At 35.6% G+C, this 51,273-nt stretch overlaps 1 protein-coding gene, 1 long non-coding RNA gene and 1 pseudogene across 4 annotated transcripts; 1 reads left to right on the forward strand and 2 right to left on the reverse strand.

The window, feature by feature from the left end:
- Nucleotides 1-9,714: 9,714 nt before the first annotated feature.
- LOC148800854 (uncharacterized) lies at nucleotides 9,715-16,706 on the reverse strand. 2 transcript variants are annotated; one of them, XR_016085995.1, is made up of 3 exons: nucleotides 16,272-16,705; nucleotides 16,074-16,164; nucleotides 9,715-10,348 (listed from the first exon to the last, which is right to left on the reverse strand). It is a non-coding gene; the product is annotated as an uncharacterized LOC148800854 (long non-coding RNA). The 2 variants fall into 2 exon arrangements; XR_016085996.1 differs by lacking the exon at nucleotides 9,715-10,348 and adding an exon at nucleotides 14,701-15,139 and having other exon boundaries at nucleotides 16,272-16,706.
- Nucleotides 16,707-18,180: 1,474 nt separating this feature from the next.
- LOC104611180 (pentatricopeptide repeat-containing protein At4g21065 pseudogene) lies at nucleotides 18,181-19,752 on the forward strand (annotated as a pseudogene).
- Nucleotides 19,753-21,678: 1,926 nt separating this feature from the next.
- Nucleotides 21,679-32,774, reverse strand: LOC104611170 (AT-hook motif nuclear-localized protein 1-like). Of its 2 annotated transcripts, none has more exons than XM_010278131.3 (6): nucleotides 32,638-32,774; nucleotides 31,989-32,360; nucleotides 27,938-28,005; nucleotides 25,202-25,333; nucleotides 22,909-23,070; nucleotides 21,679-22,374 (listed from the first exon to the last, which is right to left on the reverse strand). In XM_010278131.3, the coding sequence occupies exons 2-6, from the start codon at nucleotides 32,335-32,337 to the stop codon at nucleotides 22,093-22,095; spliced, it is 993 nt and encodes a 330-aa protein (XP_010276433.1). In that variant the 5' UTR covers nucleotides 32,338-32,360; nucleotides 32,638-32,774; the 3' UTR covers nucleotides 21,679-22,092. The 2 variants fall into 2 exon arrangements, with proteins under 2 accessions (XP_010276433.1, XP_010276424.1); XM_010278122.3 differs by having other exon boundaries at nucleotides 32,498-32,765.
- Nucleotides 32,775-51,273: the final 18,499 nt, after the last annotated feature.

Here is a 51,273-nt window from a genome sequence, read left to right on the forward strand (position 1 = left end):
CACATTAAATGTTTTTTGGAACACACCACCAAACAACATGAAGTGAAAAAACGTTTATTGTGTTGAATTGTACTTGAAACACCCATCCAATAAATATAAAATGAACCAAACACATACTTAATCTTGGCTCCGCCCTTGGGTAGGGTGGACTAGTCCCCAACTGTACCAATTACCCATTATTAATTGGGATAATTGGATTTGACATTTGATGTCTATAATTGCCTATGGTAATAATTACTTGGAACTTTCATTTTTAATAATAGTAACTTATGACAGAAAATAGTAAACTGTTTATGATTGATGTTTTAACCAAAATTATCCTATATACTATCTATATGGAAAAAATGTATCAAAAATATATATACACACTATAAAAAGTGAGCTCCCCATTGTTTATGAAACTTTTCTTTACTAAAATACCCATCTTCTTGAATTTGGTCCCTCTCTATTGTAAAAATAGAAACTGTAATTTGAATATTACTTTTTAGTACATTCCATTCTCTTATGAAATCTCATATTTAAGGCATTAACTTACATTCTCTCTCATTAATCCTATAATTAAGGTATTTTTGTTTATCATCATTAAATTCCATTAATTAAATCAATAAACACTAATATTAATAATATAAAATCCATATTTTAAAATCAACTTAAAAGGAAGCCACTTTTTCTAAGTGGCATACTGTTTGCATCAAATATGTAAACCCATGATACCATAATTAAATACTAAAAATTTGAAAATAGATAAAATTACATAAATAAAAAAAAATAAAAAATTTTAGACACATCTTTAATATTATATATTTGTCATATTAAACAAAAAAGTATGATAAATAACACAAGAAACCATGGTTGGATTGTGGATCGTAATACATTGTAGACCATACAAGATACCTAAGAAACTATACCAATAGCTTGTGGTTTTAGGTTCAGCCATTTAAGTTTCCTAACTCTTTTTCATCGACCCTTATAATGAATTCAGATATCTTTTTTTTTTATAAAATCAGAAGGGGCTACACAAGACAGGGGATAGCATGTCCCCATCATAAATCACTTTTACAAATGTAAGCAAGGGGCCAAGGAAGGTCCCGGATATTCAAATTTAAATTGCCATGCACACTCGAAAAAACATCATGAGTAAGCCAGCCTATCGCTTGGTTGGCTTCAAGGAACACATGGTAATATACAATACCTTTCTTGAAGCGGTCCTTTATCTTCCAGTAGTCCTCAATGATGCTCTTGAGTCTCCAAGGGGGGTTCATCTTAGGAATGGCAACGGGATGAGTTCAGGTGGGGATCATATTCTCCGTTCTTGACCCCGATTGTAAAATAAATCTCCAATCCCTTATGAGGATGGGTTTCCCACTAGGGCCCGAATCCTTGAATTTTTTTAGTTAATAGTATTTTTAGAAAAATATATCTATTTAAAATAAATAGAAAGTTTAAAATATAAATAATATTTTAAATATATTTTGATATAGATAATATTGTATATATAATAATATATATTTAATATTATACACACACACACACATATATATATAATATCAAGGCGGGGCAGGAACCTCATTCCCCATCCCTGGCTCTGACTCCAATTGGGGATCCCTATTAATTCCTGTCCCTGTCCCCGCCTAGGCAAAGCAATCCCACCCATGGAGGATGAGGAAAATTGCCATCCATATTCTATCTCCTCCTACTAAAGGCATGGATAAGATGATGCTCCCTAAAGTTTAATGCCAGGTTGTGGACTTACCAAGTAGCCCATGCTTCATAGAGGTATTACTAAGAGAATAAGCTTTTAGATTAAGAACCTTTCCATATTGGTTTCTACCATTTCGAAAAAACTGCTGTTATTTATTTCTGTAGGGCGTTTGATTGGTCTGAATTGAAATCCCGTTTTAATTCTTATTGGAATAGCATTTTTCATTTGAGAGAATGACCATTCTCTTTCCCTCTTTTGGAAATGAAATCCCATTTCAATTGTCATTTTAATTTTTATCTAAACCAAACAGACTATAAGAATAAACCATTCTGATTCCAATTCAGAAGGATTTTATTCAAATATCCATTTCGATTCTAACTACGAATGAGATGGACCCTTGTTTCGCATCCCACCAAAAATTGAGGCTTGAGAACCCATCATCCTGCCCCGTGTCCATCCCATGTAATGTGTATTATGTAATACCAAAAATGAAAAGAAAAAAACGAATATTCCGTCTGATCCAGATATTATCCAATTTAATAAAACCCGCCCTGGTTGGAATATTGTTTAAGACAAACACCAGGCCACTTGGATGATTCTAACCACCAAACAACCATCTCACTCTCTTTCTAAATGTTTTAAACGGAGAATGTTTATCGTGATCTTAAATGGTGTTGGATGTCTAGCCTACCAATTGATATGCCTATTACTAGAAAACAAGTTTGGAATCTGGAATTTTGGATTGACAAGAAACACTGTAGTTGGTTTGTTCTTGGTTGTATGCAGCAACCCAATAATCCATTAAATCCTATTCCTGTCGGTCGGTCCAGAACAAAGGGTCTCCCACAACACAACGGGATTGAAGCACATTTTTGGAGTTTGTTGGGACAGGCCCCATGGGTAGGGGTGGGATCGGATTTGGTCCAATCCGATCTGGTCCAATATAAATCCATTACAATGGATTAGGCCCTATCAAATCCGATGAATATTTTAGACTATTAAGTTTGGACTAGTCCAATTCAATATATCTTATTGGTCCGTTCTGTCCATCTAAATTGATTTTAATTTAAACGATGTCCAACCCATAATCAGTCCACTGACACCCCTACCCATGGGTGCGATTATATGGGTCCATTGTATGTGAGTCCTGGGTAGGGTTGCAATCGAACCAAACTTTGGCATATCTTGGTTCGGCTTGACTAAAATACTACTAGGTTCAAGTTCAAGCTCGAGTTTAACTCGAACTATATTTCCCAGTTCGAGCTCAATTTGGTTAACTATTTAATGAGTTCGAGTTTGACTCGAAAATTAGAAAATAATTATATTTCTATATTATATATATATGATCTTTTTATAATATGCAATATATTGTCATATTACATAAAATATAAAAATATATTTTATAATATATACACACATGTATGTATGTATGTATGTATGTATGTATGTGTTAATCGAGCTAAACTCACAAGTTTTCAAGCTAAACTTTTTATTGGTCGAACTCGAACTTGAATAACTAATCGAGATTACCCCAAGGTTAGAATTCGATTCAAACCTATTCGAATTCGAGCCCAAACTATTCGATTAGAGCTGAAATTCCCTAATCCTTGGAAAGATTTTAGAATTAGGGCACTTTCAGCTTAGCTGCACGCTTGCAAATCTGGCTGCAATGCTTCTTCACCTTGCTTTTGATTTTTGTACTAAGGTGATGTCAATGAGCTGACGAAGGAGGGTACGTTGGCTATCCTGGGCTGCATTGCAAATTTGCAATGTTCATGGACCACTAATCATGAAACGAATATGGCCCAGGCCCACAAAGTGCTGGCGAGGAGCGAGAAGCTTCCCCAGTACACAAATCATGAAACGGATATGGGCCAAATGGCCTCTCTCTGTCTCTGTCTCTGTCTCTAGCCGATAGCAGTATACGTATAGCTTCCTACGCACACATCACATTCCTCGATCAGAACACGGCTTTAAAAGGGAATAATACACCTCTCCCTCTCACAATCATCTATCTCCCTTCATAGACTCGCAGGATTTCCAGGTTTCCAGCGTTTCATTAGCATCTTCTCTTCTTTCTGCTGGCATTTCTGAGAAAAATCAGAAGAACCATGTTGGTTTCTACGATGGAGTTGATCACTCTGGCCGCGTCCAACTCTCTCATCGTCTTCTGTTTCTGCAATTTGATCATAGTCCTCCTACTCGTAAGCGCTCCAAAGCCCAGTTCTCAGTCTGATCAAGAAGGTTTCCTTGGTACCTCCTCTACGCTCACCAAGAAAATTGAGAAAGAGCAGAATGTCGGAGGTGAAACGTTGTCTTCAGAAGACATTGAAGCTTCTCTGGATGTGACCGTAGGGTCAAACGATAAGACAACAGCGGTGGTGGTCGACGACAGTGTTGAGGAGGACGAAGATGAAAATGGGGAAGAAGAAGAAAAAGAAGATGATGATGATGAGCTGAGGAGGAGAGTGGAGGAATTCATTGACAAGGTGAACAGAGGATGGAAGGCAGAGATGTTGCTGACCTCCCACTATGTCCACGCAGAGATGTTCTAAGGGAAGAATTTCATTGTCTGAGCATGCATAATTGTATATATTATACGGTGCTATGGTTGTTCTTAGTAGATTAACTCTGTTTTGAAATTTTGATCAGTTGAGACTTGATCCGTTCTGTTTAAAAGGGGTACACCCCATTAGTCATGATCAGATGCCCAGCTTATGTGAGATTAGATTATAGTCTGGTTTGTAAATGGTTGAAGAAGGCTGAGTTCATAATCCCCTGTTGTAACAAGTGATTGTAGACCGTTAGTAATGAACATGTGTTAATAATTTTGCATTTGGATGAACTTAAAGGATTTCTGCTCATATGCACAAAGCTACAATTTTATGGTTTTGTGCTTTGGGGCTTAAAAGTGTTTCAGCTTCAGCTTTGGATTATTATATTTTCAAAAGCAACTCTTACAAAACTCTTTCCCACTCATTTTGGTTTCTTATAGCTCAAAGTTCATATGCAAGAATTTATCCAAACAGAGCCATATAATAGAATTTTAAGATATGGGTTTTCACATGATTGCCACATTGGAGAGAGAGAGAGAGAGAGGGTGCCATGATCCATGATGGGGCCTCATCCATTTACATAACATGTGGTGGAAGCTTCACCATTCAATACCATTTCATTTACATCATTAATAAGGAAATGAGCGGGCGTGAGGAACCCATGTGAAAATGAAATCATTTCTTGAACCCAAAAAAGTTGATTGCGCTAAAAAAGCAGAAATTAATGAGCTTATATCAAGAACATTATTAGTTCTTTCAACTACATCCTGTGCCTGAATTACACTGAAATGGGCCATTCCTCATGGACAGTCATCACTCATCTCACATGGGTATGAAAATGTTGAATTAAATGACCTTGTTTCAACATACTTTCCAAGGCCCCCACATCAGACTTCACCCAGCTGAACAAACCTAACCCCTTATAATACATGTTTGTTGACCCTTCAAAATTCGTGTAGAGTTTTTGAGTTGTCAAATTGCTTAAAAAAATGGAGTCAAGATCAATCTAATATTTATATTGGGATAAGTCAAGTTATGAGCTGTACATAAGAAAGTGTAGCTGAGGCTGCAATTATCCATATATCATTATCTCTTCACAAGATCATATTATAGCCCTAAAGCTGTGTTTGGTTTGATAGGGAAGTAGAGATAAACAGAAAGTTGAGGAAAAGTTATTAAGGAACTTCGTGAAAGAACTTTTTTTATTGGAGTTCTTTTAGCCATGAGATCCCCTAGGCTCTAGCAGGAGCGCAGGGACCACTAAACGCTTCTCCAATCAACAATCCTTCTTAATATGGGAATGAGGCTGGATATATGTTTATAACATAATAAAGGAACTGTCCCAGACTACCATCCTCTCTATAATAATTTGCACGAGACTACCCTACAGTTGTCCTAAAAAAATTAGTAAAACCTTGAAAATAAGGCTTAATATATGTTTTTTTTGAAATAAAAAAAAATAAGGCTTAATTAATTAAATCGTTCTAATTATATCAGCACGATAGTTTTTAAATGAAATTATAGTAGGGATGACAATTTTAGACCCATTAACCCATTAATTTAAGGCGTGGGTTGAATATGGGTTGACTGACCCATTGGGTCAAATAAAAATAGGGGTGGATTAGGGCTTAGGGGTATCTATTTGGGTCAATGAAATAAGTTATGCATATCACCCTCTTTCTCTCTCTCTCTCATCACATTTTTCTCTCCTCCCTCTTCGAAATTTCTCTCACATTTTTTTTTCTCTTCCCTAGTCCTCTTAGGGGGTGCAATCTGGGCGACTCCGGTTGGGCTTTGGTCAAATTTTAAATGGGTCTGGCCTGAGGCTTAAGATTGAAACAGTGTAAAGTGTTAATTCGGGCCAATCCAAGTTGCAGCTCTAATTCCTCTTTTTCTCTCCTCTTGTCTCTCTTTCTCATACGTTTCCTTCTCCCCTCTCTCTCTCTCTCTCTCATTGTTTTTCTCTCCTCTCCCATGTTTCCATCTCCTACCTTTCTCTTTCTTCTCTCTCATACATTTATCTCTCTCCTCCTCTCTCCAATGTTTCTCTCTCCTCTGTTCCTCTCTTCTTTCTTATCTGTCTTATCTTATTTCTTTCATTTCTCTCTCATTCAAATTCTATCTCCTGATTTTGAGTTGAACCAATTAGATAAAGTCGCAAAGACATGTATCACTATAAGAGAAATCTAACGCCTTTTAGTTTTTTTTCTCAACAAAAATTGGTTTCATAATTTTACATATTTAAATGGATTGACATGAATGGATTAGGTTGGGTTGCAACCCATACATAAGAGAAATGTGGGTTACAAATGGATGTGCATCCGCATGGGTTGGCCTCCAACCCAATGCAGCCCATTCATTTGCCTCCCTTAATTGCACAACCTAAGGCTATATTTGGTTGCAATGCAAATAAATTTGTACTGATGTAAAATCATGACAGTGCAAATGATTTTAGTGTACATTTTGAGCTATTTTAGTTTATTTTGTTTGATTGCAGTACAAATGAAATAATTTAAGGCATGAAGCAGAATAAAGTAAAATCCAAAACTGCAACCAAACACAACCTAAACATTTTTTTCCCTTTACAAGGATTAGTTAATTGTTAGGCATGAAATAAATTGGGTTTTTTTCATTGTCATTAAAAATTCAATTAGATGAAAATTGCTCTATTTGTTGGCAAGTGAACTTGAGCACAAAGAAGTAGACAAAAAATCTTTACTACCACCACTATGCATTGTGGCAGCTTGGTTGGACTCGTCATGCATATTTATATAGAGCAAGGTTTAGTTGAATGCTTTGGCTGTTCAGCAGGCTGTTCATGCTAGTAATAAGATACATGGGGCCCACACCTTTTATAGTAGGGCCCATGAATTTATTACTGACATGAAACCTCATCATTGGTTCCACAGCCTGCCTGCTGAACAGCCAAAGTGTTCAGCTAATCCGAATTCATTTATGTAGGCTTTTAGTAAACCAAACGCTCCCTTAGGCTTTGTTTTGTGAAATTCCTCAAATAATTTCTCAACTTTCAGTTTTTTTTTTATTATTTTCCACAAAAAGTTTTGCCGTCTGGAAGCTTCCTGTGCAAGACACATTACCCCAGAATTCACATCTCCTCACAATGGGCCGCCCACAGCACATTCCCGTTGTGAATTGAGAACATCTCCCGGTGATGACATCATCAGTTTTGGTACTATCATCAGAAGATGTTCCCAATACACGGCGAAGATGTGCTGTGGGGCATTGCGGGGCAGCCCCATGTGGGGAGGAGATGTGAACTCGTTACCCCACTCAGTTCTTTGCTCATCTTTGACCAAAAGAATAAAGTCCAAATCTACTCCTCACACTGACCTCATAGCATATCCTAGCCGCACATCAGGAACATCTTCCATACATATATGTTACTATTCATTGGAGGTGTTCCCAAAACATAATAGATGTGGCTGTGAGGTTGGTGTGAATAGTGCTCTCTAAGGAATATTGGTTGGAAATACTATTTTACCCCAAACCTATGATAACGTGTCATGTAATGTATAATACTCCCAAACAGTGAAACAGCTAAAATTTTATCACTTATTATCAAGGTTTTTAAAACCCAATCGGACGATGAACCAAACATTTGAACCGAACAAATACCCGTTCTAACAAAAAATTAAAAATGGCCAAAACCGTTTGACAGTTCGAACTGTTTGAATGATTCGACTGCCCGAAACCATGCTTATTATTATCAAACCAAATGTAACTTTAATGATAATGCCCACGCATAAAATAAATGGGGCCCATAATAAAAAGTTAAATATTTGTGAATTCCATGCATTTTATTAGTGGCACGGAGTTTTGCCATTGGTTCCCCGTTGAGCAGCTATTCTATTAAGCTAAATCCTTTCAAATAAACTTACTGAGTCACTGTCACCCATGCACCAAAGATAAGGAAGATGCCATCTTAAAGTAATAAGAAATGATATAAAAAAATGGTTCTTGATGTGGGCCCTGTTTTTCGCTTCATGGGCTTGGTCTTACTAATTTCTTACTCAATGGGCCACACCAGATGACATACATAGATTGAGGATCTAATATAATAAATTTAAGTAGCGATGATAATGTCACCCAACCTAACCCAGTGCATCGGATGGTTGACATCATCATCATCATCATCCATTACAGTCATAGATTTGGCACCTTAGTAAACGTTTTATAAGATTAATTCCTGCTTATTTTGAGCTTAATTCAATTCAAGCATCTTAAGAGTTTTCCTTTTGTTAAACTTAGACATTTAATGAATTTTTACTCCAAGGCCTCATTTGTTTTTTGGTAAGTTATTTATTTGGGTAAGTACATTTACCCATGTTCTTTCATTTTCCATGCAAATAAGACAATGACCATTTTATCCATAAAAATACATTATTACAAGGAGTATTTTTGTCCCATTTAAGTGTTGACAACTTTCCCCCAAGGTGGGAAAGTTATTTACCCACCTAAGAGATGGATAAGTGATACTCAGGTAAATAAACTTTCCCTGGTCCCCACTTAAATCTGAAAAAAGAACATGAGATTTTTTATCAATGGGAATCAAAATCCCTTTAGCCAACTTTCCCCCTCTCGAAATCCAGAAAAAGAATACCCCCTAAGTTTACTCATTCTTCAACTACTCCAGCTTAAACTTCACCTGCCCAATACTTGCTAGAAGCTCCCTGACGAATTAGAAGCCTAAAACCGAAGCCTAACTCTTGGTTGACTGGTTGCTTTATCGGATATTTTACCAAAAGTTTCTCATTGATTTAGAGGATATATTAGTACATTACTCTTGGTTGACTGTTTTTTTATAGGAGTGATCTATGGCTTAAATCATTTTAACACCCTCATTAGCTGTTATAGCAGCCATTGCTGAAGCCATAATCCTGAAATTTTCACTTGCAAATTTTCATGATTTAAACTCAATGCTTTTCTTTTTTCCTTTTTCCTTTTCTGTTTTATTTCTCAAGATATTTAACACTGTAACCCAGGTTTGAGTAGTTTGAGAGCAGCCATTTTGTGCAAAATAAATAAATAAATAAAATTGGGTCGGATTTGTATCCATTCTATTTCATACTAAAACCCTGGATATCCAGGATGGCAATACCAAGGAACCATTCAATCTAAAAAGCTTAAGCTGTTAGGTGAGCTTGGTGAATAGGTTTTTATTCTCTAACATGTCCTTTCATGTGAAAGCCCATTGGGCTTGAAGCATGGACAAGTACAGGTCTATCCATACTTGTGATGAAATTTAATAAAATTATAATGAGTGACAAGGATCAAACACCAGACCATTTGATCAAACAAGGGGATTCGGATACCATATTAGAAACCATTCAACCTAAAAGCTTAATCTGTTAAGTGAGATCCCTGAATAGGCTTTTATTCTCTAACAGGCAATGGCCCTTTTTTCTATTGAATATTCTTAGACACTTATGATTTGAACCAAGAGAGTTTCAATATTTGTATAATAATGAACAAATTAACTTGATTTCCCAAGAGAAACCAAAGCTAATGCTACAAATACATGATTTAATTTTTAATACAAGATTGCCTGTAACATATTCACAATTAATTAGTATTTACAATCATCAAATTGAGATACAAAATAGGCCTGGCATTCTGCTCAAAACACACCCAAACCGTCCCTAAAAATGGGCTAAATCTACATGGTTTGGATTGGAATTACATGTCCAACAATACATGATTATTTTACATGTATTCACATAAAGTCTTCAAAGTTGGCTTGAAATGGATTACTTTCATACTTCAAATCCATGTTCTTGCACTGCACCTATGCTAAGAAGCTTCTCTCTTAGCCACTCCGCTCTCCATTCTTTATTGATCTTAGCAATGAACTCTTCAATTCTCTTCTCCAAATCATCACGGCCTTCATCGTAGCCATCATAACCACGAAAATCAGCATTGTCGTTGTCGGAATATTTGCTATTATCGCCGGCGACTTTGTCATCATCACTATTCATCTCCTGTCTTTCCTCCTCCCTTTCATGTACTACTATTACTGAAGGGTGTAGTGACCCAAACCAATCGGATTCTCCCTCCGAAGGTCTCGTGCTTCCTAAAAGTATTGCAACAATGATCAAGTTGCAAATACAGAACCCAAAAACAGGGCTAGCTTTCACTGTTGTAACAAGAGCAAAAGTAGAGACGATAACACTAAAATGTTGAGAGATTGAAGGTGACAAACAGAATATCAGAACGATGAGAGCTGCTGCAACACAGGAATGAAGAAGCACAAGTGTAGAAACCCCCACCAGCTTCATGCCCTTCTAACTATATAATTACAAAGTTGTGATATTTGAGAATCCTGTCTCTATGAATCAATGCCTTGGTCTTTATATAGAACAAAGTGAGTAGATTTATTAGACAAAAGGAAGTTTTCCTGGAAAGTTAAAGGAAGTGGTAGTGTGGAAGTAGAGGATTACTTGCTGCCTTCATTTGTTTAGTATCATAATGTCTATCTCCTAGATTTTGACAAGTATATATTTGAATAACAAAGCAACGCTTTCAGGTACAGGAAATTTCCTTCCATGCATCCTCTTTAATAAACAAATATTTTACTGTAAACTTCCTGATGCTTAGTCTCAGAGACTTTTCCACTGCCTGAAAATTTGTAAATAACTTTCTAACTCCTTAATCTGTTTTCGGGTTTGTAGGCAAAAGGACTGAAATGCCACCCCCATAGCAAAGACTAAGAGCATTAGTAGGTTATATGGAATATAGGCCTCATTTTTCTCCGCATCCGGGTAATACATTTATCCGGTAAAGTGATTTTCAGGTAAAAGTTGTCCGAATAACTTTGGTGTACTTTTACTTGGGTAAAGATGGAGGTGGGAGAGGATTAAGGGCCCGTTAGGCGTATCTTTCTGTGCGGTCTTTTGATTGTTTACAAGTTGGAAAGACCAATTTTTGGTCTATTTTCGTTCGGTTCGTGAAAGATCTAGCCGTCAAAAGACGGTGCATCGAAAAGATGTAAGAAGCCCATTTTAGGCTGATTTCGGGAAAGATGCGAGAAGCCCATTTCGGAAAGCTTCATTTGAAGCTTCCCACGTCTTTCACGTTTTAATCTCGTGTGGAAAAATACGGATAGACAAAACACACATCTACCAAACTGTCTTCGGGCTGCCCAGATCTTATGTCAAAAGCTCAATACGTCTTTTGACTGTCAGAAATACAAGAAAATCTTCTCAAAAATATGCACCAAATAGACCCTAATATTTTTGGTGGGTGGATAAACAACTTATTCACCCTCTAGAAGAATATCGATAAATTCTTTTTCATAAGACCCATTATAATGGTGGGAGAATATTGGAAAATTGATCAATTACCTGTTTGACCAATTTACCCACATGAAATACCAGTAGACGAATGGGGTCTTATGATTTATTTCATGATTGTAAATAAGTAGCTACTGACATTTTGGTCTTTTCACGCGTTCTATGGAGTATGGAGTTTTAGTTTCCTTTCCCAAAGTTCATTTCTTTTTATTTTTGAAAAAATCCCAAAATTTAGGTTACTAATAAAGATTGACATAAAGTTTAATTTTGTGAATATTTTACAGGGCATCAAAAACAAAATTGTCCCAATCAAATTATTGATTGAAATCAGGGCTTGAAAATATAAAAAGAATCTGGCCATGTTAGATTTTAACTACATTTTCTGTAATTCTGGTTATGGAGAAATGCAGAAGAGAACTAATAAATTTGATGAATATTTATTGATCATTATAAAATGTCAATTTCCATGAAAAAATGGAGCCGATCAATATAATTTTGAGTATTTTCTTTAATAATCTTAGGCACTTCTTTTTTTCCTTTTTTTTTAATTGTATGCAAATATGGCAATATATATCTAATCTATGATGCCAAAGAAATAATTTATAATTTATGGTGACGTGATAAGCTCAATGAGTTGTACACGCTTGGGCATGAAATCTTCTCTCCTTGTAATTAAACACTTTTTATTACTACTTTTTAACTTTTTAATGGGGCGGATGAAGGTAAAGTGAGTAAAAGTACAAATATTTTGGTTCATGAATTTTAAAATTGAAATCTACTTTTTTTTTCTTTTGGGTAAATTGCAGAAACTTCCCCTGAAATTTTTAGTTGTTGTTGAAATCTTTTTTGAAGTTTGATAATTGCAATTACCTCCTTTGAGTTTTATAACATAGTTGTAACTAGAACCGTTTTATTAAAATCCTATAAAAGGAGGCATGAAAATGTCTAAAATGAATTGCTAGCCCCAATCCTTCCAATTTCTTTTCTGAAATTGATTTGTTTTTCAAATTTGCCCTTTAAGCTCAAAGGTAAAAAGCTACAACTTTAAATTCTCTTTTCTTCTTATTATTATTGTTTGTTGTTGTTGTTGTTGTTGTTGTTGTTTTTTTTTTTTGTGTAGAAACCAGCCTTAATATTAATTGTATGGGTATTTTGGACATTTTCATACCTCTTATTACCAAACTTTAGACGAGGTTTTAGCAACAATCAAAAACTTCAAGGGATTATCTTTTTGTATTTTACATTGACCAATTTTGCAAAGTTTTTTATGCAAACTTTATTCTCATTTTAGATGCAAATATGTCCTTATACTTGTAATAGCTTCCACTCTCAATACACAAATGTATTCTTACCAAACGCTTGCAAATATGAATAAGATGAAACTGATATTTGTACATTTTGCAAATAAAGCTTGAATCAAGCTAACTCAGTTCACACTCTTTTCCGAATCTTTTGTTTAATTCCTCTCTCTCTCTCTCTCTCTTTGCTTCAGTGAATGGTTACTGAACCCCAATAAAACCCCTTTACCCCAGTTTTCCCCCTTTGCTCCGTCAATTAAAAATCACTGTTTATTTTTTATTTTATGTTTTAACAAGCAATTTCTGAACCTTTTGCTTCTTTATCTTTTTTTTTTTCAATTGAAAAAAACAAATATAAAGCAGGGTCCATATAATCAAATCTGATCCCTATTCCCCCTTTCAAATCAATTAGGCTGGCTTCTCCCTATCCTACAAACTACCTTGTTCTCTATATAGACCATATTTGATTAAGATTTGATGATATGGACGAATTATATGCATTCATTAATTAAAAATAGTTCAAAACAACAAAATACATGAAAAATCACATGATTAATAAACTAAAAAGATTAAAATATTATATATTATTAATGAAATGAATTAGATTGATATTGTATTTTCATGAATAATTTTTAGGCCCGAAGACAAGATTTCATTTAAACAAGAACATGTATATATACAAAAGCGGCATTAAATGCCAATCAAAGAAATGGGGCACAAATTCTTGGAAAGAATAAAATTAACAATAATGGAGATGAGCGAACAAGACTTCTGCAATTAGCATACACAAGAGGAATGCGCAAGGGTGGTGCAAGAGTCAAAAAAAAAAATCAGCACTGCTCCAAGGACAAGAGTAAAATCCCTAAAAGGCAACCATCCAAGCCGGGCTAGGTTTAAGTTCAACCTAGGCCCAACTCTAAGAATTAGATTGGACTTTAAGGCCTGAGCCTGAGGTCAAGCCCAAAGTTCAAAGCATTGACATGTAATGGCCCGTATCAGGAGCACCCCAATATGCCCCTACAGAGGGTGTATCGGGGTTCTAACCAGTTCAAGGGGTGGAGGAGCCTCAAAACTGCCCCCCTAAACTGATTTAAAAAAAAATAAAAATAAAAAGTAAAAAAAGACTAATATTGCCCGATATATCTCTACCGATGTATCAGATGTATCGATATTTAGAACCTTAATCAAGCCTGATTTATTAAATTTTGATACATTATGGTTGGACTTGGGCTTGGGCTAAGGTTAGTCAATCAGCTTATACTAAAATTTAACATAAATGCTTATATTTATGCATGCGTATATGCAATTATACATCTACTAACGTCTTTAAGATGAGTAATTGAGCTTTTAATGTAGCTTGCGATCAGCTCCCATAGATCCAACCATCCAACCATTAAATCGGACAGATATGGGTGGATCTGTATTTTGATCCAATCATTAACGGATCGAATTCCATTACTTTACTGGGTATTGATTCGAATTCGAATTTGGACAAACGGATGCCATTTGCAACATACATGCCAGTCGCCTGTAGATAAATGATAAATGATAAATGATATAGCGGGCGGGTCCAGATTAGCAAAAATGCAATGGCTGTGGAACCAATAATAATATTCTAGGTTAATAATAAAATATAGGGTAAATTACGTATAGGTATCTGTACTTTTAGAGTGATGACAGATAGGTATCCCAAACTTTTAATTGCAACATTTGAGTACTTTGAACTCTCAAAAATAGACACTTGGGCCTATCTGTTTGTATTCCATCAGTTAAAGATTGCATAATGTCAAAAATACCCTTTCTTATATTTTTTAGATCATTCTATGGTAGGGGTGTTCATGGTCCGGTTTGGTACAATTTGGAGAAATTCTCAGACCAAACCAATAAATTATGGTTTGGAAAATTCTTAGACCAACCCAAACCATTTTGGCATAGAAACCAACCGTTTTATTATGTTTTGGTGCAGTTCCTAATACGGTTTGGGGACTAATGGAGTATATTAACAATTATGATCTAAACAATTTTGAAAATAGGAACATTTGAATAAAGAACAATATAATATATTTGATGAAGCACAGATCGGCAGCTCCCGTCTGGCAAGTGACTCGGATGCCTGGCTGAATTATCCCTACATGGAATGTGGCTTGGATGCCTAACTGAATGATTCCTACCTGGAAGGTGGCTCTGACGCCTAACTGAATGGTGACAAGCTAGAGAGGTAGCTCTGATGTTTAGCTGAGTGGTGACGAGTTAGAGAGGTGTCTCTAATGCAACCTGCAAGGACACAGTGTCAGAGTGCCTGGGTTGCTTTACCCGGGGTGGGCACTCCGATGCTCAAGTTAGCGATTCAGAGATTTTTAAGATAGCTAAATGTGAGAGAGATGAAAGCTGCGAGAACTAAATTGCGCCTCTCCTCACTAGGGTTGGAGGTAAGGCCTTTATATAGGCACTGTTTAGCGTGAGCATCACGCAACACGTTCGGGATCTCCAGGAGGACGTGCCTAAATGCTCCGAAGTCCTCGGAGGTAGTCGTGCACTTAGGCCAATCTTTGCACCTTACTCGGTTTCTCCCAAAACATTTGGTGTGAGAGCTAACTTCCGAGAGACCCGGGAGTAATTGGATGCATGCAAAAATCGACAGCGAGCACGTCTCGTAGGTCACCAGGTCGGCGCTAGAGGTAGGTCGCCAAGTTGGCAATGGAGGCAAGTCGCCAGGTTAGCAATAGGGGAAGGTCGTTAGGTCAGGGTTAGAGGCAGGTCGCTAGGTTGGCACTAGAGGTAGGTCGCCAGGTCGGCGCCAGAGGTAGGTCGCCAGGTCGGCACTAGAGGCAGGTCGCTAGTTGGGACTCCACCATTTTGGCTAAGGCAAGTTATCGCCTAGGTGGTGGGTGTCACCTACTTGTTCTGAGATGCCATGTGTCATGATATTAGTGGAGGGCCAAATCTGCCCTCATCAATATTTTATATACAAATCTATTAATAAAATTGAAATAAAAATAAATCAATTTATTGTTGGAAATTTAAATATATACAATGCATAAAAACCAAAAAGCTTAAGAACAATGTAAAATAATCAATTAAATAAATCTGAACATTAATATAAGCATTCTCATATAAAAGATCTGCATTCTAATCCTAAAAACATGTAATTAAAAATTAAATAAATCTAATTTTTTGTCCAAAATTCTAAAATTGTTTGATATTTTACCTTTCTCCCAAGCCCAAATTCGAATTTTGTTCATCTATTTCTAGAGTTTCAATTCCAGTTATGCTCCTTTTGTTCACAATTGAACATGTCACTGCATCAAAGAAGAGATAAAGGGGGTAGGCCATTAGGGTTTTTCTTTTTCAAGTAATAGAATAGATTAAAGAGGAGATGGGAAGATGATAAAGAGATTGCACCAACCAATCGGAGTTGCCGGACTAGTGCGTATAGGATTCGGTTGAACAAAGGAAGAGGGTTTCCTGACCTCCTTGGTTAGGGCGTTTTGTTAGGGTTGGAAGAGAGGTGGCATCAAGAGAGGGAGACAGGAGCAGCGACAATGGTGGAGTGGCTGGCGGTGAGTCGGTGAAAATGGTGGGTCGGCGAGAATGGTTAGGGTTTCATTGTATTAGGTAACGAGAATGAGAAAGAGAACATTTACCGCGAAGTCGGACGGCGAAGGTATGACTAGTGACAGTAAACCAACAGCAGCGAAAAACCGGCAACACTAAATCGTGGTGACTCGGCGTTCTCTGAGAAGAAAACTTCACTTCCTCCGTTAGGCGTTTGATGTTCTCTTTCTCAAGAAAACCAAAAGGGAAACAAAAGGTTAGCTGGCTAGTAGACCTGTTCATGGGCCGGGCTGGGCTTTGACTCTTTATGCCTACAATTTGGGCCCGAGCCCGGCCCTGATGAAAAGCCCGAAGCCCGAGCCCGAGCCCGAAGCCCGAGCTAATAAAAGAAATTCAAAATTTTTTGACATTTTCTATTTTAATTTAAATGTTTTTTTCCCCTATTTAAATGAACAATGGGTCTACAAGTGAATCAATGACCTCAAATCAAAACATTTATTCAAATAGACATCACATAGGGTTTTTACTTAGGTTTAACTATAGGTCGGGCCGGGTTTACTTAAGTTTAACTATAAGTCGGGCCAGGCCGGGCTATTTTGGCAAAGCCCGAGCCTGGCTCGAATTTTATGCGGGCCGGGCTTTTTGGCCCGAGGTTAAGCCCGCAGGCCAAAAATCTTGTTCAAGCCCGTCTGGGGGTCGGGCCACCCGGCCCATGAACAGGTCTACTGGCTAGGTATTAACAAGAAAGTCATAATTACAAATTAAAAATTAAAATTAAAATTAATATACTAAATTTTATTATTCATATATTTATATATATTGTATTGGATATTTATATTAATATGGTTTACTGGTTCATAAAATTTAATAAACCAAGTCGTAAACTGTAAACTGTATTTTCTAAATTCATGAAACCGAACCAAACTGTTATAAATTTAGACTGAACCAAACCAAACCGTAAATTCGATTTGATTCAGTTTGGTTTTATAGTTTGAACCATATAATGAACACTCCTATTCTATGGAGTAAAATCATCACTAGAGAAAGCCCTCATGGAAAAATTTGAATATGTTATTTACTGTTCATATGAGAAAATCATCATGGGAAGGCGTTTGATTACCTTAAAATGATCTTAGAAATTCATGATAAAAGTATTTTTGGCATTATGTAATGTTTAACTGATAGAATACTATGGGCCCATGTATCTATTTTTGAAAGTTCAAGTACTTAATTAATGCAATTGAAAGTTCAAAATACCTTTTTGTCACTACCCCAAATAAATTTTAGATTAGTACCCTATACTTTTGGTTTAATGCCATTTTAGTCCCCGAATTTTAAAACGGGACAATTTAATATCCAAACTTTCAAAATATAACAATCTTGTGCTTGCCAATAACCAGTCATTAAATGTCATTTGAAAAAACACAAATATCTTTCAAGTGTCATCTTATTCTCTTTATCAATCATCCAAACATTGACAAAAAATGAACAGCCCCAAATCCTTGCCTCTTTTGTTCAAGAAAGTTTGAACAGAAAAGGTAAGAAATTGAGACGGTTCATTTTTTATCAATATGTGTATGATTAATAAAGAAAATTAGATGACACTCAAAAGGCATTTGTATCTTTTCGAGTGTTACTTAATGGCGGGTTAACCGATTGGTTAATGACAGGTATCATACTTGGGCTGGGCTCCCTAAGTTCACCTTTCCTTTCCAACGTTGGACGGTTGGAAGGGCAGGAGACCGTTGGAAACAAAGATAATGACCGCTGTGACCCTCTCTCAGCTCCAACTAATCCTGCCTTCTTCTTGTTCTTCTATCAACAACCTCGATAATTCTCTTTGGTCCCGATATTCTCCCGCCGATCTCTTTGACGACCACAAATGTCCATATCGTATCATTGAAAGATACAAGGAGTTAGTTATAATTCACAGTGGAGGAGTCTTCCCTAAACTTGTTTTTGCTCCGGTTCTCAAAGCTTGTTCCAGAGTCTCTGCTTTAGCTCCTGGCAAACAAATCCATGCTCATACCATCAAATGGGGTCTCGCTTCTGATGTCTTTGTACAGACATCTCTCCTCTCAATGTACTCTTCCTGTGGGCAAATGGAGAGCCTGTTCAACCTGTTCGATAGAATGCCTAACAGAAATGTAGTCTCGTGGACAGTCCTAATGGATGCATGCCTGAGGTGGGAGCAACCTTCAATGGCATTGGTGATCTTCCGTGAAATGCAAGAGACTGGAGTTAAGCCCGATCAATTTGCCATTGTTAGTCTACTATCAGCTTGTGCTCGCCTTGGTACCTTGAACCTGGGTATGTGGGTTCACGCTTTCATAGAAAGAGTGCGACTCGAACAAACAATCTTTATCGGGACGGCCCTGGTTGATATGTACTGTAAGTGTGGAAGTGTAGACAACGCTCTTGCAGTGTTCAATTCCATGCCCACGAAAACTCTCCTTTCTTGGAATGCGATGTTACATGGGCTATCGGTGAATGGACGTGGAAGAGAGGCTGTAGAACTGTTCTCAGAGTTGGAGAAAGAAAGTGGAATCCATCCCAACGAGGTAACATTTGTGGCAATCCTATGTGGTTGCAGCCATAGCGGGCTCGTTAAAGAGGGGCGTTTTTATTTTGGTTTGATGCAAAATAAATATGGGATTGAGCCCACAGTCAAGCATTACGGTTGCATGGTGGACTTGCTTGGCCGGGCGGGACTACTTGAGGAGGCTTTTGAAATGGTCAATAAGATGCCGGTTCCACCCAACACCGTCATTTGGGGAGCTCTGCTCAGCGCATGTAGGGTTCAAAATAATATGGGTATGGCAGAGCGTGTGAGCCAGAAAATAATTGGGATCGATGAAGATGGTCTAAAGGGGGACACTAGCCACTATGTGATCATGTCAAACATGTATGCCAGAGCTGGATTGATGGATAAAATGGCAGAAGCAAGGCTAAGGATTGGAAAGAAACCAAAGGGTCGTAGTTGGATTGAGATTGGATTTCAGGTTCATGAGTTTTCTGTAGGAGATAGTTCACACCCCATGTGGGCTAGGACTAAGGAGATGTTAGATGAGGTGATGGAGAAGGTTGGAGAGAATAGAGGTGAGGAAAACCCCCAAACCCATCACAGTGAGAAGGTAGCTGTTGCTTTTGGCCTGCTGAATACCTGTGCCTCTACACCTATTAGGATCGTCAAGAACCTCCGCATGTGTGCGGACTGCCACAGGTTGATGAAGTCAATATCTAAGGTCTACAAGAGAGAGATTGTTGTAAGAGACAGTACTCGATTTCACCGATTTATGGAGGGGGGTTGTTCTTGCAAGGACTACTGGTGAGTGGTGACCTTCAACCAGGACCTAATTGTTAGCCATTAGTGAGTATGACACATCCCCCCATTAATGGATACCATAATGTAAACTATATGGTACAAACAACTAACAAGACTGGAGAAACTTTCTTGTACAGAATTCTATGTTAGAGCAAGATAGAGGTAATCCAATTGATGATCTTACAGGTGTTCTCATTCTAGACGTTATACATGTGGTGCAGTGCTTAAGGAATTGAATCATCTCTAGATTTGTTTTGTATGTCTAAGTTTCACTTGTTGATGCAGTGGAGTGGGTGAAAAGTCCTCCAAGGGTTTCCTTAGTGACTTTTGAGGACTCATGTAAGGACTCCTCTCCTCTCCTTTGCTTTGTTTTGGTGGAGAAATATATTGGCTTTTGAGATCTAATACTGGAATGAGATAAAGGTGAGTAAAAGGATTAGATGTTCATTCAATGGATTACTATAAATAAATTATGAAGTTTGGAACTCAATTTTGCAGAGTTAAGTGGAAACCCTTAAAATTTTGATAACTCTGTTAGGAAAGCCAGGTAATCAGGATGATTTAGTTGATATTGATATTAATTGGTTTCACAATTCTTGCCATTGAATGCCCAAAATTGTTTAAAGCAAGCAGTGCAGACTTAAGGTGAACCAATTCCGTATTGTTGCATAGGGAAAAAAGAAGAAAAAAAAATCAGCGCAAGTTTGCTCCAAGCAAAAGGAAAATTTGCCTTACTGCAAGAAATTGGGTTTCATGGGAGGCCATCTGACTGAAGGAATTAACTATGAAATTGTTGACTCGTACACAAAGCTAGAAAATGTTAATCACAGATTTAAGAGAAAACTTAATACTTTGAGGTTGTTGAGTACATACTCAAGTTTGAGGTCGTTAATTCTATGTCCATTCAGCAATTTGGGTTCCACGGCAGTCTTGTATTGCTTTTTCGATCAATAAGCCTTTGTTTAAAAGACGGTTCCTCAGCTCAGAGGTTTTTTTCTTCGGTAAAACTCGGCTCAGTGTTCAGATATATGGAAGTATGGAAATGAAGATGCAATTGAGAGGAAGCTCAGTTTGTGGGAGTGATGATAAAGGGGTTTTCGCCAATATGCATGATCTTATGTTTCATTCAAACAAAAACAACTACTAAGATGATTGTTAATCAGAATTGATTTGTTTCGAGTAGATGGGCATAAAAAAGGATCTGAGATTATGGAAACCTTATCTTCTAAAAAATAGAAATTTTGCCAGCAGGTAAACCTCAATTTTGGAAGTCAACAGTAAAAACCACAAGAACTCTGCCCACACCTACCTAGTATCGACAAAACACTACCTTCGTGCTGGGAACATCTCCCCATGTAACTTGCAAGAGGATGATATGTTCCCCATGTGTGACTGCGATGTTATGTGAGTAGGTGTGGGTAGAGCTGTCGTGGGTGATCTGGACTTGAGAAAATCAAGTAGGTTAAGACCAACAACGGAAAATGAATGCTAGATGTGCTTAAGTCATAAACTCATGGTTCACATGAGAGTTAAAACCGACTGTTTTGCCCACCATAATGGGCCTTGCTCATAAATAAATAAATAAGTAAATAGGAAATGAAATGATGGAATCGTAACCACCTAGGCCAGCGGTCACCTAAGCATCCTCCTGTTTAGATTCATATCGATTTTTTTTCCTTTCATCATAATTTTCATTCCCTGCCGAAGTAAAATACAGACCCTACAAGACGTGAAAGACTGGTAGTTTTGGAAATAATAGGGTATAAGCATATAGGTTTTTCCCCCTTTGCTTACAAAATCTTACACCACAAATCTAGAATATTATGTTTGGGACCAACAGTACTCACAGTTCAGGGCCCAGTTATAATGACACAATATTCCAGATTGGTGGTGTACGGTGCATCATAAGGCATAGAAGAAAACAGATCTGTTTTGTGTCTGTATGTTTAGCATTACTCTTTTAGAGTAAAACCTCCCGGGCCCAAATGGGAAAACACAACTTGGTAGAAGCAGAAATATGACAATACATCATCCTAACAACAAACTATCAAAGAACACAACAGCATAAGATACATGATAACAAATGTATATCAATCCCACCTAGCCTACTAATCAAGGTCCTATCTGATGAAAGAGAACACCAAATCTGAGTTGGAACTTGAAGTCTAATGGCCGCAAAATCCCCAACTCATCAGTTAGCATCAAATAGCCAATGAGTTTGTGGACATGTCAGACACAGAAAATAGTGAGTTTCAAATTCTCATTGAAGTCTGCCCAACACAACCAAGATCAAAGGTACGAATACCATCAGAACTCTCAAGGTGAATAACTAGGTAAGTTGTTCAGATTAACCTCCAGGCAAAGATATATTAATATCAGTGGCCGAATTCCTAGATTCTGGCACGGACTGTATGGTTGACCAGTTTTCTCCACGGAAGGAAGATGCGGATGCAAGATTTGGCTTAGGGGTTGCTGAGTTCCGCTGCCCCTGATCACTGTAGCCCTCCTCCATCTCTGCATTAGAAATAGGAATTGCAGTAGTTGGTGTGGCAGTTGATGTAACTTCAGTTTTTGGCTTCTTCGGTTTATGTTCCAATTGAGTGGTTGGCAGAAAACTTCCCACTACAACCTGGAAGATTGGAGAATATTAAATATTAATACGAGTATTGACTCCTGGACTTAGAAATAGCTAAAATGAAAATGATCAGTTGAGTTAAAGTAGGGACTCGAAAGAAAAAGGAAAAAAAGGGGGACTTGAACCCATGTTTGTGCAAAAAAAAGGGCCATTTTAGCACAAAGTGGCTGCTCTCAGACTTGAACCCAGGTTATCATGCTTGTCAGCCTGTGATTTTAGAACCACACCAAGCAATGATCATCATGCCAACTTTTCTATGAAGTGAGATAATTTACCACATTGAATTGGAATAAAAAACCAATGTTGATCCTAGATCTTCAGGGTCTTGGGAGTGGTCAACTGAATATGAACCTAACCTTGGGCATTTTTTTGCATAATTTCAGCCTGGGATTTTACCATTGCACCAAGCAATGGCCCCATAATTTCTACATCTCATTGGAATAATAATAAAAGATAGATCTGCTAAGCCAAATAATCCAATACAAAAGCAGAAAACTTAAGAGGATTACATTCCGAAGAAACAACTACCTGCACTGGGCTGGCAGCTACTAATAGGCCAGCTACCCCACCTCCTACAACACGACCATCTGGGCTGGCCAATGAAACACTCATTCCACCAGATCGGCTCCTAGTTCCTCCACTCTCTGATGGCATGAAGGATCCAGACAATGAAAGTATCTCAAAACGGCCCTAAAAGAACAACAGCAGGAAATGCATCACTGTGTTATGGCGAATCCAGACAAGAGAATCACAACATAATAAATGTGGCATTATAGTTCAAATTAGTGGAACCCATGCCATCAGAATATAATAAATTAAACAAAGCTCCAATAGTTCAAATTAGTGAAAGCTACTCATCAGACATGATGATGGGACAAATCAGAATTCTCATATTCTACAACCTACTCTCTTAAGGTAAAGTACAGTTCTACCTTAACAAGTATCCAAGAGTATGCAAATTCAAAACTAAAACAAGTCCATGAGGTTCCTTGAATTTTTCTTTTAGAACCTGCCCTGCTCACACAACCCCTCTCCCCCACAAGTAGACCCCAAAACTTCATCAAGGATTAAAACAAGTCCATTATTTCATAAGTTTCTGTTTAGTAATGGAATATATACAAAAGTTAGTTTCAAGAAGTGTTTATGCAACTTGCATTGCTGCTTTCATTAATTTCATTGTTTGGTCAATGTTGAGTATAGATTCATAAAAGGGGTACATTAAAAAAGGAAAAAGAAAAGCTGCAGCTGGCCTGGAAAAAATGTTTTAGTTGAACTGTTGCTTGAACTAAGAAATTGCCAATTCAGGGGCCTATAATCTCCATTATGCTTGATGTTGTTTCTTAGGCAGCTCATCAAACATCTTTTTAAACAAATCAAGTGGGGGAGGAAGGAGTCTAATAGAAACATAATTTTTCTACAAGGAAACAAACTCCCACCTTTTACCATTTTATGCAATTTACTGGCTCAATGCCTTCACTTTCCTTGGATTATGTATACATTAATGTGTTTATATAATTACGAATACATTTTACATCTTAGTTCCAGTAAGAAGTCAAATGATGGCCCTTTACTGAATGGAGGGCTAGGTGCAGGTTAAAAAGGACATGAATTGAGGTACTGAGAAATGACAGGAACATAATATAACAGTTAACAGATAATGGCCCTTTATTGAATAGAAACAAAGTAGGATTAGCATAATTTATAGTTGTGATAAGGTTCTGTTTAGTTTAGTTATATAGTGTCAGTCAAGTTCTGGTTGCCCAAGCAAACATCTAGTTATGAACTAAAAAATGATTCCCCTTGACAGGATAAAATGACAACTTCATTTAGAACTTTGACTACACTGCATTTCAGTCTCTATTCTTTCATCTTCTTCGTGAGTTTCCACTCTCTTTCATGTATACTCCTCAATCTCTGAGAATGTTGACTTAATTGTGTAGCTAATTTTCATGGCTGATTTCGGTATTAATATGGCCAACAGTTAGACAAAGAAAAAATTGGAAAATCCAACTGATGTAATAATAAGGATTGTCAGCAGTCTTTTCTGCCATTGCTGCTCGACCACCACCAAGAGAGACATATCCTCTCTCACATGCATGCAGAAAGAGGAACTCCACTCCAAACAACTGCTCCTATACCCTCTCTCTCTTATTCTGAAACTACTAATCACAAATGCTGAAAATGCTTTCTATTCAACCACCACTGATAGAAGCTCAATCAACATAACTGCAACTATCCCCTCTTTCTTTGGTTGATGATTGTACTCTACAATAGAATGGCAATTTCAATCAAAAACTCTAGTTGGTGTACTCTACGTAAAGTTCTCCTTTCAGGTCTATGTCACAAAGTAGTACTGCTAATTTGATAGTTGTGGAGGAATTCTATGGGTGATCTGAACCAAGGTTCAAAATATCGATACAGACCGATACGCCAGTAGGGGCGTATCAGGCTGTATCAGCCCTCGCTCCCCCCTTTTTCCTAGTTTTTTTTTTTTTTTGTGAACCTGGTTCAGAGTGGTCGGTCTAAGGCCCTTCTACCCCCTGAACCGGGTTAAACCCCAAAACACCCCCTGTAGGGGCGTATTGGGAGGTTTCCGATATGATACATATCGGCCGATACGGTCCAATATGTGTTGAAATTTTGATCCTTGATCTGAACCATGCAATATGTAAAGGTTATGGATGCATACTTGTACGCACAGCATAAAACAGATCCATGAACAAGAGACATATAGTCCTTGAAAATTTGTATGAAACTCAGAAAAAAAAGGAAGAAAAGAGTTCAGTTATTTGAAAAAAAAAATGAGGATAGGTGAACACACCTCATATGTCAAAGTACCTCCAGAAGAATCAGGCTGGCGAAGTGTAACATTTGAAATTGCACCATTTGCAGAAAGAATACAAATGGCCCGAGGTCCTTGTTGAGAAAAGGATATAATCTTCATAGTAACATCCTGAAATGAATAAAAAGCAAATAACCAAGAAAGCAACAAAGTACTCATAGAAGAATCTGAGAGTAAAAGCATTGCCTAGAAAGTACTTAAGTTTTAACATATAATTCAATTACTGAAAAAGAAAAGAAAAGAAAAGAAGAAATGAAAATCTTTGGGATGTCATCAATAATGTACCAATAGGTAATGTTTGCGGTTAGATGCTTCTAAATTTCTTATTCTTAATTTTGCAGTACAAAACCTCAATGGGAAACGGAGGAGATTGGACGAATCATGATATACCACAGCAGCCCATTGTGTGGGACTCACATGTATGCTGATGCGCTGTATTGGCCCATAACAGACTTCTTGTTTTCTTTGCTGTTTTCTTTATTTTTTCAGTTGACAGGTTTCCTACTAGATCAAAATCAGTTTCTAGTAGTCTGGCAGGTTTATCATCAGCATCACATAGGTTTTCCTAAATGAACAATTGCTTAAGTCAATTCCTATACCACATGACTCCTAGAGAGACATCTGGCTAATATTCTTCACATCCCTTCCCATCCCATCTTATTCAGTACAAACGAATATGTAGCATATATTATGCATTCCAGCTTTTTCCTATAGAACATTCCTAGGTAGAAAGATAAACTTTTATATCTGTGATGCCCTTTTGCATTGGTATACGGATGTTAAGATATAAAGCCACCTCATGATTCACTAGTTTTTTTTTTTTTTTGAATGTCTCTCCTAATCTATTTTTTATTGACATGTCAAGTTAAAATCCACAAAAGATCTGTCAAGTTCCAACCCCTAGGTCCAAGACCATGAAAACATATACCAAAATTTAAAAAAAAAAAAAAGTGCAAAGATTGTTACCAATTATGTTTCAAATTAGATGGCATTCATGTCAATTCTCTATTCTCCTTTTCGTCATGATATTATCTTTTTTTACTTTTAATTATCCAAGACCATAAAAACACACCGAAATTAAAATAAAAAAACTGCAAAGTTTGTTTACCAATAATGTTTCAAATTAATGACATTCATGTCAATTTTCTATTCTCCTTTTTTGTCATGACATTATCTTTTTTTACTTTTAATCATCCTTCTCTTCCAATATTATACTATAAGTTTTATGATTATAAATTATATTTATTTCATAATTAAAAAATGGTTTTATCAATAAACTTTTTTTTAATACAAGACCAAATTTTGATCAATTTGGAAAGTTTTCTAGCATAATAACCATCACAGATTCAAAACTCGCTTCCACCCCTTTTTATCAGTAATATTGGTTTCCACAATTAAAAGATATATATATTTTTTTCTCAAGATCAAAACCATTTTTTTTTGCAGGTTTATCACCAGTGTTGCACAATATGTGGATTTAGAACCTTGGACACCCCATGGTTCTCAAAGGAGACTTCGGTGTAGGGTTTTCTTTTAGTTCTTCCATTTCTTGTCATTGCGCTTCCATGACATTTTTTATCCCTTTTTATTTTGATAATATACTTGAGAAAGGTAAAATTCCATACATAAAAATTAGTTTGACCAATTCAACTGTGGTTGGATCACAGCTCGTCCAATTTGGAAAATTTTCTGACCAATCAAAGTGCAGCTTCCAAGATAGATTTTCACATTTCCTGGGCGTTTGGTTACACTGTTTTCAGCAATTGAAATATACTCCATTATTTATTAATATCAAAATTAAAAAATATGAGTTTTGCAGGTTTAGAACCAGCATTGCATGAGCTTTCTGAAATGGACAGATTTTGTCCATGTCAAACATATATTGGATTCAGAGTTTTTAATACTGAATGGATTCTTGAATAACACTTCTACATAAATGAAATGGAAAAACTGCAGGCTGACAAGCATGGGAATGCGGGTTCAAGTCTGAGATCAACCACTTCGGGGAAAAAATGTTAAAAAGTTAGGTCCTTATCCAGTCCACCCCTCACAAGACCCCAGATAAACGGGACCAATATTGGGTAATGGTCTTTTTGGCTTGTTTGGCATAAATAAACATCTGGCACACATTGTGTACATATATTTTTGTAGAACATCCTTAGGTAGAAAAAGTAAATTTTCACATCCATAGGTGTATGAAAGCTTAAAAGCATCTAATTGTTTAATAGTAATTCTTTTCCCTTTGAATGTATCCTCAAATCTATTTTTATCATTTGCCAAGTCAAATTTCACCCTGTATCCTTGAAATTCCAACTCCTGGTTCATGCCCATACAATATCAGTTATCACTAATGTTTCAACTAAGATGCCTTTGATGTCAATTTTTCATTTTACCTTTCTATCAGGAAATCTTCTATTCCTTTTTATTTTCTTTCCGTTTTCATAATATATCAAGCTTTCAAATATGACTATTTAAAAATTAATATATAAAGATTGGTTTGAACAACCCAACTTCGACCAAAGTAAGGTTCAACCAAATTGGAAACTTTTCTGATGAATAACAAGTGCAAATATGGGTTTCTACAATTAAGTGGGATATTTACCAATTCCAAAAAGATAAAAAAAAAGCATTTTATATCACATATAGGCCACAACTAGTGAACTAGATACAGAACAAGTACAAGAGAAACAAGACAGTCAATTTTGGATTTAATACCTCACCAGTAGCGACAGTGAGAACATGCGGTGTGAAATTTGCACCAACAGAACATGCAACCCACTCACCTGCAAATCATTTTTAAGAAATCATGAAATCCAAAGAGAAAAATTCCAACTCTGCACTAAATTTCCTAGTGTCCATTTTTGACCTTTCTCAATAAAAATTCCTAATGTGCACATTTCAGGAATAAAATTGCAGCCTTGGTCACCAGGCTAGAATTCTATTGTATAACAGTATAAGAAGAAAAGGTGTGCTCCAATTTTCAAGTAGGAAATGGGCTTTAGGATCTTCTTCATTTGACTTCAATTGTGTCAATACTCATGTGCATTTACAGATTAGAAAAAGACTAATCCTACCGGTATACTCAAACTTCCTTTAAATGATTATTGATGTTGGTTTTTGGTCACCATCCACATGTGCAGCCACATGCAGCAGAGCATACTCGGCACAACATGGCATCTGAATTTGTCAGTCAGGCTCAACCTAGACATGGTTGTCATAGCCACTCTTGCCACATCCTACCTTGCCCTGGCCACTCTCTAGGGCAACAAATAAAATCAAATTAGATATACCTAGATCCAAATTTGAAGTCTTATCCATCAGGTTTAGATTGGACTTGAATCAGATTCATATATTTGATACTATTAATAAATTAAACTAAAGATAGTCACAACATTATGTTATTAATAAAATAAACTAAAAATGAATTTTATAATGCACATCATGAATAAAATGACTTGAAAATAACTTTTATCAGACTTGAACCTATGATTTTTAGTAAACATATAACATTAAAACCAACTTTACTAATAGATACATATTAATTTTATGTAGATATAGGAATAAAACTGTTATTGGATCAGATTGGGATAGATTGATATTAGATCCAATTATAAGTGGACCAGTTTCAGGTTGCCTTAATCCTGAATTTGGACAAACAGATAACATTTACAGCTCACTATGGCCTAGGTCCACCCCAACCATGTCCATGTCGTGTGACATCCTTAATGAGTGTTTTCTTGTACAGAGGAGGATGGTTCCTGTCCACCCAGGAAAAATGCCCTATCCACACAAGATAACACTATCGTTGCAGGCTTGCAACCCTGACTTAAGGGCTATGGTGGCAATTCACAACTTGAAAATTTGAACTGCAAATCCCAAAGATTCCAATTTTAATGTTATATCTGAATCCTTTTCTACAAAGATCTTAAAATTTTTATTTGAATTCTACTATTTGATTCATGAATTTTACTATTCATGTGATTCAAATAAATTCAATTAAGAATTAGTTCTCTACTTTGTCATTATTTTCTATTTATTTTCCATCATATGCAGGTTAAAGAGACATTGTATGTGGATAATTTGACTTTCAAGTCAAACTGGATTATATCATCTTAGGCTTCTAGTGCACAAGTGGTAAACTCTTTGTTGGAGGATACGGATTAAAAGTAGTGTAAAATATTCAATTTTTAGATTTTTTTTTTGACAAGTTTGTATATGATTACAATTTTCAGAACATTGTGTACACCACGCAACAGAGTTGAAAATTAATGCATTAAATGCCCCTATTAGAGACTAGTGCATGAACCAAGGATTCATGACATTGCTGAGGTTAATGTTGCAGGCTACATATACCCTGACAAAGAATTTGTATCTGGAGGGAGAAAAGTAGCCTTTCCCCTCTTTGCTCACTATTAAACAGACCTGACCTAAGCTACATCACCTAGACCTTAGGTGATGATTGTGGTCTACGTGCCCACTGACCAACCCTGAATGTCCAACCTCACCAATAAATAGGACAAATGGAGGCAAGAAAAGAGTTTGAACCTCCCTGAAAACCCATACCCTTTATTCTCAATCACCTTCAAAGAAGACAAAACTTTGTAACTAGAAGGAATTATCGTCACTTTCTACTAAGTAGATTAATGAACTATCTCACTTTTTCAGTTGTAACTACCCACCTCACTATCATTGTCCATATCTTCATGTTTCTGACCTAAAAAATATTGCCCATGACTCTTTTCATCCAAAGCACCTCAATGGCAGCAACGTTAGCTTGAACCAGCCTTGATACAGGTTTACCTGCTTGAACAACCGTTGAGGATTCAGTCAGCCATGACCAGCTCACTGTGTCAGTATTTCCTCCTACAAAGAGACACATAAGCCCCCCAAATCAACATAGCTGGGCAATGCAAAATCCCCTCCAACAATTATGAATTGTTCAAATATTATAAAGCTTATTCATACATCATCCTATGTTTAAATTGCATTATTGGATTAACTTTTGTTTCTCTCTTATGGTGACATGTCCATTGTTAATGTAGATCACTCTTCAAATTCTTGATTGTAGGTAGACCTCTTTCCAAACTTTCATGAAGTGAACATGAAAGACTAGAATGAAAAAAGAAAAAAAAAAAAAAAAGTAAGGGCAACCCAGTGCACAAGGCTCCCACCAATGCAGGGTCTGGGGAGGGACAGATGTATGCAGCCTTACCCTTGCACATATAGAGAGTGATGCAGGAGCTGAAGAGTCAAATTTGGAATTTTAAGAAATTTTATGTATTTCTGCATTTTTGGACAATAGGGGTATTTTTGTCATTTTGCAATCTTCTGTGGGGTCCAACAATAGGGTTTAATTTGTCTAGTTATAATTTGTTTATTTTAAAATTTCAGAGTCATTGCATAGGTACGACTAGAGTTAATTGAGCCTTCTTTGAATTGAAATAGGATATGATAGCTTTGTTTGAGTCTTACTAGGATTATTGAGTCTAACAGTTTGACTCCTAGGACTATTAGTCTAACAGTTTGACGCTTAGGATTATTAAGAGTTTAGAGTCTATAAATATGTATGGACGTTTTACATAAAGGCAATGAAGTTTATTGAGTTTTCTTCCGCTTAAAATAACTATGGTGAGTGATTCTCATGCCCTAGAGTGATTCTAGGCACCCTGTAAGTGACTCCAGGTATTTTCTCTCTTCTTTCTCTCCCTATCTTCTCTCTTATTCCTTCAAGAAGCCATTACAACCATCAACAGCCACAAAATTCTGATCTAAGAAGACCATTCAACATTCTCTAAGGACTAGAACTGAGCTGGTCCGACATCAGAGAGGTTGTTTCCAAGATTTGAATCTTGGTCACCCAGGTCTATGAAGTCTGTTCTGATGCTTCTTGCTTCAGCAAGTAAGTCAAATAAAATGACTACCTAAACGATGTTAAAAGTTCTAAAAAAAAAACAATGTTAAAAGAATTAAAACAAAAAAAAGGAGAAGGCAAAAATATACTAGGTCCTGCAGGGAAGGAGATTCATCAGTTGCAATAAAAAAACTAGCCAATAAAACATTTTTTATAAGTAAACTAGCTAACAAAACTAACCATGTATTATGCACAAAAAATAAATATAGCATATAATTACTCCTTATTTGGGACCTGACAGTGAAGGAATCAAATAAATAGACCTACAAACCTTTGTTAATTTAGCTACATTAGCAAGAAACCAACAGTTTATGCATTAGAAAGAGGACTACCATTTCTTCCTCTCCTCCCATCAAAAAGAATGGAAGCCAGAAATGTCAAATTCTTCACAGAACAATCTCTCATAATGTTTGTCCTTGCATAGTTGCATTGTCACAAAAAGGCAAGAAATGCAAATGTCTTAGCCAGAAGAGGAAGATTCCTTCATCCCCACATCAACCCCACAAGAGCCCACCGCTTTATCAGAAACCCATCTTCTTCCAGATCCGTGGGGGGCATCTCATGCCAAGGTGTTGTAAAAATAGCACAAGGTCCCACATTAACCCCAACAGCGATGCCCAAAACCTCAAACTTAGAACTAGAAGTGAAGTGTAAAAATTAATTCGACCACAAACCAAGCAGAAACTGTGAAGTTTCATATAGGACAAACTCAAATATCCGAAACTATAGCACACAAGTACTGGGATACTCTAACCAAACTATAAGAGCAAATCATAGATCCGGTTAAGCTACTAAAACCAAAAAACATGATAAGTAACGAATTCAAGTTGAAAAACTTAGAACAGTTCTCGTTACCTAAGTTTTCAATCTCGAATTTCGGTTGTTGTTTGTTGATCAAACCAGTTGGCCGCCCTCTACCCCGCTTCCCGGCCGAGAACTCACTGACGGCCGGCGGCGCCGATGACGAAATCGGAATCGGCGATAACGCCAAGGACACAGTTCCATCGGGACCGTATTTTCTTGGTCTTCCTCTCTTTTTCTTCAAAGTCGTCCCAGGCATAGCTACACTTACTTGTGAAACGGACATTGTAGTTGAACCCGGAACTTGAGCTGAGTTATCCGTTCTTGCAGCTACATGAAAGCTGGCCGGAGCTTCAGAACCCATGACTGCAATTCCCGTTTGCATCTCTTCTCTTCCTTCCATTCATATATAATTTTAAAGAAACCCTAAAACCACTCACCAAGAATACAAATATTAATTAACTCAAACACTCGGAACACTGAAACTGACATCAAACTTCAAAACGAACACATTTAGCAGACACAAGAACTTAATTATAAAAAAATCAAAAGAAATCACAAACCTTGAAAATTCGTCAAGTTACACACCTATAATGGAGACTCTTCCATAACATCAAAAGAAAAAAAGGAAAACAAAAAAAAAAGAAAAAAAAAAAAACTACGACCAGTAGAGTTAATTGCAGATTATCCTCATTTTGCCAACCTTGCTTTGCTACAGAAGATCTTCCACTGACACACCAACCGAATCGAATTTCGGGTGTCCGAAAAACCGCTAGCCGGTTTTTCAGATGTCTGAACACTGCATTGCGAGAAAGAAGCGAAAAGAAATACATCAAAAATAAAAGAAAAAATAAATTAATTAACAATGAAATAATTAGAAATAAAATAATATTTTAATCTCAAAACTCGAAATATACGATTTGGTTAAGAAAACGATTCGCGTCCGTCAAGAAAATCAAATAAATAATAATAAATGAGATTAATAAAGGGCATAATTTGATATAAGAGAATAAAATATTAAAGAAAATTGCAGAAAAAGCAAATGGCTTTATTTTATTTTAATTTTTTAAGTTTCCATTTAAAGCTGCCAAGCAGAGCTAATTAGCTAACGTTGGAATGGAGTTGGAGCCCCGCCCTTGCCTCCTCCCACCACTGACATGTTCTTCGTCCAGCTCAAATCCATTGCTACAACTGGACCAATCTTGATAGACCACGTCAGACGGATAACTGGGACCCATGTACCCCGATTGTTTTCACTTCGTTGGATAAGCCAGTTTACCCAAACAAATATTGTCCCAAGTCCGGTACCAGCATTCTTGTGCATTTTAGCTAATCAGAATCCACATAAAGAGAGGCGGAAAGGGATTGGCAGAACTCGGATTCAGTCCTGGCAAACACAGTGTTCACACCGTCCTAAGTCCTAACAACAAATTGTATATTTTTATTTTTATTCATCGAAAGATTTCAAGTAAAGTGGTTGTACCTCTTTGTAAGAATTGATGTGGCGTTTCGCCAACATGTTTATCTCGCGGATGGACCATTTTCGGTCTATGTTATTGGATGAATTTTCTGTTTGATTGGTTATGGATGGAATCATTTCACACTATATCATAAATCGTTTTTGTTCACAGTTCAAATCTTAATTACATATATATCTCGTAGATGTGATTGGTCCACATCATTTTCATACTCAATTTTGATATAATAGATCTCTTCTACATACTTTTCCTTTTTTTATATTTTAATTTTTAATTTTTAATTTTTAATTTTTAATTAATAAAATATTATTTTTAATTTTAATTCTAATACAAGCTCCCTAGTGCTCATTCTCCACTTTTTTTATCTATTTAAATATTATATTTAAATATTTTATCAATAGAATAATATTTTTTAATATTTAGAATACATTTTTATTTTTTTTAGTTATTTTACTATTATTTTTATTAAAAATTAATATTAATTTATCAATGTCTTTTTTTAATATATTTCTCGTATAAAATGCAAAAATTAAACATTTATGATTAACTATATAAAATGTGTATGAGATCCATTGAATAAAAAAGTATAGTATGTACTGGCCTAAAGAACAACACTATAGGTATGGATTGATCTAGTCCACATATTTTGTCTATAGTTCACAACAACTGTGAATTATGAGATGATATAAATTGGTCCCTATCTCAAAATATAATGCGTACTGATCCACACTCACTAATTTTTCATCTAAAGAGCACCCTTTAAATCCAATATCAAATTAGCATTTTCGAAAAATGAATAAACAAAATAATTATCTAAATTACCAATATTCTCCCAAAAACATAATAATGTCATTATCAATCATCCGACTGACCAACTCACCCACCCATTAGATACGGCAAACGTAATATTCGAATTCGAATGCCCCACTTTTGTTGCGGGCAGGCTGAAGAATCTACACAAACCTGAAGTTTCCTTGATTTATGCTGCAAACGGATGACGCACCGGCCCACCCATGTATTGTCGGTACAGCCCAATCTCGAAAAGATCAGACGGTTGGAAAATTACCTATGATTGCTTGCCTAATGCCCACCAGCAGATTTTTAGATTGTTTTGTTTGTCAGGACTCAGGACTCAGAACGTGTTTAGTGTTTACCCAAAAGATTATGATCACCCTGCGAGCGCGCTCTCGCCGATAAAACCGTGTTCATCAATTATTGGTTAAAAATTATAGGAACAAAAACAAATTCTCAATTAATGAATAATGAAATAACAAATGGCACCACATACGAGCGTGACCGCTCCCACTGCAACCCATCACCTTTGCCAAAAACAGAAGCGAAAAAGAAAGGTTGTCTGTTCGCTAGTTGGTAGTTTCACGAGTCGCGCGTTATATATTTGTCGGAATCCTCTAAGGACTATACAGGGCCAATGACGATAAGCCACGTCACTGTAGCATGTGGGACCAGCAGATCTGAAAAGTGTAAACGATCAGAGTTAAGAGTTTCTTTGTCCGATGATCCTTTCACCGTTTTGTTAATTTGTAGCGGTACAAGCGTGACATAATGATACTGTGTTGCACTTGCACATGCTAGTCCAGTGGAACGTTGGACTGGAAAAGTCAGATGGTTGATCCTTTCAGGCTTTCACCGTCTAATCAATTGCCTGTTTTTTATTTAAAATAATTAACTTTGGTACTTTAATAGAGAAAGTGAAAATGATATTTTGCCACTCCAACTTCTGTGATCATTGATGGTTGGAAAGCCCGGTTCGGCTAGGCCCGGCCCGGGCCATGATCACCCCCTACTTTAATTACGAAAAAGGACGGGACCTTTTTTTCAAAAGACAATTGCAACAGTGTGTTGATACAGGATATCTATGTCTTTTCACTCATGTCTGAAATTTGGTTTTACACAGTTCAGCGACTTAAATAACAAAAATAAATAAAAAATGACAATGACCAAAAAAAAAGAGGTAGTGAAGTAATTTCCCCCACTCCCCACTCCAAAAAAAGTGCTTTTTGGTTTTTATAAAGGTTTCGAGGGAGATTCCTATCCATTCGGATGGTGCTTTGTTAAGTCAAATTCAAAGATGATAAAGGGGATATCATATTATATAAATAAAATAAATGGATTTTAAAATGATTTGATACATGACAACAGTAAAATATATATATATCATTAATGATAATCAGATATTAATATTTGATAGATGAGTCACGTAGCATTTTCATAAAGGGTTTTCAAATTTTACACGCAACAGTTTTTTTTTTTCTTGATATTACAAATTAGAAGGGATTAAGGAGTAGGGATATAGCATAGGGCACGTGAGGTCCATTAAGCATGGAGAACCAGAGTTAGATCTCGTGCCTCTAGGGCCGGAGTTAGAATTTTTTAGGGCTCAACACTTAGAAAATATAGATAAGAGGGGCCAAAATTTAAGAAACATAAATAAAGAGGTCAAAATATAAATGGAATTTAAATGGATTTTGTGGGAAATTAGAAGGCAGGGGGGGGGGGGGGGGGGGGTCATGGCTCCTCTCCGCCACCCCTGGCTCCGCCCCTGCGTGCCTCCATGGATGCGGAATGACCATTTCAGCTAGCGATCATCAGCTTATGTATAACAGTTTTTTAGAAAGATGTCATACAAAACAATTTAGATGTAGTTCAAACTTCAAAGGGATTCCTTGTGCTTTTGTGATTTGTGATTAGTGATTATCTTATCAAATGCACCAAGTTTCTGAGGATGGATATGAATCCAGATTTTCACAAACCATTCAAACTTAGCTTGTTAAAAATTCAATTTGCTTCAATCTAAATCGAGCTTCAAAATTGAAATCAATGAAGTTTGTCTCGTGAAACTCACAAGTCTAATTAAGCTTATATTATACATATTATTTTTTATTTGTTATATGTAAAATAATATGTATTTTTTAATTTTTATTGTATAATAAGAAATATTTTTTTTTTTTTTATTTTTTTATAAGAAGCTTGGCTTATTGTCAATCTTGATTTGAGCTAAACTCAAATATACGAGTTTTTGAGTCGAGTCAAATTTGAGCTCATGTTTTTATTTCAAATCAAACACAATCCCGAACTCAAACCTCATGTTTTTCTACCAAGCCGAGCTTGAATAATCAAATATTCAGCTTGGCCCAGCTCGAACCCAATCCTACCGGCTTCAATTAAATTGATCTCCCAATTGTCTATGTTGTGCACAACCTCTTCTAATTGTAGTTTGGAAAGTGAGAGTAGTTTCATGTAATAAGTGGGGGAATAATAAAATGAATATGAGAAGGATCACAATAAACTATGCATAAACCTCTTATATCCCCGCTTTACCAATCTTATAACCCTTATTGATCGAGACCAAATCAGCCCCCCACAACGTCTCACAGCACATCCCTGCAGTGTATTGGGAGCATCTTCCAATGATATTCCTAAAAATGATGATGTCATCATCGGGAGATGTTCTCAATACACGGCGGGGATGTGTTGTGGGACGTTGTGGGGGGCTGATTTGAACTCTTGTTAATCAACCAAGGGCATTGTTTTCAATTCATAGTTGAATCGGCTGATGGAACTAGTTGACACCATCATCAAGTCAGATTCTTTTGGTGTGTATCTAGGGATGATCATTTATCTGGCTTGACCTACAAATTTTAGGGTTTGGGAAGCCATATTTCTTTCAAACCCGACTTGGCCCAAACCTGCATCAAGCCCACGCATAATGCAGGTCAGCCCCCCCACCAGACACACATATATGTATGCATGCATGCATGTATATATGTATGTATGCATGCATAATTTCTTACATTTTTTGGTAATAATGTATTATCTTACATACATGGTATAATATTTTACCAAATCTATATTTATATAAATGTAGTGTGTAACTATGTATAGCATGTATACATGCATATATGGTATTTATGATATTTGACCAAATATGTATGGTATTATATATTAATATATAGACAATAACTAGTCCGGGATTGGGCTTGGACATGTAATATCAAGCCCGGGGTGTGGGCCAGGCTAGGCTCGAGCAAGCCTTAATGCTGTTGTTACATTGTAAAATCCCAGCCTGGGCCTGCCCATAATCATCCCTATTTGTATCAACCCAGAACCACCAGCAAAGAGATCCTTGATGTGGTTAATGATTTGATGACTCCTTGGATTAAACCGCTTTCATTTCATATTTTGTAGTTATTTCCATCATTTATACTAATTATTATTTAGGGATATTATCTAAAACTTATTATAACTTTTTCACATTTCTCTTAAATTCACCATAACTTTTTAAAACATCTAGATTCTAGAAAGCCCCATGTCAATAAGTTTTTTATTATTCAAAACTCACCTCCTTTGGATCACCATTAATGATCATTAATGGAAATTGTCCACAAAAGCATTTAAGCAATTTATATGACCAAACTGCACTTAAAATGTAAACTAGTTTCTAGAGGTTACAAGGACAATGATGGTTCCAAGCTATTGCATTGTTTCATGGATTGTACCCACTGTTCAATGCACCCTCCTTTTTCCTTCCAAATAGGGGAAATGGATACCCATTCCCCAAACAGAAATCTAAAAACCCCCACAAATACACAACTTGGCCGACCAGGATCCTTTATTTTAAAACTCAAAATAGCTAAATCTCACAAAATCCCCACAAACTGAAACCTTAAGGCCCCATTCACTTTTTGGTAAGTTACTTGTTGGAACGGGTGGCCATAGGCCCTCAATTTGGAATCCTCAACGTGTAGGAGAATCCACTAGCCATGTGAAAAGCCACACATTGATGGAGTAGCTTAATAATATCATCCCTGTGAACACACTACAACACACCAATTACAGTTTTTTATTATATGTTATTATTTATTTTATAGTAAAAAAAAATTATTTTTTATAATCTGTTTTTGACTTGTTCACAGGGTGGTTATTGGGTCTAAGTTGGATCCATTTCAGCCTTTGACTAAGTCAGCAAGAGGATGTTTGGCTTACAATGGGCTGAGTGATCGTGTGGTTTAAAACCATGATCATTGAGACACTTGTCTCAATCCGAAGGGGTAGAACAAGATTAATGTTGGTGAAGTTTATCCTTGGTAACGGCTCTTATTTCCTCTTTCATAGGAGAGACGTTGTGGAAATTACCTATAAAAGGGAAAGAATAGAAGTCTCAAATGCACTGACTGAATATCCTCTTTATTGGAAGGCTATCAAAATCTCCAAGAAGTTCTGCCCAATTCGGATTGTATTATCAACTTTGTGAAGTCCAAAGTTGTGTTCAAGTGTTGCTGAATCCATCAAGAAAAGTGGAGTTATTCTTTTCTTGCAAAATCTAATTTGCATTTTATTTTGTTACTATTCTGTTATTGATTTTTTTTTCACTACTTACATAGGTAAATGCACTTACCCGGTTAAGTGCATTTACTTATGTTCTTTTACTTTCTGGGTAAATAAAACAATAACTATTTTAACCATAAAAATGCATTATTAAGAGGGACATTTTTTGTCCCATCCAAGTGTTGACAACTTACCCCTAGGTGGGAAAGTTATTTACCCACCTAGGAGATGGGTATTACTTTCCTAAAATAAACTTTTCTTAGTCCCCAAATAAATCTGAAAAGAGAACATGTGTTTTTTAGTAACTTTTCCCCCTCTCAAAATCCAAAAAACAAACGCCCTAAGTGAGATATCGATCAATTAAGATTACCAACCAGTTGAATTCTTTACCGCACCAACTCGTATGGTTTGAATTTATACAAATGAGAACCATCGATACCTAACAAAGAAATTGGGTAGATAATATGATGTCTCCCACTTACAGATATGACACCCATTGCTAAACGGGTGAGTTTAAGAGAAATGTTAAAAAGTCATAGTAAATTTTAGATAATATCTATATTATTTATTATTTAATAAGTTGTAAGATATTATTCCCCATTATAGAAAGCGAGTAAAGAAAAAAGAATATTAGGAAGGGCTTTTTACAAAAAAAAAATTAATGAAGTTTTACGAATTAACAAAATCAGTTACGTTTTAAAACATTTTCTGAAAAGAGTGAGTGGGACAAAAGGAAAATTCCTTTTGACCAAATTACCCCTTGTTAAAATCATCGGAGAAAAACTGAAAAAGAGGCAGAAGCTACTCTGAAGCTACTGTTCACCGTCTCCTTCCCCCTGAATCTATCTCAACTTCTTTCTTTTCCCTCTTCTCTCTCCTTTTTTTTTTCTTCTCTCCCGACCATGGACGATGAATGTAAAATTTAGTTAAAACACAACTCAAGACCATTTTCCCTAGTATCGATGAATGAATAATTTTGTCAAGAAAATCCCAAGAACCTATTTTCATTTTTTTTTTTCTGGCATAACAATTTTCAAAACAAATGAAGACAATTTTTATAATCTGTTAGCAGCCTCGTTGAGTGACCAATTCAGCTTCTGGGTCATCGGTGCAAATACAATATATACAGAGCAAATCTTGTATTTGCACTTGTATTTGTATTCTTCCCAAACTGAACCTTAATACCATGATCCGCAAGCACTGCCATGCATTTATTCATTCCAATCTCTTTCTCTAGCTAAGAAAAAAAAAGTAGGTTTGATAAAATACAGAATTGAAAAAATAATAAAGCTGGAGAGAATGATAATATATAATTTAAACCGTGACCCAAACCCTAGGCGCCAAGCCAATACAGCTTTATGTAAGTTATCCATCTATTTTTTTTTTTTTATTGCTCCAAAGCGCCCAAACAGCAACAGCTATAAATCTGCCACACTCGTGCCGGTTGCCACCATCTACATGTTTTACCACCAGAATTGCTTTATGGGTATTGATTTGAGTGGATGGTCATGATCTGCTTCGTTGGACTTACACGAGCAGTGCGTAGGGCCCATTACTTATTATCATATTACAATGGGCCTTCCTTTGAAATATTAAGATACAATACAACGTGATTTTAAAAATCGGATCGGATCGAATGGTCAGACCATCTGACCTGGGAATCGGTCATGGCTCCAGGTCCGGTTTTGAACCCAATAATTGTTTAACTAGATTTTAAATCAGACAATTGAGTCACTTAATCTGGAAAATTAATCGTCAAAATAGTTCGTTTTCAGTTAGATTTTTAAAATCATGTAATACAAGAGTCGCTGGTAAGGGTGAGCAATAAAAATTGAAAAATCAAATTGAACCGATGAAACTGAATCGATCGACTCAGTTTTCATTTGATATTTTTAAAAAATCAAAGATACTGATTTGATTTTGGTTAACTAATATATAAAATTGATCGATTTTAATTCAGTTTTAATTACCAATTTTTCAAAATTCCGATTAACCGAACCATAAACTTTAGTTAGACCTGTCTACAACCAGGACGACACATGCGGTTCTGTCCCCTACGCCACGATTTAATCCGTGTTGTGTACGGTCAATTTCCCTCCCATGCAAAGAAAAAAATTCGTCTTTTATGAAACATTTTGATTTGAACTAGAGGGGAACCCAACCCAGACAATGATATATTCAAATTCAACGGCTTTGATATTAAGTATGTCAAGTGGGAGGGGTCCATCCGACCCAAGGTCCGAGACAAAAAATAATAATAATAATGGGCCTCGAGAAAGCGGAGCTGGTCCGATGGAGCAGTCAAAGTTGTTGACTTGAATCAGCAACAAATCCGTCTGATTTGTACCAAATTAAACTATATTTTATATTTTACGTTGTTGAAATTTTCTAGTGGAGCAGGCGGAAGATTAGTTAAAATAATCACTAGATTCCATAGGCCAGAGCGTAGACAACATGGAAGGAAAAGAAAAATAAAAAAAGAAACAAAAAAAAAACGTTACCGACAAACTCCATTCGGACCGCCCACTCACAACTCACAAGTGGGAACTGGGGTCTCATTTTCTTTTGAATTTTCAACCATGAATTTTATTTTAATAAATTGTTGGTCCAGATAAGAACAAGCTTGTTCTGCAATTAATTAATTAATTAATTGCTTTTGGTAGCTAAATTAAATGTCTACTTTAAATATCATCGCCCCTGCCCCGATGATGTATGCATCATCCCGGTTGACCACATTTTGGTCAATATTTGAATTGGGTGAACCGGATCGGTCAGTGTTCAATTTAGAGATTGTTCGGTAGTGTGGTTAATTTGAAAATATTATTATTCAATTTATTTTGTTTACAGTGAAAAAGCTATTTATTTGAAATGCATCCATACTATCTCATAGACCAATCCACGTCACAACAGATACAATTATTTATGTAAAGTTTTGCAATGTATTTTATAAAAACTTTTGTTTGACAAAAGCATCTACATTGTTTACGCCATGGTTTTAAAAAACGATCCAGAAACGAAATCGTTTTAGCCACTGGTTTTCAGGTTGACGGTTTGATCATTTGGTTCGACTTCATGATTAGTTCTGACAAAAAAAAATTAAAAATAAAAATGGCTAAAAACTGTTAAACGAATCGATGGTTTGATTGCCCGGGTCAATAGATCATGATTGATTCAACGATTTTTTGCCAATGATCAGGTTTGGGGTAAAATAGAACCAGTTGCCTGAATGGTTCCTGGACTGAATAATCCGACTGTCCAGATCAACAGCGATTCGAAAACCATAGTTTACACATCATCTATTGAAACTATAACTACGACATCCATCAATATCAAATATAAATCACGTAAGTGGTGTACCAAATCAACTCAAAGATCTAGGTTGTGATGGTGGTATTTCAATATCATTGAATTAATTTTAACCATTCAAGTGATGTATCAAGGTTTCAACTAAAGCTCAGTTTAGAAGGAATACAAATATAAATATGTACTGTACAAATACATACAAAATAACATAAAATACAAGGGTTTGCACTCAACAAATTTATATTTGTACTCCTTCCAAACTGAGCCAAATTTTGGGCCATCCAAATAATCCATAAAATTTTATCAATAAAAAATAGAGGTTATATAAAGTGAATCTAATGTGTAAAATGTCAAATGGCCTCCTAAGATGAGTTAATTAACCGTTGCCATCGTAATGAATGATATACCAAGATTTCACTTAATCTAATTCGTCCAAATGATGTATCAAATCAACACAAAAATCTAAATTGTTAAAATATTCTTTTAAGATCAATACATTAATTAATCTAAAGGCTAAACCATGTAAGTCTGCATTTGGCATTCCTTATTTTAAGGAATTATCTCCTTTTTGTAGTAAAAAACCCGGTGTTTATAGAAGCATTTTAACCTCAAAAAGGAGATAAGTCCTTAAAATAAGGAATGCCAAATGCAACCTTAATGTACCAATATTTTAACTAATTTGATTCATCCAAGTAATATACCAAATGAATCCAAAATTCTCAACCCAACTCCACCAATTAAGCTTTATCTCAACTATATGGGATTGGTTACATGAATCTTATTTCACTATTATGTTTTCTTTGTTTTTATGTCCATCCTCTATTTTTTTTGGTAGACAAAGATAACCAATGCTGATTCTATATCCATTGTCATATTATGGACCCTCAAATAATTTTTCACTACTTATAATTAGATAACTTCTTTATGCTATAGGGTGCAATTTGGGTGTGGGCGGGGCTCAGTTGGTCTTTTGTCAAAATTTGACTTGAGACTAAAGCTGTGTAAAATGCTAACTTGGGCCAACCCCAGTTGCACCCTAGCTATTTATATTTGACTAAATTATCTTTGTTCTAGTCAATAATCTTCTTTCAATTCTATCCATTCTATTTTTCATATTTATTCATCTCAACAGTGACAATTTTGCTATACTCATTTTTCACACATTTTTTCTTGATTATACAATGCCTTGTCTGTAGAATATTGTTGTCTTTATAATTATTTTGTAAAAAGTTTCTTTTAATCCAAATGGTATTCTTCTATCACACAAGACTGTAGAACTGTCAATGAGTTGGGTCTAGTTTGGGACAGTGATTATCAGTCCAGCCAATTAATTAATAATCAATTCTATAAAGACTCAGAATGGAACCAATTATTAACTGTAAAATTGGGTCTGATCTGATTAAACCTGATTATAATTAACATCCATAACTACCTATGATAAAAACAACATAGAACTTCATCTTTGGTAATTATATAACCTTAATAAAAATGACAATAAAATAGTAATTTTTTTATATATTGATAAAAAAAGTGTTTTTAATCAAAGTATCTTATATACTATCTATGAAATTTGCCCTTTTAGACATAAAATACAAAAAAAAAAGAAAAATCAACAAAATCAGAAAACCTTTAAATATCAACAACTATATTATTGGTTTAGGCCTTAATTGATTCAACAACAAGAATGGGCCCATATCCAATTAGAGGTGTAAATCGGGTTGTGCTGCCCGACACGAACTTGGATCAGCCCAGCACAGTCCGACATGATGGTCCGCGAGCCGTGCCAGGCTTGGCACGATCATTCGGGCCGTGCTGGGCTTGGGGTTTTAGGTCCATGGGCCGGCACGGCCCAGCACAACCCATATATATTATTTATATATATTTATAAATATTATATATATATATAGATATTTATATAATATTATATAATAATATATAGTATATAATATATTAATAAAATAAATATTTTTTTTAATTTTATTATACTAATTTATTTAATTATTATATATATAAGCAATTTTATACAAAAATTCATATAAAATTAAAATTTTAAGTTTTTGTCAAGTTTTTTACATAAATAGTTTTGGCCCGATGATGGCCCCATACATAAATAGTATGGGCCTAGGCCATGGGCCGTGCTGGGCTGACCCCCAAAATTTTCACCGGGGAGGGCGGCACGGCCCATGATGGCCCACAGGCCAGCACGGCATGACCCACACTTTGCGCAGGTCGCCCACGGGCCATGCCATACCAGCCCGGTATGACCCACTTTACACCTCTATACCCAATTATTCATCAGAACATAGAACCAGAACTGACATATTTGGTTTGATTGGTTCAATTCTGTCATGTAGACCTGGCACATGGATAGCTCTATACGACTTTAGATGCATCCTTCCATTTTGCCCATTCTATTTTAATTTTATGGGTGATGTTCTCCTTAATCTTTCCCTAGTTATAAATAAGTAACCCATGAAACAAATTATCAAATTAAGTAATAATAGAAATTACATTAAGAAAAACAAATTTACATAAATTATTAAAATCTAAACTAAGCATGAGATGTCAACCCAAAAAGAAGGCTTTCAGGCTTGATTTTTCCATATCCCTAAGGTGCTTAGAAGTGCATTTGAATCCTTCCTAGAAGATGGGCCCAGCCTGAATGTTCAGGCCGAATACAGAGTACATTCTTCCAATTGGGTACCTGACTTGCACCCCTATCTCTGAGATTTTGCATCCAACAAGTTTCCTGGTGGGTTCAAGTAGGGACCTTCACTACATAGAGGTATTAATGGAGACCTGATTAATTGAACGCAGCTGTATGGTGGGCTATGTAATCAGTAATAAAGTTTCATGCCAATCGTAATGGCTGAAGTTGAACTGAATGACTTATTATTTTTCTTTTATTGGATAAAATAATTAATTATAAAATTTCCAAACATATAGTGATCTATCCAATTTCAGTTTTGGCCATTAAGGAGCCCGCGAAACCTATACGTTAAGGTTACGTTTGGTTTAAAGAAAAAGGTAGGAAAATGAAAGAAAATTTATTCAAAGTTTATAAAGGTTTTCCTATCTTTCCCTTCTTTTCCTTATTTTTTCCTTCAAACCAAATACAGCGTAAAAAAACAAAACAATAAGCTTTTCTCATTTTCAATTGTTATTAACTTATTATATGGTTCCTTAATCTTTCACTTTTCGAGCATGGCTGGCCGCTGGCATGGGACATGTTATTATTGTCTACATAACCGTTGCATTTAGCCAATCCGGATTCCACTACATGACCCCATCTGTTTTGCCATGTGGGGGGGATTATGTGGATGATCTACACCATCTATCAAAACCCCATTAGATTGGCTATATCCAGTGCAAATCAACCATATACTGAATCCTATATTGAAGAATTGATATCAGAAAAATTACGGCCAATAAATTGGTATCATAAAAGAAGTGACCAATCAGGTGGTATTTATTAAAATTTACGGTGGTACTAGGACTGTTCACGGGTCAGGTTGGGTCAGTTTATTGGTATTTTTCCAACTGATTCGACTTGGTCAGTTTACCTAGAAATGAAACCGAAACTAATCCTGTACTAAGTAAAACTGACCTATTTGGTTTGAGTCGGTTTGGGTCGGTTTTATGAATATTTCTCTCGGTGTAAACGGTAAAGGATTCAAGTCTAAGAAGTGAAGGCTGGATGCCTGGAAATTAAAAATGATTTGATGGATTAAAGCTAAAATTTTATATATAATATGTATATTTCCGAAATAAAGTTGAATATATATATATATAATATCTAAGTCAGTTCGGTTTCGGTTTTCACACATGAAAATCAAAATTGAACCAAACCATCAGTTTATATTTTTTGTAACCCAAAACCAAACGGTGCTGAAGAAAAACTGGCCAACTCAGGCTGGATCGGACCGAGTTGATTGGTTTGATTGATTTGGGTCTTGTTATGAACAACCCTAGGTGATACTTTAATTGATCAAAGCTCTTCCAATACCATGTCTTTCTAGTATTATAGTCATAGATTTTCCCATTTTTAGAAGAAAGCCTATTTCTTTATGGGAAAACATTTTTCTAAAAAGATTTGGGAGAGGATACAATAATATATACTCAATTCTTTTCTTTCTTTTCCTTTCTTTCTTTCTTATATTTTTTTTATCCAATATGTAAGACACATTTTGAGCTCCAAACTAATTATATGGAGAAAATCACTCCACTTTACTAGCAAATTTGGGATTGAGCAGTTAAAAGTTAAAAGTGCCCTGCAAGTTTGCATTTTGCAACCCATAAGGACCATTTTTGACTCTCCATCGTAGTTTTTTCCGTCTCTCTCTTGAGATCGTTTATACTTTTCAAATATGTAAAAATAAAGAGGAATTTGATATTTTGTTTAATCATTTGACACACAAGCATGCACAAACACAACAACAAACAGAAAAGATGCAAAAAATGGGCAATGAAAAGCAAGGTTTTCGAACCGCTGTTGATCTGGATGGTTGGACCGTTCGGCCCAGGAACCGTTTAGGCAACTGGTTCTGTTTTACCCCAAACCTAGTATTTGGTCAAAAACCATTAAAAAGTCAACAACCCGTTGACCTGGGCAGTTGAACCGTTGACCGTTGACCCATTCAACGGTTTTGATTATTTTTTTTAATTATTATTTTATTTTTTTTAATTTATTTGTTAAAATGGGCCATTCATTTAAACCGAATGGTCAGAACGTTGACCTGAAAACCAATGGCTAAAATGGTTCTGTTTCCAAATCATTTTTTAAAGCGTTGATGAAAAGTCAATTTAAATATCCTACCCACATTAAACTTGCATATGTATATTAATTAAGAATATCTCTCCATGAATAATAACATGCTGGAAAATATTCTCTATATACACTTGTAGTGAGGCGTGAATAGATGTGGATAGGGTTGTTGTGGGTGCATGGGAGATCCGAACTGATGAAGCATTTTCACAAATTGGATTTCCAAAAGATTGAGGGAGAGAAGAGAGATTGTAGACGTCATACATAATATATGGGAATAGTGAACATGATACCAGAGTTAGCAATAATGAGGCTCATAAAAGTAGGATAAAACTTTTTCTTATCAAATCCGACCAAGAACAGATTAAGGCTGATCCAACCCTGACCCGATAAGGCCCTCTTTATTTTCTTACTCTTCTTTGCCTTTTTCATTTTTTTTTTAATTTTTACCTTTTATAGGAAAAAAAAATAAAAGGAGAACTATCTCCACCTTTCATATCCTACAAGGAAAGGCCAATTTTTAGGCTTTTAGAATTTGCAAAGGCCCTCGAAACCCAAGAGGTTAAAGGGGTGTTTCATAACATGGTTAGTTTTACTTTTAAAAATAAAAGCAATTACTACATCAATAAAAATGGAAAATCTATGATATGGAAAAGATATAATACCACAAAGGTTTTTACCAATCATAAACCCTATGAATTTTGGTGAAAGTCCACCTAGTTGGTTCATACTTTTATGATGTTGGTTGATTGGCTTTAAGTGTTTTCCAGTCACATTTTTCCTGTGTTATAGTCGAACCCCCAACAAAAAATAATATAAATTTGCTGATGTGGCAATTATTTTTGTTTTCAAAAAACAAAATCAAATGTGTTGTCAAACACCCCCCATAAAACTCTCAACAACACCCAAGGTTTAAAATTTTGACACGATACACCCGTATCATATTGTATCTTTCAAATTTCAATACAAGATATGGTGGAAAATCGATGGTATCGTCTTATTTCCATCGTATCATACCCATATCGGAGGTGCATTGAGAGGCTATCGGGAGTAATGGACACTACAAAAAAGATACGAGCAAAAAATGAAAAAAAAAACAAAACAAAAGGGGAAAGAAAGCTTCTTTCCCTTGAAACCAGCCTTCTTTCACCCCCAAATGATCCTAAAGCTCCAAATCTCATTCATAAAGTGCTAGATATGCAAAAAAAGCACAAAAAGAAACACACGTGAATCATCAATGTTTTTGAAATTTTTCAAGTTTTGAAAAATATTACAAAAATAGGTAATTTTTTTTTTCAATTTTTATAATATCTTATGATTTTTTCCTTGGACACTTGAAAATATTTAAATCTATGTTGATCTACATTAAATATGTTCAAAATCACTTTTTTATGTGTTATGAGTAGATTTAAAGAAATTTTATAAAGAGATTTGGAAAAAAAATATAAAATAACAAAAAAATTGAAAATGTATTTTTTTTTTTATCTTCCTATAGAGACTTATTATGTTTTAGATCTATATATTATCTATCATATCCATAGAGCAATTGCAATTTCTTCTTCAATAATTTTTTTTTGATTTTTTATATTTTTAGAATAAAAAAATTAATAATTAATTATATTTTATGATCTAATCACAAGGTTGATTATATTGTAGATCTATGGATGATCTATCATATCCATAGAGCAATTGAAATTTCTTTATTTAATAAAAAATATTTATTAATTATATTTTCACTTAAAAATTGTGAAAATGCATGTTTTAATGTTTTATGGTTTTCCCATCATTTAAAACTTAAAAATTATAGTTAAGCATAGGGTTTTTTAATAAAATTATAATTAAGTACAATGTGTTTCCTTATAAAACTATTAAAACATATTAATTTAATGTATATACACCTCATTGATACTTATATTTAGTGTTATTGATATATTTTTATGATTTATTAAAACATTTACAATATTTCTATGCATATCTTAATTTTTCTCTAATACACATACATATACAAAACATATTTTGATACATCTCTTAAAATTTGCCTTTATAAATAATTGATTTGACTTTCAACGTGTTAAAGACTTTTACGTATCTGTCTACGCCCCACTGATTGATGGACACATACATACCCATTTTTTCAGGCTGAGGTTCAATGTGATTACGTGTGCACTAATTGATTGCTGGTAAGAAAGCAAGACTAAAAGAGTCCTTAACTATTAATGGATGTTTGTGAATCACGCCCTAGTATCAATTATCCCACCGAAAACATAGACAATTTTGTAGGGCCCCATCAATAATGTTATGGGAGGTTTAGGTAGCTCAGTCAGGCCCATCACATGGTTACATCAACAAACATGGATTTGTACTTGATGAAGCATGTCCAAGTCCAACATAGCATGGTATACATCATAAAATTGGTCCAAACATGTACCACCCAGTTGTCATTTTCATGCTTTTTTGTGATGATGGATGCATGTCTCTCACATCCATTGAATCTGCAGTTGCTAGAAGTGGACTTTCAGAACTTTTTGTTGTGGGAAAACAGTTAAGAGGGACACCATCCATTGGGCTTGGGAAAGGTTGTATGAACCATAATTGGCCCAAAATGCAAAGGCAAAGGCTTCAGAACAGAAAATCTCTTTCCCTTTCACTCCTTTGTATATAAAAAGAAGGGCCCTAGTAATCAGAGTGGAGATAAGTTCCACTAGTCATTGTAATTATTAATTATTTTAAATAACTATTAACACAAGGTGCACCTGAATGTTTAACATGTTTGGCAATTGACATCCCAATCTAGGATCAGGGTTTTATACCAAACTGACAGATGAGCCTGTAATAATTGAATTTAAGGTTCAGTTTGTTTGGACTGCAATTTTTATTTGAACTCACATGGGCGCCCTATACAGTGTGCCCCACAGCACAATCCAACTATGACAAGTACGGAAGATGTTTCTAAGGCGTCTGTGAGACACCGATTAATGTCTGAATTCATTTTATTTGTGCTGGTGTAAATGCATGAGAGTACAAATAGGCTGAGTGTAAATTCTGGTAGAATTATTCATGGGCCGGGTCTGGTTTGAGATAGGGTATATCAGTACATCCATAAGACTAGAACGGGAACTAGTGGTGCTCACGGTTTGGTTAACCGAACCATGGGGCATTTTTTTGAACCAGACCGGTAGTACTAGTTTTTGAAAAACCGGTAACCAGAACTAAACCAAAACCAGTCAGTTAACCGGTTGACCGGTTCGGTTAACCGTCGATTCGGTTCGTTGGTTTTTTGGTTTTTTTGTTTTTACAATATATAATAAAAAATTATAAATATATATAAAATATTATATTTTAAATAATAAATAATAAATAAATATTTATATATATATAATGCATATTTATTAATTTATAATATATAAAAAATATATATAATATACATAAATATGTATAAAATATATAGAAATATATGTATACTGGTCGGTTCGATTATCCACCAGTTTTTAATATTGGTTAATCGAAACCGAACCGATACCTTCGGCTTTTTAAAAATATCGAACCAAAACCAAACTGACCGGTTTGGTTAACTAATTTTTTGGTTTTTTTTTGCTCACCCCTAACTGGAACCAATTATTAATTGGGATAATCAGGTTTAACCTGATTAGACCTGATTGTACTTGACATATACAATTACCTATTATAATAGTCATTTAAAACTTTATTTTTATAATATAACCTTAATAAAAATGCCAATAAAATAGTTAACTACTTATATGGTGACAAAACAAGCGTTCTTAACCAAAATTATCTTACATATTATCTATGGAATTTTCTCTTTTAGATTAAAAATATAGATTATAAGAAAACCAAGTGACCTTTGTTTTTGGACTGAGAGTAAATGACACATATGCCCTCTTTATGCTCGTTGTATGCTGCTTAGATAAAGGGTAGAAAACGTCCAATAAAAATCCAGAAAGAAGAGACATTTGCTCTTTTATAAGTAGTATAGATATAATCGATTTGGGTCTTAATCAGTTCAGAACCGAAAGAACCATTTACAACCCAATTATTAATCAGGATAAAACCTCAGAACCATAACCAACAAATTGATTCAATCAGTTTGGTTCAGACCCATTGGCAGCCTTAAATTCTGGTTTCCTTTTGCTTTAGATTTGACTTTTCTCTTATTTGTTTGGGGTGACGTAGGAGGCAAAATGTTGTGATCCCCACTTTATATGAGAGAGTAGGGGGTGTTCATAGTCGAAATTGGTTCAGTTTGGAGAAGATCTTAGACTAAACCAAAAAAATTATGGTTTGAGAGAGGAATTCTCAGACCAAGCCAAACCTTTTAAGCATAGAAACAAAACAATTCTATTACGGTGTCTACTTTGATTTGGGCCATTCTATTTGACTTAACCCAATTAGAAAGCCCAAATAACATACAGACCTACAAAAATAACAA

The sequence above is a fragment of the Nelumbo nucifera genome, chromosome 4 (genome assembly GCF_055504915.1).
Source record: "Nelumbo nucifera cultivar China Antique chromosome 4, China Antique-T2T, whole genome shotgun sequence".
Classification (NCBI taxonomy): Eukaryota; Viridiplantae; Streptophyta; class Magnoliopsida; order Proteales; family Nelumbonaceae; genus Nelumbo; species Nelumbo nucifera.

What these genes read in the sequence shown, in the direction of transcription:
- LOC104611170 (XM_010278131.3), bottom strand. Translation starts at nt 32,337, where the DNA reads ATGGAAGGAAGAGAAGAGATGCAAACGGGAATTGCAGTCATGGGTTCT. An exon ending in ATTCGAGATTGAAAACTTAG is followed by an intron (nt 28,006 to 31,988) that starts GTAACGAGAACT and finishes AATGATTTGCAG; the next exon opens with GTGAGTGGGTTGCATGTTCT. An exon ending in GAGGTACTTTGACATATGAG is followed by an intron (nt 23,071 to 25,201) that starts GTGTGTTCACCT and finishes TTGTTCTTTTAG; the next exon opens with GGCCGTTTTGAGATACTTTC.